The sequence below is a fragment of the Myxine glutinosa genome, chromosome 3 (genome assembly GCF_964187855.1).
Source record: "Myxine glutinosa chromosome 3, kmMyxGlut1.1, whole genome shotgun sequence".
Taxonomy (NCBI): Eukaryota; Metazoa; Chordata; class Myxini; order Myxiniformes; family Myxinidae; genus Myxine; species Myxine glutinosa.
The window spans coordinates 51,430,568-51,502,656 of NC_136263.1; the positions used below are offsets into that span (position 1 = coordinate 51,430,568).

General features: G+C 46.1%; 2 protein-coding genes across 4 annotated transcripts in view; both read left to right on the forward strand.

Annotated features, from left to right (window-relative positions):
• The first annotated feature begins 19,283 nt into the window (after positions 1–19,283).
• On the forward strand, positions 19,284–40,057 carry LOC144891118 (uncharacterized). Its single transcript, XM_078773502.1, has 4 exons — positions 19,284–19,489; positions 24,934–25,699; positions 34,671–34,777; positions 37,138–40,057. The coding sequence occupies exons 2-4, from the start codon at positions 25,221–25,223 to the stop codon at positions 39,294–39,296; spliced, it is 2,745 nt and encodes a 914-aa protein (XP_078629628.1). The 5' UTR covers positions 19,284–19,489; positions 24,934–25,220; the 3' UTR covers positions 39,297–40,057.
• An 8,714-nt stretch (positions 40,058–48,771) lies between these two features.
• Positions 48,772–72,089, forward strand: part of LTN1 (listerin E3 ubiquitin protein ligase 1) — a 390,185-nt gene continuing 366,867 nt past the window's right edge. Inside the window, exons 1-7 of one of the 3 annotated variants that reach the window (XM_078774055.1) lie at positions 48,772–48,962; positions 61,511–61,756; positions 61,901–61,999; positions 62,174–62,404; positions 62,575–62,627; positions 67,108–67,285; positions 67,525–67,698. In XM_078774055.1, coding sequence (XP_078630181.1) covers positions 48,921–48,962; positions 61,511–61,756; positions 61,901–61,999; positions 62,174–62,404; positions 62,575–62,627; positions 67,108–67,285; positions 67,525–67,698 — 1,023 coding nt within the window. In that variant the 5' untranslated portion in view covers positions 48,772–48,920. The remainder of the gene's footprint in view (positions 48,963–61,510; positions 61,757–61,900; positions 62,000–62,173; positions 62,405–62,574; positions 62,628–67,107; positions 67,286–67,524; positions 67,699–72,089) is intronic. The other 2 variants (XM_078774056.1, XM_078774057.1) reach the window with 2 other exon arrangements.

Below are 72,089 nucleotides of genomic sequence, written 5' to 3' on the forward strand. Positions count from 1 at the left end.
CTGCGAGGGGCGAGGTGTGAAAAAATCCTGACTCAATGCGGGGCTCGAACCAGGAACCTCCATTGATTACGCGTCGACAGTCCACTGCGCTATTGAGCCAGCCGCAATCTCCTCAGAACTTTTCCACACTTAACACTGGACCCCCCTTATCACAGCCTCTCCCCTTATCACATATATATATATAGAGATATATATATATATATATATATATGTATATATATATATATATATATATATATATATATATATATATATTGTTGCGGATATGGGATTTGGCCTCCATATCCGCTTGTAAATATTCCCCTATTTCCCCAATACTCCCCAACTATCCCCAATCCCCCATTCCCTAGTCCCATTGTCTGTAAACAACACTCTGTAGAACCGACCTTCCCCTTTTTCCCCCATTAAATGTCGTGCCCAGGTTCACCGCATCTCACGTAGACAACTATAGGACATCTTGCTAGTTATTCTTAGTCTATGTCAGTTAAGGACTCGTTTCCATTAATTCTGACTCTTCGTTGCACCAGAATGTGATTGTATGGCACCAGTAGTGAGTTTAGGACCTCCCCATACCTCCTCCCATCTTCCTCATGAAACAACAACAACAACAACAACTACAAGTACAACAACAGCGCGCGGGGAGTGTGCGTCCTCACTCCGGCTTGGTTAGCCGCCATTGCCCATGTGCGCCGACGGGGTTACCACGAAGGGGCTGACTGTCGGCCCCTCGTCAAGGGCGGAGCCCGGTAACCCCCCGCACCCAATAAGAAGCAACGGGCCGATTCCATCTGGGGCGGAGCTAACGAGCCGAGGGCGTGTCACTCCCCGCTGGATATACGCAGCCACTTACCGGACGTGACGTCAGATGCGCCCCGAGCTTGAAGTGAAGAGAACCAGACGCCACCTCCGAGCGCTGAGACCTCCCTGCATCTTTTGGGCCGCGCTATCCTGTCCCTGAGCACAAGGTGCACCTTGTGCTGTCCACCGACTACCTGCCCTTCCTTGCCATCAATCCCGGTGTGAGTCAGTCTTGTCCTGTTTATCTGTGGTCTGTCGGGGTTACTATAAGACCGTGATTAAGTGCCTACCTTCCTATGCTGTCCCTCTTGTCCTTGTAATCTCAACGTTCCGAAATATTATAACCTCCTCCGGAGGTCTTGAGAACTGTACCCCTGGTGTCGTGTCATTTAACCCAGCCGTTGTGTCCTTTCCTCAATTGATTTAGCGTAGCGCGACTCGGCCAACGTTCGAGTATAATCAGGTAAACTGTGCAGACGCGGTCATACCAAACCGCTCGGTAAACCAACATCCACAACCGCGTCTGTAACATTTGGTGTCGAGGAGTTGGATTCGGACCTGGGACTAAATTTGTTAGGCCCAAATTTTGGAACACCAATTGTACCATTAGGTTAACATTTGGTGTCGGGAAGTGGGATTCGATCCGGAGCGCGTTTCACGCGCTCGAAATTATAACAGCGAAATTTAATTGTGTTTTACAAAAAAAAAAAAAAAACCCCAATTTTGAAAGTCGCGCTATGGCAGACCAAGACGGCTGGGTTCCGGTAGAAGAGAGTGAGGCAGGGTCGATCCAGGACAAAATTGAGGGACAAGAGGAGAGCGAAGCAGTGAGGGTAGCAGATTCGCAAAATAGCGTCGTCGCGACCGTGGTAGCGCCGCCGATGGATTGGGGCCTATTTATGGAACAAATAAAGGCCTTTATGGTTAAGTCGGGTGAAGAAATGAAGGACGAGATGAGGGCTAATAGTCAGCAATTGGGAAACCAAATTGTGGGATTGAGGGCTGATCGGGAGCGATTAGAGGGCCAAATGGGGGTAATGGGAAGCCAAATGGGGGTAATGAGGGACGAAGCGAGGGGTACCGGTGAGGGGTTAGACAAGAAATTTGGGAAGTTAGACAATAATTTTGAGGAGTTAGACAAGAAATTTGGGAAGTTAGACAATAATTTTGAGGGGTTAGACAACGGGATAAAAGAGGTGAGAAATGGGTTAATGGGGGTAGAAAACAGAATGGCCGCTCAAGAGAATCAAATGGAAGGGATGCAAAAGGGGTTAGAGGGGTTAGAAAACAGGATGGAAGGCAAATTGAGGGACATGAGGGACCAAGCGGAAAGGGAAGTTAAACAAATGGGGCAGCAGATAGAGGGGGTCAGAATGGGGGTAGAAACCAAACTGGATGCTCACAGGGAGGAAATGGAGCAGATGAGGGTGGCATCTGGGCAGGAGATGCAAGTGATGGGAGAAGAGATCAGAAGAGGTGTGAGTGAGGAGGTCGGAGGAGTGCGCGAGGAGGTGAGGCACTGTAAGGAGCACATGGAGAAGGAGGTGAGAAAGGGGACTGTAAAGTTACAAGAGGGCAGAGAGGACCTGACGCAGGAGGTGGAACAGCTGACGGTGGGACAGACTGAGTTAGTGGAGCAGGTTCAAAGGAACACTGCGGTATTAGGAGGGTTAAAAGCGACACAAAATGACCTAAAAAATGACTTGGTAGCGACGAAGAGGGAATGTCAGATGGTACGTGAGGGACTGACAACGAGGTTGGACGAGGTGATAGAGGTAATGGAGACGAAGGACCGGCAGGTGAGGACGCACATGGAAACGGTCAAGGTAGCCTTAGAGGATGAACTTGAGGAGACGTACCGAGAAATAAAAGCGGTGAAGCAGAAATTAGAAGAAGTGGAAGAAGGGGTGAGCGAAATTAAGAAGCGACGGAGAGGGGATAAGAAAGAGATAAAAGAGGAGATAAAGAATTGGTCCAAAGTCTGTGTTCGGATCGTGATGATGTGCTCATTAACCGGATGAGGGATTCGCAGGTGATGGAGGAGAAGCGAAGAGGAAGAGGACCCGGTGTAAGTGGTGACCAATATGGTCGTGCGTATGATGCGCCAGGGGATTTAAGAAGCTTGGGGGTCGAGATGGACCCGGGTGTTCGTGAGAGGCCGTTGGTGAAGTGTGCGACAGGTCTGGTGTGCGAAAAAGGAGGTGTGCGAGAAAGTCCGACTCTGGGGTGTGTGAGGAAAAAGTGCGTGCCAAGGAGTGAGGGTGCTGGCGAGAGTGAGTCGGTCGTAGCGCGTGTGCGAGGGAGCACATGGAAGCGCGGTGTGGTAAGTGTTACAGAGGGTGTGACGGGAGAGTGTGCGCAAGAGTGTGCGCGAGAAAGGTGTGTGACGGACAGGTGCATGGGGAAAGAGTGCGCTGTCAAAGGCAAGGAAGAATGCACGCCGGTGGTGAGTGTTACAGAGGGTGTGACGGGAGAGTGTGCGCAAGAGTGTGCGCGAGAGAGGTGTGTAACGGACGGGTGCATGAGGAAAGAGTGCGCTGTCAAGAGTAAGGGTGAGTGCGCTGTCAAGAATGGAGGTGAGAGTAGTGAGAGTGACAAGGAGCATGAGTTGGTTGTGACAGGTGAGAAAGGATGCACACCTGGAATGGTAGAGCGTGAGTGGGAATGCACGCTGGAATTGGTAGTGAGGCACGTGGTTGGGTGTGCGAATGAGAGCACACCTGTGATTGTCACAGAGGAGGTGACCGAGGAGGGGGCGCGAAGAGGTGTGTTGGTGAGGTGTGCGAGCGGCGAATGTGTGCCAAGGTGTTCGGTGGTCAGGTGTGTGACCAAGGCTGGGAGTGGAATGAGTGTACCGAGGTGTGTAAGGAAAGGTACGAGGGGCATGGAAACGGCTGGATGTGTGAGCAAGGAACGGGCTGCGGGGTGTAAGCATGCAGGTGAGGCATCGAAGGTAACCGGGTTAGAGGTTAGAGCGACTTTTAGCCGAATCGGGCCCTCGGTGCGTGATGGGCCTCGCTTTGAACGGCCGCGTCCGTGCTCCACTAGGCGGAGCGGGCGGCTGGATAGGAAGGGTCGTCGTGGCGACCACTTTTTGTTGAGGCATTCCGGCAGGTCGAGATCGAGCCATGGGATGGCTCCGTGCCGAGAAGGTGCGTGGGATCTCGGCCCGGGTAAACCCCCGTCCCTGCACCGAATGCGGGACGTATCCAGCCGCTGGCACCAAACAACCCGCATTCATTGCTCGGCTTTACGAAGCCGGGCTTTGGACAGGAATTGGCGCACCGAGAGGCATTAGTAAGTAGACGGGTGACGAGGATAGTGTTTTGGCCCCGAAATTAGAAAAAAAAAAAAAAATTTGATGATTGGCAAAGGATGGGCAGTAATGATTGGCAGATGATGGGTAGTGATTGGCAAATTTTTGATTTGTTGAAATTTGACGAGCGAAATTGGTAGTGGGAGATGCCCGATGTGGTGGGATGGCAACTCTGTCATCCCTCACAAAGTGGGGGCAAAGGAGCTATAGTTTATGGGGTTTATGGCAGTGAAAACTAGCCCGGGTGGGTTAGGTTATATTGATAGGGACTAGAGATGACATTAGGTGACGTTAAGGTTAGTTAGGGACTGATACCTGTAGTGGGGACGCAGGTAGATTAGTATGGATGATAATGACGTGGGAGCGCAATAGTTTAAAGGGACGACTGGGAAGCGCAAGTTTCAGAGGGGAGTAGTTAGCTGAGATGATGCCGTGTGTGTGAGGATTGAACAGCTGAGGATTGAACAGGTGTGATCGAACAGGTGTGATTGCACAGGTGTGCAACTGGACAGGTGTGTGGAGCAATGGATGAGTAGTGAGTGTGGTGGATCAGCGCGAAGGCGCTTGGGGAGAGAAGGGTGCAGGTGGCACCAGGTGTGAGAGCACAGGTGTGCAAGTACAGGTGTGTGGAGTACATGGAGTAAGTGGTACGGAGTGGTGTGCATGGTGCGAAGGTGTGGATGGGGGAAGAGTGGACCCCTTTCACGAGTACCCGGGGCGGGTAGTGTAAGTGTTAGGTAGAGGGTATAGGTAAATTGTGGTTGGATATTGGCATTTGTGGTGCGGTTGCAGAATGGTATTGTGGATGGGTGCATTAGTGTTGTGGAAATGGCTGGGCGTGTAGCCTGTTAGTGTGTGTAGTTGGTTGGGCACTCCGCCACTGTGAGGATGTCGGCCAGGTGAGGCCGCAGGTGGGCTCTGGGAGCCGTTAGTGTCAGTGGGGCCCGAGGATCCGGAGGACGGACCCGGGTAGCCCAGTGCCAGAGAGGGCACCGAGTGGGGAGAGCGCCAGAGGGCCTTCCCCAGGTAGTTAGGTTAGGGTAAGGAGCAGGTAAGCTCGGAGGCAACTGCAGTGGTGGAGGTGTGCAGGTGGGTAGACCCGCTGGGAGAGGTACACGCCACAGCCCAGAAATTGTGCGAGGGCACCGGGAGATGAATCGGGGGAGTGAGACCCCAAATTGAAAAGCACCACAGTTTGGGCAATGGGAATTGGTTTTTAGAACCCATAGTGTAAGAGGGCCAATGGATTGGCAGGGAAAGACCCTGGGTAATGTAAAGTTGTTAAAGTCATTTAGGAAATAGTTAGGATTGATGAACCTGTCGCACCATACGCAGCCACTTACCTGTGGTGATGATGATGACTCCACACCTGTGTTTTCTTTGTTCTGTGTGCAGGAAATGAGAATTGCTGTGTGGATTGGTGAGACGCATCACGACGTGGATGAGACATTGGGGTGATTCCATCTCTCCCTCCTTAGGAGGGACTGATGATGAATTGGTAATGGCAAATTTTGATGTTCAGTTGGAGATGGCAAATTTTGATGAGAGTTGAAAATGGCAAATTTGATTGGTTGGGAGGGAGAGAAGACGAATTTGGTTTATGGGAGGAACGGGGAAGACAGTAGTAGGGACGTTGTTGATTTGTAAAATAGATGTTTATGGGTAGTGTTGTGTTTTGTGGATACAGTAAGGGGTAAGGGAGGGGCCATGTAGGTTACCTGGTGGGGGGTGGGGGCGTACGGTAGGAACGTACCTGTCTCACCTGGTTCCCATGTGCCCCTAGTGTGCATTACCTAATGTTGCGTGCACTTTTGCGCCCTTACCACCTTACTCACTTGTCTTCTTCTTTTGTCTCCCACCTCCGAGGATCTGGCTTTGGGCCAGAGAGAGAGGAGAGAGAGGTGCTGGCTCCGCAATTGTGGGCCTGCACTTTCGCTGCTTGCTGCCGGGATCGATACACCATATGGACCGCAATGGTTGTGGCCGCCCACCATGGACCGCAGTTCTTTTTCGGGCAAGCACCACCCGTTGATAGACCTATGGGTCAACGTGGCACCTATGCCATACAGGTGAACCACTTTTAGTTGGCCCCCTTGACGGCCACAATTTAGAAATGGACGCGGTTGGCGCCTTTCTTTATTTTTGAAAGAGGCAAGAAGGCCAAGTGCACCACATGAAGGCAAGACCAGCGGCAGAACATCGGCCGGCTGCGACACCACCGGTGACGTTGAACATTTTATTGGTGCACCGGATGGTGCTGACTGTGTTATGGGGTGGTGCTTTTGGTGCTTGGAAGGGGTGCTCTGCACATTATTAAAGGCCGTAAGGCCACAGAGCACTCGTGGGTTGGTGTATTGATGCTGGCATGCGTGCTCTCTCTATGCATAACATCTGCATGTGTTCCTCCAAAAACAGGTCCTGGATCGTAGTGTAAATATCAGTGTAGTCTTATGTAAATAATGCTCCCTACCGGCTGTATGTTTAGTTTGAGAATTCTTTCCGTGATTCGGTTATCCTGTGGGTGTGTTTCTGTGAGGAGAAGGGTGCAACGTCGCAGGGGGACATATTTACTCATTTGTGAACATCTGTAAAACTGTCGCACTCAGGGTAGAGTTAATAGTAGAGGGAACTACATCTGAGTGCCACACTAAAGTAGGTAAAAATTTATCGGGTCGGGACGCCCCGAGGGTAGAGAAGGGTGCAATGTTGCGGATATGGGATTTGGCCTCCATATCCGCTTGTAAATATTCCCCTATTTCCCCAATACTCCCCAACTATCCCCAATCCCCCATTCCCTAGTCCCATTGTCTGTAAACAACACTCTGTAGAACCGACCTTCCCCTTTTTCCCCCATTAAATGTCGTGCCCAGGTTCACCGCATCTCACGTAGACAACTATAGGACATCTTGCTAGTTATTCTTAGTCTATGTCAGTTAAGGACTCGTTTCCATTAATTCTGACTCTTCGTTGCACCAGAATGTGATTGTATGGCACCAGTAGTGAGTTTAGGACCTCCCCATACCTCCTCCCATCTTCCTCATGAAACAACAACAACAACAACAACTACAACAACAGCGCGCGGGGAGTGTGCGTCCTCACTCCGGCTTGGTTAGCCGCCATTGCCCATGTGCGCCGACGGGGTTACCACGAAGGGGCTGACTGTCGGCCCCTCGTCAAGGGCGGAGCCCGGTAACCCCCCGCACCCAATAAGAAGCAACGGGCCGATTCCATCTGGGGCGGAGCTAACGAGCCGAGGGCGTGTCACTCCCCGCTGGATATACGCAGCCACTTACCGGACGTGACGTCAGATGCGCCCCGAGCTTGAAGTGAAGAGAACCAGACGCCACCTCCGAGCGCTGAGAGACCTCCCTGCATCTTTTGGGCCGCGCTATCCTGTCCCTGAGCACAAGGTGCACCTTGTGCTGTCCACCGACTACCTGCCCTTCCTTGCCATCAATCCCGGTGTGAGTCAGTCTTGTCCTGTTTATCTGTGGTCTGTCGGGGTTACTATAAGACCGTGATTAAGTGCCTACCTTCCTATGCTGTCCCTCTTGTCCTTGTAATCTCAACGTTCCGAAATATTATAACCTCCTCCGGAGGTCTTGAGAACTGTACCCCTGGTGTCGTGTCATTTAACCCAGCCGTTGTGTCCTTTCCTCAATTGATTTAGCGTAGCGCGACTCGGCCAACGTTCGAGTATAATCGGGTAAACTGTGCAGACGCGGTCATACCAAACCGCTCGGTAAACCAACATCCACAACCGCGTCTGTAACAATATATATTTGTATACATACAGTCACGTGAAAAAGTAAGTACACCCCATGTAAAGTTTTGACTTTTTCAACATATTTCAACATACAGCTATTTGATATTCATTTCAACAATATTGATGGACAAAGGTGATATAATATAACAAATGTCATGAAACATTTACATTTTGTAGTCCGTTGTATCATTTAAATGAACATAAATGCAAATTTCGCATGTGGAAAAAGTAAGTACACCCCGACATTTATCACTACTTCAAGTTAACAAGGTTAACGAGTCGGTTAACAAGGGGAGATGCAGAAAATAGGGCAAAATGGAGAAGATTGTCATGGGGACCGCAAGGCTAACCCCCGCTCTTGCAGGGAAAATGGCCTTAAAATGCCTGTTGTAGTCCGCATGTGGAGACTACGGAACTCAAAAACTGAGAAGAAAAATTGGGTATGGCCTCTGCTCTACTAGGAAATGCTCTTTCAGTACGTCTACAGAGATGCCAGACCGATTCAGGGTGAAAAGTAGCTCATCCGTAATGCCAGCACCTGTCCCCGACTTTCGCTCTACAATGTTGAAAAATAGGTGGACGGCACATCTTCAAATACAATTCGAATGCAAGTTATTAGACAAATGTCGGAGGCAGATGTGCTTTCATCAATCAGGATACTGAACTTATTGCACAGGCACCTTCTCTGCTCCAAACATCAGCATGTTACGACTTGCATGGTCAAAATGCAGTATTTCCCCGATATAGTCTAATCCATTGAGTTGCTGTAGCGGCAAAATGCTAGCATCATCAATGACAGATTTGCTTTGCATGTTATGTAGGCTGTTCTCATTATTCCTGAAGTTTCCTGCAGTTTTTTTAAATTCACATTTTAAATGAGAGGGAGTGGGTCGGTCCATGTGGACTGATCGGCGCTCTGACGAATCAGCAGAAAAGAGTGGAGAAGATTTGTCCCCCGTCTTGCATTGGAGAGTGTAACCACCACGAAGAGGCATCCCCATTAATTGCTGTTGCTTTTCTTGGAGGTTTTTTATTTTTTATTTTTTTGTACAGAAGATCGAGGTTCGTGTAAGAGCTAACTAACATTGATCACAAAAAGACAAACTGACACATAAAACATATGATAAAGGCAGAGGGAGACAAGACGGAGAGCAGGGACATTGGGAGATCTGTCAAAGGGAGAGGGCTTGAGGGGAGGACGCATGGGAAGGGGGGGGGGGGGTGGGGGAGGGGGATGGGAGTGGTAAAAGAAAAAACACAGGGACACTGCTAGGACTTCCAGGAAAAAAGTCGGTATTTCAAAAAAGTGGATCTGGGGTGAATTAACAGGGGTAGAAAAGATCAAGGTTTTGGATGGGGGAAGATGGTGGTGAACAGCTGTTTTAAAGACCTGGAGGGAGGACTGGGATTGAAGAGAGTGAGGGAGTTTGTTCCAGAGGCGGGAGTAAAGAGGAATGAAAGAGTGAATGTGAGCAGAGAGTCTTGAATTTGGCAATTTCACCAGAGGAGGATTGCTGGCAGATGTTGTGCATCCTGCAGGAATATTTGGGGGACAGAGATGGGGGAGCAAGGCTGGAGAGGAGTCGGTAGAAGACAGAAAGACCACCAACCTGCCTGCGGTGAGTGAGTGAAAGGCCTTCGGAGTTAGCTTCATCGCGGGAGATTCCAATGATTCTGAAAGCTTTAGTTTCAACAGCGTGAAGCCGAGCTAGGCGTGAGGCAGGAGTTCTTGCTGTGGGTCAATTTTTGAATTGTGCACCCATTGGTCGGACAGCTGCCTGACCACATCCACATCTGTCGCTCGACTCCACCCACCATAGTGCTGAGGTGTCATAATATGGCCGCCATGTTGTTTCATGGTGGGCCTAACATATTAGGCCTGCTTAGGCCTAGGCTGCTGATTATACGCTGTCTGGCTTTGTTGCATGAGAATTTATTTAGCTTTGTTTGGGTGAAGTGTTAAACTATTATTAGTAATGTTTCATCAAGCTCCTATTTTGTATCCCAAATTGAAAACACTGTCGTGAAAATCAAGCTCCGACACGACTTGACCTCTGGGTAGGTTTAATATCATTTAGATCTGAAGTACATCCTGTAAAAATACATTCATGCAACAGGCATTAAAATCAGAGTATTTCATGAGCAATGGTCGATTCAATATGGCAATGGTCCAATAGAGAGGACAGTCAGCGCAGCATTTAGGGGCGTACATACCATTCAAACTACAGGACTATGTCACAGTGAGTTCCGCTGGAGTGTCCGTGCGCCCCGGTTGTCCCGGGTCTTATAGACGCCCCTTTTGAAGCGAGCACACCCTGGGTTCACCTTGGTATAATTTCACTACAAACACCATGAAATAATTTTTGAATGGTGCCATATGCTCGTTAAATGCACGTTTCCCAATCTGCCCGTTATCGGATTTTTTAAGTCAGTTCAGTCGCACTTTATTACAAAGTCCCGTGCCTCGAATGACCTGCAGGTGCAGGTTTTTATGAACAAAAGGTTTTTTTTTTAACAAAAGGTACCAAAGAGAGCGCGGGAGGGTGGAAACCTGGTAGCTGGACAACCTCTGCTGTTATTGAGCCCGAGCCAAGATGTAATGTAATCTATATACCCCACAGCGGATAATAACTTGTCACTAAATATCACTTTTGTGGTTTTTGTTCTGGTTTATTTGCCTCTGATTCAGCCATGTTAGAATCATTTGAATCGCCCACAGGAGGTAAGAGGGTGTGGAAGCCTGCTGTTCAAACCAAACTTTCATCCATGGGATACGAATGATCTTTTATCTGTTGTTTGTCAAATTTTAAATACTGAACCAGTAATGTGTGATATGGCTGATATCATAGGTCTAAAAGTAAAAGTGAAGTGATTTGAGGCTGGTGGGTTTGTTTGATTAGGTCACACTTTTTTTGGTGGGGGTATAAAAGGTGGCAGGAGTATATACAGTACTGTGTAGGAGCTGTGCTCGCACAATAAAGCCAGACAAAATGGACGACACAGGAACGAAGTTTCACCGAGCTATTTATTTAGCTCAAAACCAAAGAACTCAAAAGCACACTGAATCTGCCCCTCGAACGGGTGGCAATTTATATCGCAAACTGAACACACAAAAGCCACGCCTCTCAGGCGGGGCGTGGTATGCAAAATCGGTAAGTCACGTGTTCGCCCGAGAAGGGAAAGTAGAGACACGCCCGGGCGAGTCCGGACACGTGACCGCTCGCCGGTTGCGTCATCGGCCGGTGCACGGTAATTGTGGCATGCTTCCGGTAACTGCTACATGCACCCCCCCCCAGAATTAACCTGCACCGGCCGATGACGAGCACGAGAGTCAGTTTGAGGGGGGTCCTGATGACCCAGCCGAAACGACCCCTGGCGATTCGTGTGGGGGTGGTAGGCGGCGTGGCGGTGGATGGTCGGGCGGGGGGCTTGGATGACGGGGGACGGCCCCGTCGTGGAGGAAGGGCCAACCGTGGAGGTTGGTCGAGGTCCAAATGGGCCGGCTTGAGGCGGTCCATGGAGATGCGGTCCGGCTTGCCGCCGATGTCAACGATGAATGACTTGTCGTCCCTCTGCAGGACCCGGAAAGGTCCATCGTACGGCGGCCGGAGCGGTCCCCGGTGTGCGTCGTGCCAGATAAAAACGTACTCCGCAGTGCGAAGTGCTGGGGGGACGTGGGGTTTGGGGCAGCCGTGGTGGGACGTGGGCACGGGGGCAAATCTCCTGGCGGCCTCCTGGAGGTCCGAGCGTTAGCAAGCCGCGGACCAGGGGCCGGTGGCGTCAGGGATGAATTCGCCCGGCACGCGCAGTGGCTGGCCATAGACCAGCTCGGCGGTGGAAGCCTGCAGGTCCTCTTTAGGGGTGTTCGGAGGCCCAATAGGACCCACGGGAGCCTGTTGCCCCAACCGTCGTCCTGGAGGCTGGCTCTGAGAGCGGCCTTCATCGAGCGGTGGAACCGCTCGTACAAGCTGTTGGCTTGGGGGTGGTAGGCCGTGGTGCGGTGAAGCTTGACCCCCAAGGCCTGGGCGACCACGCCCCAAAGCTCGGAGGTGAATTGCGGGCCTCTGTCGGAGGAGATGTCCGAAGGCGCGCCGAAACCGGCAATCCAAGTCCCAATGAAGGCCTGCACCACGTCGGCGGATGTTGTTGATGCCAGCGGGACGGCCTCCGGCCACCTGGTGGTCCTGTCCACCATCGTGAGGAGGTGGGTGAAACCCCGCGAGGAGGGAAGGGGTCCCACCAGGTCCACATTGACGTGGTCGAAGCGCCGCGCGGGCATGTCGAATGGTGCCAACGGGGCCTGGGTGTGCCGGTGGACCTTCGCGCGCTGGCAGGCGACACAGGCATTGGCCCAGTCGCGGACGTCCTTGCGGAGCCCGTGCCAGACGAACTTTGCTGCCACGAGCTTCTGTGATGCCTTCCGGCCCGGGTGGGAAAGGCCGTGAAGGGCGTCAAAAATGCGCCGCTGCCATCCGGTGGGCACGATGGGGCGAGGTTGACCCAGGGAAACTTCGCACAGGAGAACTGTGCCTGTGTCCTTGAAGGGGACGTCGGCCAACCGCAGGCCTGTGTCCGCTGTCCGGAGGGCTTGCACCATGGGGTCTGCGGTCTAGTCGGCCGCCATGCGGGTGAAGTCCATACCCAGGTGGACGGCGTTCGTGCCGGACCGGGAGAGGCAATCGGCCACAGCGTTGTCCTTGCCCGCAACGTGCCGGATGTCCGTCGAAAATTCGGACACGGCGGAGAGGTGGCACTGCTGGCGGGCCGACCACGGCTCCGTAACCTTGGCCATGGCGAAGACCAGGGGTTTGTGATCCACAAATGCCGTGAACGGGCGGCCTTCCAAAAGATGGCGGAAGTGGCGAACGGCCAGGTAAAGACCGAGGAGCTCGCGGTTGAAAGCGCTATACTTGCACTCGTTAGGGCGAAGCTGCCGGCTGAAGAAGGCCAGCGGTTGCCAAGCCCCGTTCACCCACTGTTCATGCATGGCACCCACCACATAGTCGGAAGCGTCCGTGGTGAGGGCGATGGGTCCGTCGAGCGCCGGGTGTGCCAGCATGGTCGCGTTGGCGACGGCCAGCTTAGTGCCCGTGAACGCCGCGTCCATCTCTGTGGTCCAGGCGACGTTGTGTTTGGCCGGCTTGCCCCGGAGGGCTTCGTACAGGGGGCGCATGAGTTGGGCGGCGCGAGGCACAAACCGGTGGTAAAAATTTACCATCCCCAAAAATTCCTGCAGGGCCTTGATGGAGCGGGGGCGCGGGAAACTTGTGACTGCCTCCACCTTGGTAGGCAGCGGGACAGCCCCGCGCTTCGTGATGCGGTGCCCCAGGAAGTTGACGGCCGTTACGCCAAACTGGCATTTCGCCGGGTTGATGATGAGGCCGTGCTGGCCGAGGCGCTCGAAAAGCGTGCGCAGGTGGACGAGGTGCTCCGCCCGGGAAGTGCTGGCGATGAGAATGTCATCCAGGTAGACGAACAGAAAGGTGAGATTGCGCAGCACACTGTCCATCAGCCGCTGGAAGGCCTGGGCCGCATTCTTAAGGCCGAATGGCATTCGGAGGAACTCGAAGAGGCCAAAAAGTGTAATTACAGCCGTCTTCGGAACGTCGGCCGGCCGGACAGGTACCTGGTGGTAGCCCCGAATAAGGTCGACCTTGGAGAAGATCACCCGCCCCACCAAACGGGTGGAAAAGTCCTGTATGTGTGGTATCGGGTACCGGTCGGGGGTGGTGGCGTCGTTGAGGCAGCGGTTATCGCCGCATGGTCGCCATCCGCCACCCGGTTTGGGCACGATGTGCAGGGGCGAGGCCCACGCGCTATTCGAGCGCCGCACAATGCCCAATCGCTCCAGCGCGTCGAATTCCGCCTTCGCCACGGCGAGTTTGGCTGGGTTGAGGCGGCGAGCCCTGGTGTAGACCGGTGGACCTGTGGTCGGGATGTGGTGTTCGACGCCATGCTTGACGGCGACGGCTGAAAACGTCGGCTGCGTGAGGGCGGGAAACTCGGCGAGCAGGCGGGTGAAATCGTCCGCGGCCGGGAGCGCGCAGGCTAGCTTGGTCGGAGCAGAGCCGCTTAATGAGCAAGCGAGCGAGCTGAAGGTCTCCGCGTTGATGAGCCGACGCCATTTGACATCAACCAAAAGCCCATGCGCACAAAGAAAATCTGCACCCAGCAAGGCCATGGGCACGTTCGCCATGATGAAGTCCCACCTGAAGCGCTGGCCCCCGAAGCAGAATGTGACGCTGCGCGAACCGAAGGTGCGGATGGAGGAGCCGTTTGCAGCGACCAAGGCGGGGCCGCATAGCGCGGCCTGTTTGTCCTCCACCGAGGCAGGTATCACGCTCAGCTGAGCGCCACTGTCACACAAAAAACGCCGCCCGGACTCTGTGTCCGTGATAAACAGAAGGCTGCCTGAATGGCCGACTCTCATGGCAGGCAGCGAGCGCCGGCCTGGTCGTTTCCCGACCCGCTGAAAGTACACGGTGGGCGGCACGTTCTGGCCTTCTGCCCGAACCTGGCATGGTAATAGCACATGGTCCGCTCTGGTGGAGGCTCCGGCGGTCGCGTCGGGTTTGGTCGACGGGGCGTCGCGGCGGCCGCAGCCGTCAGTGGCGCGGACTCGGCCGGTGGAGGTGCCGGTCGTGGTGCAGGCGTTGCCTCGGTCGGCCCAGGGTTCCAGGCGGCCGCTCCGACGTGTCGCCTGGCCGAGAAAAAATTATCGGCCTCCTTGGCCAGGGCGCGAGGGTCCGTGATGGGCGAATTAGCCAAAGCTAACCGTACCTGCCCGGGTAGCCGCTGGAGGAATAGCTCGCGGAAGAGGAAGTCCGGGCTGTGGTGACCGAGAAGAGCAAGCATGTTGTCCATGCTTTCGGATGGACGGGCCTCACCCAGCTCCGGGAGGTGTAGTAGTTGTCGTGCGCGTTCGGTCTCCGTGAGTCCAAACGCACCGAGGAGTAGGCCTTTGAGCGAGCCGTATTTGTCGGCGTTCGGCGGGTGCTGGAGGAAGCTCAGAACCCGGGCAGCGGAGGAGGCCGTGAGCGCAGAGACCACATGGTGGTAGCGCGTAGTGTCCTCCGTGATGTTCCGCAGGGCGAATTGAGAATCGGCTTGAGCAAACCAAACGGCCGCGTGAGATTCCCAAAAGCCCGGGAGCTTCAAAGTTGCAGCTGACTCCATCGCCGTGTTCGTAGAAAGGGGTCACCAATTGTAGGAGCTGTGCTCGCACTATAAAGCCAGACAAAATGGACGACACAGGAACGAAGTTTCACCGAGCTATTTATTTAGCTCAAAACCAAAGAACTCAAAAGCACACTGAATCTGCCCCTCGAACGGGTGGCAATTTATATCGCAAACTGAACACACCAAAGCCACGCCTCTCAGGCGGGGCGTGGTATGCAAAATCTGTAAGTCACGTGTTCGCCCGAGAAGGACAAGTCTCGACACGCCCGGGCGAGTCCGGACACGTGACCGCTCGCCGGTTGCGTCATCGGCCGGTGCACGGTAATTGTGTCATGCTTCCGGTAACCGCTACAACTGCACATAATATGATTATCTTATTACAATAGAGCAAACGTATATGGTTATGCATGTTTGTCTGTTTGTTTGTATGTATGTTTATTTGCGACCAAAACGTCTTCTTCTTCTTCAAATAAATGAACATCCTCTTAATTACGTTTAGACTGCTGAGACCCCTCAGACCTTTGACGACCCTTTAAGTCCCCCAAGACCCTTAAGACCATCAATGCCCCTGAAGACCAAAATACCCTGAAGACCACAAAGACCCTTAAAGACCCTGAAGACCCAAAACACCCCAAAGACCCAAAATACCCTTAAAGGCCCAGAGGATCCAAAAGACCCTGAAGACCCAAATGGCGCCAAAGACCCAAAAGACCCCGAAGATCCCAAAAGACCCCGAAGATCCCAAAATACCCCAAAGTCCCAAAAGACCCTGAAGACTCAAAAGACCCTTAAGACCCAAAGCCTTTTTATTTTATTTTTACTTTTTTTTGTATACAGAATTGAGGCTCGTGTAAGAGCTAACACATTGAACATGAAAACATGCACAGACACACAAAACATGCAATGCAGCGAGCAGGAGACAAGAGGAGGAGGAGAGAGAAGCACACAAGCACAACAACAGAAGAGGACAGGGACACCGGTAGATCTGTTGAAGGGTGAGGGCTGGGGGAGGAGGGAGGGGTACATGGTACAAAGCAAATTAACACTTCTAGGAACCCCAGGAAAGAAGCTGGGGATTGAAAGAGGCGGATTTGGGGCGTTTTAACGGGGGTAGAAAAGATAAAGGTTTTGGATGGGTGAAGATAAAAGATGGTGGTGAACAGCTCTTTTAAAGACCTAGAGGGAAGAGAGGGATTGAAGAGAGTGTGGGAGTTTGTTCCAGAGGTGGGAGAAAAGAGAAATGAAGGAGTGAAGGTGAGAAGAGAGTCTTGATTTTGGCAGTTTAACCATAAGAGGGTTGCTGGCAGATCTTGTGTGTCCTGCAGGAATATTTGGGGGACAGAGCATAGAAAGAGCTGGGGGAGCAAGGCCGGAGAGGAGTCGGTAGAAGACAGAAAGACGACCAACCTGCCTGCGGTGAGTGAGAGAAAGCCCTCAGAATCAGCTTCATCGCGAGAGATTCCAATGATTCCGAATGCTTTGGTTTCAACCGCGTGGAGCCGAGCTAGGTGTGAGGCAGGAGCACCAGCCCAGAGGGGAGAGCAGTATTCCATTGAGCTGCGGAAGAAAGCCTTGTATGTGATGAGGAGCTCAGACGTGCCCAGAAAGGACTTTGCACGACGGAGGATGCCCAGGCGGCGACTGGCTTTGGAGGCCAGCTTGGAAATCTGGTTTTCCCAGGAAACATCATGGCAGATAGTGAGACCCAAAAGCTTGAGTGACAGAACTTCTTCAAGAGGATTGTCCAGAAAGTAGATGGGAGGATTGTCCAGACGGTCGGTCCTGAAGGTTGTCTTGAAGGTTTGTGCAACTTCAGGGTTGTCCTGAAGACACAAAAGACCCCAAAGACCTCGAAGACCCAAAACTCCCAAAGACCCAAAACATCCTTAAAGGCCCAAAGGATCCAAAAGACTCCGAAGACCCAAAAGACCCAGAAGACCCAAAACACCCTGAAGACACCGAATACCCAAAAGATCCTGAAGACCAAAAAGACACCAAAATGGTCAAAGATGCCTACCCCCCCCCCCCCCCCCCTGAAACGACATGCACCGAGTCACGCTAGTGATTTATGATGAGTCTTTCACGGCCACAATATTTCCCACCTCGTGAGGTCGGTCGAGGAATGTTTTAGGCCCAAAATGTTTGACTAACCGACCTGACCTGCTGGCCTGACAATTAACATTCGACTAAGTAGGTTGAAGTAGGAGTTTGTAATTTGTTTAGTGTGCGGACGATAACTCCCCCGCTCTTCGGGAAAGGTACTGTGGGATCATTAACATCCACCAACTAAATGCTGACAGATGGGACGCCAAGTTCCACGTCCATCTGAGGGACGGCATAGACGTTGATGACGTACAGATGTTGATGAATCACCCTGCCTGTGAAACACCAGGATGGAAGTTTATAGCTGGGTTGGGATTCAAACCAATCCTTCCGTCCAGGTTTTCAAGATGCCTGTTCACCTTCACCACCATCTCAGATCATCCCCATCCAAAACCATGATGTTTTCTACCCCCGTTAACTCTACCCAAGCCCGCCTCCTTCCAATTTTCTTGTTTTTCTTCCTGAGAGTTTGCTGAGCTGTATCCATCTTGTCCACCTCCTGTGTACTCCCTGAGTCCTCATTCATCCTCACATCCCTTATCTTCAAAGTCTCTCTATTTTTCCTCCAAACCCCCTGTCGTGTGTTCCCCCCTCTTTACCACCTATCTTCCTTACCATAACCAAACAGACCACAAACCCACGCAAACATGGTCTTTATGACCTATCTTCCTTACTCTGATGACCTAGCTTCCTCTCATCATCCAGTAATAGCAGTTGATTGCTTCAAGCTTTGAAAGATCCACATCCTCACAAGTTAGAATTCCTCAAGCACCGATTTTAGAGTTGTTCGTATTTCAGAACACCTCGTAGAGATGAGTTCCAGTTTTCGTTCCTCATCAAACTCGGCATCCGGTCACTGATGGTGCCTCCATGCAGAGCTTTGAGTTTCAGACCTACAAAGTCTTTGGGAATCCAAGTTACCCGTGTCTTTGCAATATGAAGGTGGAAACAGGTTTCGAGACATACCAAGTACAACATATAGATTTCCGTTATGATGAAGAGTAGACACACATGTCTTGCAGATTGGGATGGGCTCGCCAACTGAGTGCTTCTGGAATATTCTCTAACCAGAGGACTCATTAAGTGTATCCTGATGTCTCCTGGGATTTGTTATGTGTTGCTGCTGCAACTCTCGTGCCATCTGCTTAAGGTACCCCAAGGTCATTGCGCCGGAGTGTGCTTGTGGCTGTACAATGTTGCCATGTATGTGGTTCCCTGAAAATGAGTCTCAAGCAGCAATTTCATTACAAATTGCCTTGCGTTTCATTATCGATCATAGACATGTTACTGTTTGCCTCACAATCTGAGCCCTGAGGAGACCTTGCTGATGAATTGTGCGACCAAACACCTGAGCCGTGTTACCGCGTGGGGCGTTGATGAATGAAAACGATGAAATTGATCAACTGCAAATTGGGGGAATTCAAGAGGCACGAACGGTCTTGAGAAGCTCGCGGAGTCTTCCACGGTGAAGATCTACGAGGTAATTTAAACGGTCTCAGCAAAGATTACATCGAGGATGCTGTTTGATATACAGCGAGGAGGTTTTGCTGTCTTTCTGCAAGATTGAGGCTCATGGAAGAGCAAGGTGACAGAGGGAGGGAACTGTGACAGTAGGGTGACCCTTGGATGCAATAAGGAAGGGATATGGTCTTCGGTTGCAAAATGCAAGATTTTTGTTGAGAAACTTGCACACTGTTGATAACCCAGTTATTTTGAAATTCACATCAACTGACACTTGCATCACTGATGTGAGCTGTCTGCCTGCGACATAGGAGCCGTCAACTTAACGGGAATTAATTGAGGCATGCTCTGTTTATGATGTTGTCACACGCTGTTGTCCCTCAATTTCTTGGCTATACTATGGCATTGGGTGCTGTAAAGTCAAGTGTGCAGATGTTCACGGATGCTTCACCGCCAACGCCAAATTGGGTCATTGGCGAGGTCATGATCGAGCCGCTCGAGACGAGGCGGAACCATTTTCACTGGTCGGGTCACTTTGAGCTGGTATGTGGACTACAAGGGTGCTGAGTTCGCTTCTGTGGTTGGCGGAGGTCAGCATGCTGAGCTTTCCGGGCCTGGGCGGGACGTTTTTTATTTGAGTGAGCTGTCGTCCCCTGAACTGACTTTTCTGGATGTATGAGTGTTGGGCACTCCCAGGGTGTTGGGATTAGAATCACCCAACGAGAGGCAGACCCGTGCCTGAAATCGCACGTGTGGATCCATGATGCGGAGATCTCTGCATCTCGTATGCCTGCTCGGCCACTCCGATGGACTCTTCTCTTACGCAGCATGCCCACAATCTCTCCTTGAAGGAGTGCCTCGCTGGGGTAAGGACATTATAACCTCGATATTTATAGACACCTGTCGTTCATCACTTTCTGTGTGTGTGCAAATGTGAATTACTGTATTTCTAGTTGAATAGTAATTTTTTCTGCATCACATGATATTGAAAACCAGTAAAAATTAAATAAAAAAATTATTGTAGGAGGTACATTTGCTATTTGGTAGCCTACTGTTGGCTTAGCGGTTAGGGTGCTGGCTTGGGATCCTAGAATTCTGGTGTTCGAATCCTGGTCGATCACTGAATTAACTCCAGGGGGGTTGACTCAGCTTGTCATGCCTTCTGAGGTCGGCAAATTGAGCACCAGGTCACTGGTAATTCCCTGTGTGTCGCAAGAGGCGACTAACAGGCAGGAAGACAGGCAGGAAGGGCATCCGGCTATAAAACATTGCTTCAAAAAGGGGACCACGGTGCCCAAAAAAGGACCAACCCCTGCTCTGCGGGGAAAAATGGCCTCTAAAGGTGGTATATATATATTTACATTTGCTATTTGAAATTGAAAATTTGTTCTGGCTTTATGTTAGTTTTCCAAATATTTACACAGAGCAATATAATGACAGTTGGCAGGATATCCGAGAGACGTGTGCACTCACCTCTGAGCCGTGTTGGCGAGGCATCAGTGTGAGTGCCGTCCATCGGATGGACATTTCGGTAAATCAGGTGTCCCATCTGCTGGCATTAATTAGCGGATGTTAAAGGTCCCACGGTGTCCTCTTTGAAGGGAGCTATCATCCACACCCTGAACAAATCCCAAATTCCTGCGCACTCAGTCGACTATTCTGCGTCAGAGTGGCGACCCTTTGAGGATTGTAACCCCAGGTGAAGAAACTCTTTCGGTAGAACTGACGCTCTTTATGGAGCATGGTACATGATTTAAATGAAAAAACTAGAACGGTTCTCGGTACAGCACATACCACTGCCAGGCTGAACAGGTTACGCTTTGTATCCCACTGATAGGCCAGATCTGGATCCGGACCTGAACCAAAATCTAATCGGCTTGTTCTTGTCACATAACCAACTCATCAACCAATTTTCGTCCAAATCCGTCCACAACTTTTTGAGGTATCCTGCAAATTCGAGGTAACAAACAGACAAACAGACAGTGGTGAAAGCATATAACCTCCGTCCACATTCTGCAGAGGTAAATATATGAAGACGGTGTAACTGGCAAGGATTTGATTTGTTTTGTTTCTCTAAATTCTCCAAATGTTTTGATGAGAGATATATTTGATGAGGTTGAAATGTCAACCCACCTACAAACTGCCACCCTGGTGTTTCATGTGTTGGGCGATACATCATTGTGTGTGTCGTCCATCAGATTGGAGTTAAGCCGGACAATCCGTCTCCCAGAAACGGTTGCTGGTGACCTTCAAAACACCCCATGGTGTCTTTCACAAAGTGTAGGAAAGTTATCTCCAGGACCCTGAACAAATTATAAATCCCTCATGCCCTGAATGACTGATGGGAAGGCAACGGCAAACCTTTATTGAAGAATTTGATATTTGCATCACAGAAGAAATTTCCAATAAAATGGGGATCTTGGCGATCTCACCTGAGCACCTGGCTCGTGATGCTGGTTTCCAAAGCTCAAATCACATCCACATATACTGTGTTGATTTGTGCATTGTCAACTCTATTGCAATTCATGCAAAAATGCAAGAGATTGGACTCTTCAGAACTTGTTTCCTGCAGACAATGCGCGACTTTTGAAATGATGTATGAATGCTAAACGAGGCCTTGTGCGCATGCGCTGTGCGTGTGTTCACTGATTCAGTTTGGCTTGCCGGGCACTTTTAACCTGCTGTTATCGGGTGCGAAACCTGTAATTGAAATTGTCTTTTCAACGTCATTTTCAGCATTTAGACGAAAGTGTGGCAATTTCAAAATTGTTAACCATTGTTGTTGTGTTCTTAAATGCAAATCTGACTCACGGAAATATAGGAATACGAAAAATATCCGTGGATGAGAGGTATTGGGTTTGTAACATTTCCTGTTAGTACACATGAGTATTGGCAGTCTATATAACACACATAGACACACAAGGAAGGGCACTTCTCCATTTAGCAATAGATGCAAAAATCTAGTATAATTTATCTTGTGGCCCCAGAACCAAACAAACAATATATTCATAATTAAATAAATGACCAGGATTATAACAAATTATTTGACATAATTATGTGGGAAAGTTACATGCTCAGATCAGAAATCGAACCCAGATCCTCTGGTGAACTGTAAGAAGTGCTCTGCCATCTGAGCTATCTGGGCAACCCTGACCAAGCATACAATTCTCCCACACATAGAGTTGTCACTCTCTTTCCGTCAATGCTTCCGGGGCACTCGCTGCCAACCATAGGAGCACTAACGGACTGCTCACGAGAGGGTCTTCCTCCAATGGGGGGACAAATGCATGTCTGCTATAGACAAGTCCCCCTTGCCCCATTGCCAAAATTGCATGCGTGGTCACTGGTCAGGGTCACCTAGATAGCTCAGAGGGCAGAGCACTGGTACAGTTCACCAGAGGACCTGGGTTCGATTCCTGGTGTGGGCCCATCTTTTCCCACAAAATGTAATTTTCCCACAAATGTCAATTAATATATTCATAACAACCCTTGAAACTACCATAGCTACACCCCTTTTCCAACATGATTAATAGTAAATCTCATTAATAGCAACATACATTCACAAGCCCCAGCTATGTCCTCCCCACTGGTGTTCAGAAGCACCTAATCCAGATATATAGTCGGTCCATTGACTGGAAGCAATCCGTCGGGAGTCTGTGTTGCTCATGCCCATCCACCAGGACCTTGCACTGGCCCACATGGTTGGGAGTTTGTATTATACGACCAGGTGCCATTCTGTGAGCTGAGAAAGTTTGCCAAGTCTTTCATTGTGTGGAGGCACAGCCCTTTCTCTCAGGTACTTTCCAAATATTGTCGACTTATTTTAGAGCTTTGTGAACCATTTCCGGAAACAATCCTTATCCTGGACACACGATATGCTTGTACTTTCTTTCACCCCAAACATGCAAGTTTCCTGGAGTTACTGCACATGCACACTGAGCATTCTGGAACGGATTATGTCATTTCGAAAGTCACGTATTGTCTTAGAAGGGCATTCAAAAAGATTTATGGAATGAGATACTCACGGTATAATCTAGGAAATGCCACTTTGTTTACTTCTATGCCTCTGCCGATAGTCGCAGGAGACATGTTTTGGGGTTGTCCATCTGTCCATGCATCCGTCTGTCCATGATGGGTTTTCTTACCGCGATAACTTAAGAGCGGCTAAAGGGAACTAGATCAGACCTGGTATAAGTAAGTATAATGATGTAAAGATAAACAGATTAGATAATGGGGTCAAGAGGACAACGGTCAGAGGTCCCATTTGGTAAAAGAAATCTGTCATTGCGCTAACTTGTGAACCAGAGATGGGATTTTGATCAAGCTCGGTATACGTATCTTTCTATAATTATTCACCAAATGTCTGTCCGTCTGTCTGCCTGTTCCCAGGTACCGTAAAAACGGCTGAACCCACCGCAACGAAATTTTGGGTGGGTAATCCTGGGACCCCCTGGAGTAAAATAGGCTATATTGTTTTTCCAATTTTTTTTTCCAATTTTTCCAATTTTCCAGTTTTTTCAAACACGATGGAATAATATTTACCGATATGAACAGTGATGTGGCTTTTATTGAAATTCTACAAATACTGTTTAGATTTTGATGATTTCCGTGTGATATGATTTAGCGGATGTTTATATAAATCGTTTAAAATAAAAAAGCCTTCAATTTCTGATATTTTGCCTTTTCATTTGGGCCTCACAATGGAAGCCCCGCCCATAGGGCGGGTACCGTTGCTAGTATATTATGATGCAAAGATGAACTGATTAAATTTTGGCATGAAAGATCAGAGGTCATGCCAGGTAGAAATGTAATACTTCAGAACAGTTGAAGCGATTTAAATTCCAACTTGGTGCAAGTATGTATAATGATGTCATAATGTGGGTGGAGGCATATCGTTTGACGTCACGACGTCGAAGAGTGCTGTTCTAGTTCAATACATGTTTATTTATTTCTAATTCTTAGTAATGAGAAAGACCTGAAATTGAAAAATAACAAAAAGTTGGTATTTCTTTGACTATTATGAATATCTCATTCCCAGAACCTTTTGAATGCCCCACCTACATAATCTAGACTTGCTTTTCCCAAAATGAGAAAGTACAATCCATCACAAGTACAATTCCCAGTTGTTCTCACCACCTTGCTCTCACACTCCAGCCCCTCTCACCAGTGTGTTGAGATGCGTTTTTCTTTAGTAAAAATACCTCCTCATGAGGTGGCATTTAATGATACAAGCTAAACAAAGCACTTTTAATCGCACAAATTGCCAATGCAGGAAGGACACGAAGGATCCATTCATGTGCTTCACTTCTTCCTGAGGGTTGGTTGGGGCATGTGCTCAGAAGGGAGGAGGGGATATAGTCAGGCAGCCCCTTGATATGGATGCAGCTGGCAGGAGGGGATGAGGAAGACCAAAATTGAGGTGGAAGTTTTGGAGAGGGATGGGAGAGAGAGAGGTGAGGGTGCAGATGGAGGATGCTCAGGATAGAGGGGTGCGGAGAGAAAACACTCATGACGCCAATCCTAATGCACAAGAAGGTGTGATTAATGGAGACCATGAGAGTAGTAGTAGTAGTAGTAGTAGTAGTAGTAGTAGACTTCTTTCACAGATGATGCACCATTATCTTCACTTCCTCCAGTCTTTTCTTTGTGTTAAATCCTATTATTGTCTTCCGTTCTCTTTTCCCAGTGCCACATATTTTTTATGATACCTTTTATCCCATTTCTCACCCATGTACCCTTTTTTCCTTCTCTGCGTTTTTGTGTACACTTCTGATTCTTGTTAACTCCATCACTGAAGGTGGACAGAGGTTATATTTTCACCCCTGTCTGTCTGCCTGTGTGCAGGATATCTCAAAAAATGGTGGACGGATTCGGATGAAATTTGGTGGACAGGCTGCGTGTATGCTAAGGACGAAATGATTAGATTGTGGTGAAAATGCAGATCCGGATGTGAGAATTTTTTTTGATTTCTAAAGTGATTCTTCACCATTGAGAGATAGGGCCAAAAACGATATATCGCATGATATCTCAAAAAGTTGTGGACGAATTATGACAAAACTAGGTGTATGACTTGGCTAGGTGACAAAAACAAGCCGATTGGATTTTGATTCAGGTCCAAATCCAGATCTGGCCTATCAGTGGGATACAAAACGTAAACTGATCAACATGGCGGAGTTATGCGCTCTACCGAGTACTGCTCTAGTTTTTCTTGATTTATCCTTCCAAGCAGTCCTCATGATACAATTGGTGTGTATACTATAGGTGACATCCTTGATTGAACAACATGACGAGGGCTGTCTTTTGTTTGCAGGCTGGTAAGCAGTGATTGTTCGTGCCAAACATCTCATCGAATTCAAGGAAATTCAAGGGAAATTCAAGGGATTCAAGGGAATCTTGTGGAAAACTATTCAGCGCATTTGGATACGGCAACCGTTAATTTTGGACATTGCAACAGTTATTCTTCAAAGGGACGGTCAACTCACTGCGTTGAAAATGCTCCACAGATCATGCTCGTGATGCGCCATCTACAAATATCGAACAATTCATAACAAAGAACAAACTGACAAAGTGGATTGAAGGCCTGATATTTAACACAGAATGTTGAGAATAGTATGCTTGATTGGAGTAATGGCCAAATGGACATTACTATTTACAGTCTTCGCTGGACCATTGATAGAGGCCATCACCACTCTCACCTTTGAGCGCTGCCGAGGTTACTATGATGTGTCGGGTCATTTTGACCCACCGTTCGAGTGCAACATGAGTGCGTATCGTATGTGCTGTGGGACATGCTTTTATCGCTTCTGCTGCATGTTGGAGGTAGAAAGGCTGGACCAGGTGTCCTGCAAAAATTATCAAAGCCCAAAGTGGGCTTCTGAGACATTGAGCACCTCCTCGACTTTCTCTGACGGTCTAGAGGATGAGATACTAACTCCCCCCAGTATAACAGCATACATCGTGTGCGGAGTGGTTGGGGTGGTGGTTATCCTTGGTGGTGTCATCGCACGTTGTGGTGTGTTGCAGTCTTCTCATGGAGATGAGGTCCAGGATGCAGCAGGAAGAGATGGCACTGCTGGGTAAGAATCATTCCATCACTCTTTTGCCTTTGGCAACATTATACAACTCATGAGAATGCAAAGTCAAAACATTTACTACATTCAGCATGATTAACTACATCAAGCAAAGAAAACTATTTGCCCTGCACAGGGGATTAATGGCTAATGCAGATTTTGCTGCAGTGTAATAACAATACCACGTGGTCTTCATGCTTAGACGTGGGTGAGGGTCATTTTGTAACAAACTGTATGATTGCAGAGCATTAAAAGACAGATCTCCATAGCCTAGTACTCCCTATATGAACAGCTTAGATGCAGTATGCAATAGGTAAAAAAATTTTTTAAAAGTGTACCTATAAAACAAAGCTTTGTAAAAGTTTGGACAACTTCAACACATTCCTATAGGCTGAATAAAAAGAAGTCCTTTATGCCAGTCTATCTAGAATATAAGAGCGCATACATCCGCCAGGTTGAGCAGTTTACGTTTTGTATCTCACTGAAAGGATGGATCTGCATTCGGACCTGAATCAAAATCGAATCAGCTTGTTCTTTTCACTTACCCAACTCACCGACCAAATTTTGTCATAATCAGTCCACAACTTTTTGAAATATCAAGCTATATATCATTTTTAGCCCTATCTCTTAATGGTAAAGAATCATTTATGAAAATTAAAAGATTCTCGAAAACCCGATTCAGATCTTCACCAAAATCGAATCAGTTCTTCCTCATCACACACACATGTCCACCAAATTTCATCCGAAACCGTCCATCACTTTTTTGAGATATCCTGCACACAAACAAACAAACAAACAAGAAGATGTCATGCAGAGCACGATACTTGCAAAATCCGCCCTCCCTCCCAATAATTTTTTTTTTCCCATTGATACAGCAAATTGTCCATTTCATCAAGATTAAAATTGACAATCTTGATCAAAGCTCGGGTCAACAGGAAGAAAAGTGACGATTTTTCAGATGAAAAAGATGATTTTGGAAGGTTGACCTTGAATTGACCTCTAACCTTTTGACCTCAAAAATATTTAGTTTCCCTATTTAGTGACTCGATGTGCAAATGCTGTTCAATTTTAGTCAATTGGATGAAAATTGAGGATTTTTGAAACTTGGCCCATGTTGACCTTTTGGCCTATGGTGACTTCAAAAATAGTTGGTGGTAGAATTCAGTGACCATATATGGAAATCGTCTTCGAATTTCAAGTCAATCGGATGAAAATTGATGATTTTAGAAATTTGGCCTATGTTGACCTTTTGTCCCATGTTCACCTAAAATATAATTTGTGGTTGAATTCAGTGACCAGATATGCAAATGCTCTTCAGATTTCCAGTCAATCGGATGAAAATTGAGGATTTTAGAAATTTGGCCTATGTTGACCTTTTGGCCTATGATGATCTCAAAAATACTTGGTGGTTGAATTCAGTGACCAGATATGCAAGTCCTCTTCAAATTTCAAGTCAATCGGATGAAAATTGAGGATTTTAGAAATTTAGCAAAGTTGGTGACCTTTGGCCTATGTTGACCTTTTGATCTATTGACCCCAAAAACAATAGGCTTCTTGCTTTTGACAAACTCTCTCATTTGGTGAAGTTTCGTGAAGATCGGTTGAAAATTGTGACCTGTAGGCCGGTGACAAACAAACAGACAAACAGACAAACAGACAAAAAGACAAACAGACAAAAAGACAAACAGACAGAACCACAAACGGAACCGGCCAATATACTTGAAAAATCTTCGATTTTGCAAGTAACAAGCAAACAAACAAACAGACATACAGACAGAACCACAAACGCAACCGACCAATATACTTGAGAAATCTTCGATTTTGCAAGTAACAAGAAGACGTCATGCGGAGCACGATACTTGCAAAATCCGTCCTTCCCCCCAAAAGTTTTCCATTGATACAGCAAATTGTTCATTTCATGAAGATTAAAATTTACGATCTTGATCAAAGCTCGGGTCAACAGGATGAAAGTGACAATTTTTCAGATGAAAAATGATGATTTTAGAAGTTTGACCTTGAGTTGACCTTTGACCTTTGACCTCAAAAATAGTTGGTTTCCCAATTCAGTGAGGCAATACACAAATGCCGTTCTATTTTGAAGTCAATCAGATGAAAATTGATGGGTTTTCAGATGAAAATGGATTTTGGAAGTTTGACCTAGAGTTTACCTTTGACCTTTTGACTTCAAATATAGTTGGTTTTCCTATTTAGTGACACAATGTGCAAATGCTGTTCAATTTCCAAGTCAATCGGTTGAAAATTGATGGTTTTTCAGATGAAAATTGATGATTTTAGAAGTTTGACCTTCAGTTGACCTTTGACCTTTTGACCTCAAAAATAGTTGGTTTCCTGATTCAGTGAGGCAATATGCAAATGCTGTTCAAATTTCAAGTCAATCGGATGTAAATTGACGGTTTTTCAGATGAAAAGTGATGATTTTGGAAGTTTGACCTTGAGTTGATCTTTGACCTTTTGACCGCACAAATAGTCTTTTTACCAATTTAGGGACTCAATATGCAAATGTTGTTAAATTTTCAAGTTAATCGGTTGAAAATTGACGGCTTTTTAGATTTAAATTAATGATTTTTAAAATTTGACCTTGAGTTGACCTTTGACGTTTTCACCTCAAAAATAGTTCATTTCCCAATTTAGTGACTCGATATACAAATGCTATTCAATTTTCAAGTCGATCGGATTTAAAATGGCGATTTTAGAAATTTGACCTCCAGATGACCTTTGACCTTTGACCTCAAAATCAAAAGGCTTCTCAATTTGGATGACCCATACAGCTTTGTGAAGTTTCGTGACGATTGGTTTAGAATTGTGACCTGTAGGCCGGTGACAAACAAACAAACAGACAGACAGACAGAACCACAAACGCAACCGACCAATATACTTGAAAAATCTTCAATTTTGCAAGTAATAAGAGAGATGCCATGCAGAGCACGATACTTGCGAAATCCCATTTCCAAGACTGCGCTGCAGCACATTGCCCACCCTCGGTGGGCTGAGAAGGGTATTCCTACCTGTACCCGAGGGTGTGACCTTGATAAGTTCAAGGAAAAAACCTGTGCAAGGAAAAAAGGAATATTACAGTTTACATCAACATGCCTGCACTCCTCCACCAGCATAATACCATTTCACAGCAATTTAAGATTCCACCCAGATGTGAAATCCAAAGCAGATTGCTCAGGGGCGAGCACTTACAAATGAGAAAATATTCCGCTGCTAGGAGTGACAACGATATGTCTGATTTTGCTTTAAAAATTTGACTTTAGAAATATTTGGCAGTTCAATTCAAAGACCAAATCTAAAAAATCCTCTTCGAATTTCAAGTCAATCAGGTGAAACTTGAAGATTTTAGATATTACACCAACATTGTTGACCTTTGGCCTATGTTGACCTTTTGGCCTATGTTGGGTTTAAAAATAATTGCTGGTTGGATTTGGTGAGCTGACATGCAAATCCTCTTCAAATTACAAGTCAATTGAATGAAAATAACAATTTTAGAAATTCCGTCTGTGTTGACCTATTGACCGTTATACCTAAAAAAATAATTGGTGGTTGAATTGAGTGACCTGATATGCATATCGTGTTCAAATTTCCAGTCAATCTGATGAAAAGTGAGGATTTTAGAAATCGAACCTAAGTTGTTGGCCTTCGGCCTATGTTGACCTTTTGGCCTGTGTTTACCTCAAAAATAGTTGGTGGTTGAATTGAGTGACCTGACATGCATATCATGTTCAAATTTCAGGTCAATCAGATGAAAAGTGAGGATTTTAGAAATTGAACCTAAGTTGTTGAGCTTTGGCCTATGTTGACCTTTTGGCCTGTGTTGACCTCAAACATAATTGGTGGTTGAATTGAGTGACCTGCGTTACGTGCTCCTCCCCAAACCCCGGTCACGGTGTACCTCCGAGCCCTGAGAGGAGTCACGGCAGAAAGATGTGTTATTCTGTATGTCAAAGATCAATGGTGAAACCACACCAATTGTTACCAACAAACACGTATTGTATTAAGATCACACAAGAATAACAGTACAACAACAATAGTAATCAATTGTACAACCAATATATATTTCCTATGATGGTACCCTCAGGTTCGTACAATATAACTCACTGTGCTCCAAGTGAGCGAAAAGAAGAACATTCCCAAAGTCTCTATTCCGGCATCAAGCCAAAGTCGATCCGCTCCAGCGATCGTCAGAACGTTGTCTAATCGAGACCAGAATCCTGTTCGGATGACAGTCACAGTCCCGCTGCCAAAGCTGCGCAAAGGTGCCCTCAAGTCGACTGGGAAATCACAATCCCGCTGCCAAATCTGCACAAAGGTGCCCTCAAGGCGACTGGGAAATCACACCCTCGGGTATGGACGTTCCACGGCTCCAAATCGGCGAACCGCAGATTTCCCACTCAAAAGCCACGTGACAAACGCACACCAGATTAACGTCTGAATGCGGTGAAAATGGTTGAAACGAAGTGAAAAAACTTGAGCGATGCGCAAAGCACGTGAGTCAAAATTGCAGACAGCCCGTTCTCGTGGCGTAATGGCACTCCAACGATTCTCTTCGGAATCGACCGCAAAACCTGTCACGCAGGTTTATCTGTCACAGCGGTAATAACTCTGTCACAGGAATCCCTTTCCCAGGAAACCCAAAGTTCACTCGTGACTCTCGTTCGCCAATCGTTCGCTCCAGACCTCGAAGCAGCTAGGCTTCTTCTCCGACTCACTCGCTCCGCCTTCGCTTCCTCCTCTTCCTCCTCGTCGTCCGAAGCATCTCCTCGTCGTCCGTCTCCTCACTCTCTGCAGACCTGGACAAAATCACAGACTGGGCAAACAAGTGGAACATGTCTTTCAATCCTGACATCTCACACTCTTACGGTCTCTCCGAAAAGACCGACTGGACAACCCTCCCATCCACTTTCTGAATAATCCTCTCCAAGAAGTTCTGTCACTCAAGCTTTTGGGTCTCACTATCTGCCATATCTTTCCTGGGAAAACCACATTTCAAATCTGGCCTCCAAAGCCAGTCGCCGACTGGGCATCCTCCGTCGTGCGAAGTCCTTCCTTGGCACACCTGAGCTCCTCACCACATACAAGGCTTTCATCCGCCGCTCAATGGAATACTGCTCTCCCCTCTGGGCTGGTGCTCCTGCCTCACACCTAGCTCGTCTTCACGCTGTTGAAACCAAAGCATTCAGAATCATTGGAATCTCCCGCGATGAAGCTAACTCCAAGGGCCTCTCACTCACTCACCGCAGGCAGGTTTGGTGGTATTTCCGTCTTCTACCGACTCCTCTCTGGCCTTGCCCCCCCCCCCCCCCCAGCTCTCTCTGGGCTCTGTCCCGCAAATATTCCTACAGGTCGCACAAGATCTGCCTGCAACCCTCTAATGGTTAAACTGCCAAAATCAAGACTCTCTGCTCACCTTCACTCCTTCATTCCTCTTTTCTCCCACCTCTGGAACAAACTCCCTCACTCTCTTCAATCCCACTCCACCCTCCAGGTCTTTAAAACAGCTGTTCACCACCATCTCTTATCTTCCCCCATCCAAAACCTTGATCTTTTCTACCCCCGCTAATTTCACCCCAATACCACTTTTTTGAAATACCAACTTCTGTCCTGGAAGTCCTTGGTGTCCTTGTGTTTTATACTTCTCCCTCCCCCCCCCCCCCCCCCCCCCCCCCACCTTCCCACGCCTCCTCCCCCCAAGCCCTCTCCCTTCCACACATCTCCCTGCTCTCAAATGTTGTGTTTGTGTGCTTCCCCTTCTCTCCCCATCTTGTCTTCCGCTCCCTCTTTTTATATATTTTGTTTGTCTGGTTGATTTGTTTGTGAAGTAAATGTTAGCTCTTTCACGAGCCTCGATTCAGTATACAAAAAACAAAAAAACAAAAAAACAACTAACTTTTTTACCTTTTGAAAATAGTAATTTCTATTTCCCTCAAACGACAACAATAATAGTACATGGAATCAAAAATGTTTCAGTGGATGAAAACCACAACAACGGAAGTGACGAATCCGTAACACCTGATATGCATATCGTGTTAAAATTTCAAGTCAATCAGATGAAAAGTGAGGATTTTAGAAATTGAACCTAAGTTGTTGACCTTTGGCCTATGTTGACCTTTTCGTCTGTGTTGACCTCAAAAATAATTGGTGGTTGAATTGAGTGACCTGATATGCATATCGTGTTTAAATTTCAAGTCAATCAGATGAAAAGTGAGGATTTTAGAAATTTAACCTAAGTTGTTGACCTTTGGCCTATATTGACCTTTTGGCCTGTGTTTACATCCAAAATAGTTGGTGGTTGAATTTACTGGCCTGTAATGCAAAGCCTCTTTAAATTTCAAGTCAATAGGATGAAAATTGAAAGTTTTAGAAAGTTGGCCTATGTTGAATTTTGGCCTATGTTTATCTTTTCGCCTATGCTGACCTCAAAAATAATTTGTGGTTAAATTTACAGACCTGATGTGTAAGACCTCTTCAAATTTCAAGTAAATTGGATGAAAATTTATGATTTTGGAAATTTGACAAAGTTGTTCACCTTTGGCGAATGTTTTTTGTTTTGTTTTGTTTTGTATACATGATCGAGGCTCGTGAAGAGCTAACATTAATGACAAAAAACCAAACGGACACATAAGACAAAATAAAGGGAGCGGGAGACAAGATGGGGAGAGAGGGGGAAACACAAATACAACATTTGAGAGCAGGGACATCGGGAGATCTGTGAGAGGGAGAGGGCTTGGGGGAAGGAGGCATGGGTGGGGTGGGGGGGGGGGGGGGGGGTGGGGGGGTGGGAGAGGTAAAAAAAAAACACATGGACACTCCTCGGACTTCCATCTCCTCAGTCTCCTCAGTGACTCGCCAGACGGAAGCCTCTCCTCAGCGAAAGACAAATGAAAGCCCGCTTGAAGTTTGCAAAAAAGCACCTAAAGGACTCTCAGACTGTGAGAAACAAGATTCTGTGGTCTGATGAAACCAAGATTGAACTGTTTGGCTTCCGTCTGGCCACTCTGCCATAAAGCCCAGATCGGTGGAGTGTTGCAGTGATGGTTGTCCTTCTGGAAGTTTCTCCCATCTCCACACAGGATCTCTGGAGCTCAGCCATAGTGACCATCGGGTTCTTGGTCACCTCTCTTACTAAGGCCCTTCTCCCCCGATTGCTGTTTGGCCCGGCGGCCAGCTTTAGGAAGAGTCCTGGTTGTTCCAAACTTCTTCCATTTAAGAATTAAGGAGGCCACTGTGCTCTTGGGAACCTTCAATGCAGCAGAATTTTTTTGTAGCCTTCCCCAGATCTGTGCCTCGACACAATCCTGTCTCTGAGCTCCACCGGCAGTTCCTTCGACATCATGGCTTGGTTTTTGCTCTGATATGCATTGTCAGCTGTGAGACCTTATATAGACAGGTGTGTGCCTTTCCAAATCATGTCCAATCAATTGAATTTACCACAGGTGGACTCCAATCAAGGTGTAGAAACATCTCAAAGATGATCAAGAGAAATGGGAGGCACCTGAGCTAAATTTCAAGTGTCATAGCAAAGGGTATGAATACTTATGTCAATGTGATATTTCAGGTTTTTCTTTTTAATAAAATAGCAAAACTTTCTAAAATCCTGTTTTCTCTTTGTCATTTTGGGGTATTGAGTGTAGATTGATGAGGGAAAAAATGAATTTAAACGTTTTCAGCATAAGGCTGCAACATAACAAAATGTTTAAAAAATGAAGGGGTCTGAATACTTTCTGAATGCACTGTATGTGTTCTATGCACGGCCACATCTTTTAAGTTACAAACTCCAAACTCAGGGTACAATTACAACTTTGTGTGGGGGGGGGTAACATATAGCTATGTGGCCGCGGTCTCACGCAGGGGTGTGGGGTTGGAGGGGAGGTAAGGGAGGGATAAATTAATCTATGTAAATGTGTACTGTATATCGCCACCTGGTGGTTGTGGCAGAGGGTATTACAATTGCCTTTTCTTACCTGGGCAATGCTGAGGTTAAAGCACTCTCCGCACACGTAAATACATTTTGGCAAACAGCACCACTAATTGGTTCGTCAGCGAAGTGACTGATGGGATCTGCTCGTGGAAAAACTTCATTCAAAACTTCATTTTCCATTTTGACTTCTATATTAGAGTTTGGTTAGGGTTGAGGTCATGATTAGGGTTATGATTAGGGTTAGGGTTAGGGTTAAGGTTAGGTTTAGGGTTAGGGTTGAGGTTATGATTAGGGTTAGGGTTCGGGTTAGGGTTGAGGTTATGATTAGGGTTAGGGTTAGGGTTGAGGTTATGATTAGGGTTTGGGTTAGGCTGAGTATGACATCATACGTCAGTGTGAATCGCTTGCATGAGTTGTTAGGGTTAGGGTTAGGGTTAGGGTTAGGGTTATGGTTAGGGTTGTTAGGGTTAGGGTTAGGGTTAGGGTTAGGGTTAGGGTTAGGGTTATGGTTCGGGTTAGGGTTAGGGTTAGGGTTAGGGTTAGGGTTAGGGTTGAGGTTATGATTAGGGTTCGGGTTAGGCTGAGTATGACATCATACGTCAGTGTGAATCGCTTGCATGATACACAAATGGTCGTTGATATATTTTCGGGAAGATTGCATCATGGGTCATCACATCATGGGTCATCACATCATGGGTCAATTGCATGACACACCATGGCTGGATTGCACCATATATCATCATGCATCATGGACTGCATCATGCACCAAGGTGGATGACATCAAACACTCATACGTGGGAGAGGGGGTCACATCATACATCTTCGGTTCAATAACATGAAACAAAAAAGATTCCGAAGAAACATGCAATGTTCCATCCTGTGTAGCAATTGTAAAAGCGTGCATAAACAACCAGTCCTTTAACAGCTCTTTCATGCCTAGGCCTTCCTTAAGGAGAGTCTGTTCGTGATCAAAAGTAAATGTGTTTATGTTGTACATGATTTAATGCAAACATGGCATGTTGTTTTGGATTGTTTCAGGGCTCTTTCGCATCTTCTTCATCATCACCAACCAATCGCTGTCGCTCCAATGAGAAATGAGGGTTTGCATCCGGGTACTCCACGCTGCACCGCCCGGAAAGCACATGGCACGTAGAGCAAGGATGCAGCACCAGTGAGAACTTGCGGGAATTGCTATCAGGGCACGATGGAGGGTGCCATGTGTTGGAATTGGAATAGAGTCCATAAGTTAATAATCATGTTGGACTGTTTGTCCAAATTTGAATTTCTATGGATATTTAAGGAAACTTTGAGGAGAGGCCATAATTCAGGCCATCCTCCCTTGTTGTGTGACAGGGTCTGCAATCGTTGTGTGACAGTATTACATGTCCCATTGGATTTGTATATGTGCATATCCCATAGCGGACATGGATTTGCCCCCCCTCATTGGAGGAAGACCCTCTCGTGTTCAGGCCGTTGGTGCTCCTATGGTTGACAGCGAGTGCCCCGGAAGCAGTGACGGAAAGAGAGTGGCAATCATATGTGTGGGAAAATTGAATGCTTGGTCAGGGTTGCCCAGATAGCTCAGATGGGCAGAGCACTGGTCCGGTTCACCAGAGGACCTAGGTTCGATTGCTGCTCTGGGCACGTAATTCTCCCACATATATCAATGAATTAGTTATAATCCTGTTCATTTATTTAAATTACAAAATCCCTCATATTCAATCGAATGTCAGGCTCGGGTCACCTGATTCGTGAAAGACTTGGCCAGCAACCTCAAGGGGTCCAACCCCATAAGAAGGTGGGGATAATTTGCGACCATTAAAAAAGAAGGAATTTTTATCCTGAAAGCTTGAATGGTTCTGAGAAAGTTGTTCAACCCAAAAAAAAAAGTTGAAAGTCGTCTTTAATCATGCTGAATAGCACATGATGGTACCAGCAACTTGTTTTACCTCTTCAGTTTGCGCCGAAATGATGTCAATACACGCAAATTATCTTTAAAGGAATTGTTTTTTGTTAAGACTTACTTATGCCCCATAATTCTTTAGAATTCATTTTTTTACATTTAAAAATCTTACTATAATGGAGCAAACTTTGATGTCACCGAAACTCCAAAATGTGGTGGAAATAGAGCCACCTATGGTGGTAGCCAGTATTACAAACTATCTTCCATGTGATATGGTGGAGGATATTGTACGAGAACGATCTGGCTGTTGTGGAGGAGAGTGGGCGGGAGATGCAGGAAGTACTTGGGATGGAGGTGGAAGGAGGCATTTGAGAAACATGGGTTGAAAATGAGCATGGAGAAGATGGAGGTAATTGGGTTGGGGAGCAGAGAAAGAAATGAATATCAGGTTAGAGGGGAAGGAGATCAGACAAGGAAATAGGTTTGAGTACATGGGTGGAACAGTGACCGGGGATGGCGAGTCAAAGGCAGATGTGTGGAGGAGGATTCAGGTGGGTGCGAATACATGGAGTAGGGTGGTGGGAGTAATGGCAGACAGAAAGATTTCAAAGAGATTGAAAGGAAAGGTTCCGATGTTGTGCTTAACGCAGGCCTACCTTTACAGTCTGGAGGCGGTGGCACTGACAGAGACAACAACAGAGGCTGCAGGTTTGCGAGAACAACTGGGTCAGGAGGATTGCAGGAGTGAAGAGGGTGGACAGAAGGAAAATGGATGAAATGAGGGAGGAAGATTGGTGTGCAGAGGAGCTTGACGGGGAGATTGGTGAAATTGCGGCTGAGATGGGCTGGACATTTGGTGCCGATGGAGTAAGAGAGAATGGCAAAGAGAGCCGTAAGGTTGAGGGAACTAGGTAGGCGGAAAAGAGGTTGACCGTGGTTGAGATGGGAGGATTGTGTGAAGAGGGATATAAGTAAAGTGGGCGGTTGTTGGAGAGTGGAGAGAGTTGACGGAGGGGAGTGGAGTAGTATCAAGGTCAGGGCAGGGCAGAATCTTGGTGCCATTAGACATCACCCCTTATAAAGGGAAGAGGAGGAGAACAACAACAAAATGGAGGATGATATGTTGTGATCAATAAAATGTCTGTCAAAAATGACAAAAATTATAAAGTGCATTTCCAAGACTGTGCCACAGCACATTGCCCACCCAAGGTGGGCCGTGAATAGTATTGCTGCCCGGGAGGTGGGAGTGCCAGTTAGTACAAGGAAAAAAAGGAATATCAGAGTCTACATCAAAATGCATGTACTCCTCTCCCGGCATAATACCGATTCACAGGAGTTTGAGATTCCATCCATGTGTGGAAACCAAAGCAGATGGCTCAGGGGCGATCACTTACAAATGAGAAAATATTCCGCTGCCAGGAGCGACGTAGATATGTCTGATTTTGCTTAAACCATTTCAAGCTGTGTGTGCTTACCGATAAGTTGGCATCGGCGCATATGATGTGCTTAAGGAATGTTTAAATTACATGGTAACATTATTTCATTTCTCACTGCATTAAAATAGTCGGTATTTATTCAGGTTTTTTGTTTCATGTATTTCAGATGATTACATCATTGCAGAGAAGTCACTCTCTCCCCAATCTTACCCCGGTTCATTTGAAGCTTCCTTCGACCTTCAACCCACGAGCATCACCGGGCCAGCATTCTACCCTGATTGGCGATCTTACGAGATGCCGCACGATGTGATGTTTAACCACCTCAACAGGCCCCGCATTGATGAAGACATGACCTTGAGAGGACCAATTTGGCCTGATTACGGTTTGCCGACCACGAATTGCCCAACGCAAAACAACAACTTTCCAAGACCTCGAGAGATTTACACAAGACCGGACTTGCCCAGTTACATGAACGGCGGCTCATCTACATTTGATGTCCAAGGGAGAGTTAATGACTACCACATGCATGGAGCTCCTCAGTCAGTAGGGTATAGCTACAAAATGTACGGTCCATACACCAAAGACCTCTTGGGAGAAAAAGAAAACGTAAGTGTAAATGAACGTCGGGTGTCCTGGCAAAATGCAGAGCAGCAAAGTCTAAGTGAAAATGGAGAATTTGAGATTGATGAAGCTCTTAAAAAGCTACGTGACATGGAGGATTACAACAATATTGGATTTAATTTACAAAGTGATCGGGTGGCAAATCAAATTCCAGGTACCCCACCACTATGCTTCCAGAAAAATGATGACAACTTCGCAGCAAAGACGAGAAAAGACTCGTTTTACAAAGACTTTCCAAATCAACCGCATCACAATTGGCCAAGCAGAAAACCAAAACTGCAAAGGCAGCTCACTGAAGATTTTGGGGGACAGTCTCATTATGGTGTTCACCTCAAAGCAAATATGAATTTAGGACAAAATAAAGGGCTGTTTGGTGGATCGACTCCCACATTAATGGGCAGCCCATCAGAACATAGAGTGCAAAGTCCAAAGCGAGGGGATCCATTCGTACTGGGACATGGAGGAATGGCAGGTCTGAGTGGCAACGTGAGCCCCATTACACAGAAGGAGAAAGTGCTGAAGAAAGACAGTAGTCATGTGCAAGCCTTTGGTGGTCGACTGCATGATTATGATATTTCGATCAAACAAGACACCTCCTACCCAATTGATATGGCAGGAGAAGGACTGCAGTCTTCTGCTGGTCAATCTCAGTTGAGGAGGGAAAGTCGCTGGGACAAGGGCTCGCTTTTCGTTGAGAGTCAGAGTATGGTGAAGGGACTGATGAAGATTCCTCAGGGGCAGCTTGAGCGGCGGAATCCCTCAGGTTCTGTTCGAAGTGAAATACAAGATCAACGAAGGGATCACATGCAGGCTTGGTTGAACAATTTTGCTTCTGTAGAGTCTAGTGAAAGTACTGAAATGAATGAAACAAACAGTATGCAACTCATGGAAGATGCAGGTGATGACGTTAGGATGGGGTTAGGGAAAAGAACCATGACGCCTGATGTTTTCCAGTCTCGAACACCAAGGAAATCCTCTCATAGACCTGCATCACGGCGTCTACCCCTCCATGGGTCTTTGGAAGAACTAACACACCGGAAATCTGACGTAGGGCTTTCACGAGGGAGGATCAAACGGGCTCCAACCATTGCCGCTATTGGCTGCACTGTCAGTCCATCACGCATCTCTAGTATGGCGGACAGGAAAAGTCTTGGTCACAACCGGGAAAGAATTGTAACTGTAGAGAGTAGTCTGGGTGGACTAAGAAGCCCCAGGTTGAGTGCGCCAACATTTATGAGGAAGGGCACCAGTTTGACGAGTGTGATAAATGGGGTTGCAGGGAATGCGATGGAGATGAATGAAATGAGCAGAGGCTTTGGATATGGAATAGGTGATCATGAGGATGACGAAGGAAACTTCGGACGAATGAAAAGGCAGAGCTTTTCCGGTAGAAGTCGATTGAAGGAGACTCCAAAAGCAGCCATGGTGGCGCGACATGATTACGATCACAGAAATACTCCACATTACAGGAAGGACCATTTATTATGGGATGTGATGAATGATCCTTCGAACAGAAAAAGATCACACAATTCCCTGGCCCAAGGCAGTCTGAAGGGAAGCACCAGCTCGTCCGACAGGCGTAACGCTTACGCATTGCACAGGCCTGTTACAGTTGAGTATGGCAGAGGGGTGGCACACCCCAGGTATAAAGAAGAGTGCAGAGGAGCAATGTCCAGGGCGGAAAGTGCTGAAATATCCGTTTAACTATCTCATCACCGTGCATCTACTGCACATTATAATCCCAATTATATACTTTTTTTTCTTTCTCCATACAATTGATGTCATGAAAAATCACGAAATTTGGGACCATCTCTGTATCTAAGGAAAGGAAAAATGTAAGAATTGGGGATGAAGGGAGTAAAGAGGGAAGGATGGCGAGTTCTGTACGTCCTATGTGCGTCCTATGTAGTTCCATATGTCCTTCTAAACTTGTCACAATTCATTTACTTCCAAAAATCTTCTTTTTTAGTGAATAGCCCAACACCTGATATGTAAGACCAACTCTAGATTGTGGTACTTTTGTAATGTGCACACTTCACATATAGTTATGGTAAAACATGTATCAATTATATATGGATAAGTGTGTTCCGTTTAAGAAATGTCATATATTGCCCTCCTGCCTGGGCTCAATTATTTTTGGAAGTTGTTTTGAGAATACCCTCTTGCTTGTACTCTACTAGATAAACTTAGCTGCTGATTAAGTTAATCGTAACATCTAATATTAAACAGATATTTACATTAACGGATATTTATCTGGAGCAACTTGACTCTTCTCTTTAAGAAACCAGAAAGATCTCTTTAAGATCTCTAGAAATTGACATTCCTTGTATTAGAAATGTTTTGCTTACATACGCTTAGGATGTTTCACTCAAATGTGAAATAAACAGATATATGTATGTATACATACAAAGATATTCAAATACAGAAAGAAAACAACATGACGATGAATAAATTTATCATGATCCAAGGTCTGTCCGTGAAATTTTTTCACTCCAAGGGTGAGGCAAGCATCATGAGATACCAGCAGGTGGCGGTTCAGAAGGGCAGGTATCCGCTGAACGTGAAATGTCCTTTATAGGAACATTTTTCCGTGAAGAATATTTCGCTATTATGGTAATTACATTTTTCGCTTTTATTTAATTTTTCGCTATTATGGATTCGGATCAGTCCAGTAATTAAATATGGAATAGTGCAGATTTTCCAACACCGCATTACGAACATCCAAGCAGACCACCACTTGAACTAGATGCCAGCAACAAGCCGAAAGGTCCATCGAGAAGAGGTAACTCAAGTTGCGACGTAGTGACTCTACGGACAGACATTTCAAAGTTTTTATTATTCCGCAGGCAGCCTGCGGCTGCTGGTTGCATCATTGCTGGGAGCATGGCTGTGCCGCTGATGCAGGGCCCCCTGCGTCCAGTAAGCTTGTACTCATTTTGCCGACCTCGGTAAAGGATGACAGGCTGAGTCAACCCACCTGGTGCTATTTAACGACACGACATGGGCTCGAACTCAAGACCCTAAAATCTTAAGACAACTAGATTTATTCATAGGTGCCATCAGGCATTGGTGTCATCAGACATCACCCCTTATAAAGGGAAGAGGAGGAGAACAACAACAAAATGGAGGATGATATGTTGTGATCAATAAAATTTCTGTCTAAATAAAATTTATGATGAATAAAATTTCTTACCCTGCGCAGTCAACTTGGTGTGAGCCAACTCCTCTGTTTTCAACGTTTCTTTTTTTTTTGGATCCAATATGGCTGCCAGACCACGTGAGCGATGACATCATAAATATATATTCTCTAATATAATTGTTGCATAGATCATGCTCAATAAATTTCAAACTGATCAGACTAAGTGTTGTCCCTGTGGAATTATGACGTCATAATTATGGCACCAATGACGTCATCGATAACAACACCTATTCCCCATATGGAGTTATTTACAATGAGCCACGTTTCAATTTTTCCCATAGAGCGGTTTTGGAAATATAGAGGTGCAAAGTTTTTCGGTTTTTCCAAGATGGCGCCTGCAACACATGACCTATGACGTCATGATTATCATTAAAGTATTTTAAAGGAGTAGGCGCTCCTATGGTGAAAATTTCGTGTCCATCAGACCAACAGTTGCTGAAAAAAAAAATGATCGGAAGGATTTTGTTGTATTTGTCGAATTATGACGTCATAACGAAGGCACCGATGACATCATCATTAACATATCTTATTCCCCATGGGGAGTAGTTGACAATGAGCCAGGTCTCAATTTTTTATATGGAGTGGTTTCAGAGATATAGAGGTGCGAAGTTTTTCCAAAATGGCGCCTGTACCACGTGACCAATGACGTCATAATAATCATTAAAGTATTCTACAGGAGGAGGCCCTCCTATCGTGAAACATTTGTGTCAATTGGAGCAACGGTTCACCGAGAAAATGAATTTTAAAAATGCAGACATGGCACACGTGCGGCACATATACGCACACAATTGATTAACCTCGCTTTTCGCTTCGCTAGCGCAGGGTAACTACTTACTATAAGTCTATAACGATATGAAGCCAACACCAGGCTTAACATTTGAAATGTCAAAAACGTGTTTTTGCCAAATTATACACAAGAACCTTCTCTCAGCTTAGCGTAATGCCATCGACAGCTGCAAGATGACGTCACTTGTCCACTTGATGACCGTCAGGTTGCAATTGGCTTGAGTTGTGCTAATATGAAGCCTCCATTTAATAGAACCGATTGAGCAGTCTGGCTTTAGGAACCAGTGGTTGACTCATGAGGAGTTGAATGTGTGAAAAATTAATCACGCATGGTTTGCTTATGACATTTTATTATGAAAACTGTTTACCTGGTGTGTGGGACTTAAATCAGTTTGTTGCAGCAGAACTGTTCTGAGATCCAAGTGGCCGGCCACGTGGGGGTTAAACCCAAAAACAGCTGCCCCTGCAGTGTTGGGAGCGTAAACCTCGCATTAAGTGCACTGACGTGATTAATTCGGTCGATTATGACTCGATCATGAATTAAGAGAATGTTATGAAAATAATAGATCATCATCATGTGTATGCAGCACGTGACTACTGCTGGTTGCATCATTTCTGGCAGCGGGCCTATGCTGCTGATGCAGTTCACCCCTGTGGATGGGGACAGAAATATTCACATCCAGCTGAAAGAAGCAGTATTTGGGATTTGGATTGTAATGTACAGGAATTCTACTTAGTTTTAGGAGAACTGCCACATCCCTATTGGGTTGTTGGTTAAAAAAAACCAAGCTGGCTCACTAACGACCTGCAGGTTGGGACAGTCTGGCTTCCTTCAATGCGTGCCATGCATCAGATGTACGTTAAACTGGGCATCCCATTTGCCAACATTAGTTGGTGGACGTTAAAGATCCCACAGTGTCTTGTGTGAAGAGTGGGCCAGATATCGCTGGCATCCTGAATAAATTACAAATTCCTGCTCTAACCTAAAGGGGGCACTGCATCAGCGGGACATCCACGCCCCAGCAAATTTCTCTGCCAAATTTCATCCGAATGCGTCCGCAACTTTTTTGAGATATTCTATTCACAAACGCACAAACAAACACACAGACAGACAGACAGGGGTGAAAACATAATCTCCATCCACCTTTGGTGGTAGAGGTAATAAATGAATGAATGACCTTTCTCCACTACGTAAGTTAATAAAATACAATGTCCTAGTCTTTTCAAAAGGCAGTCCACCAGGGAATATGAGGGGTCCGTCAGTGTCCACCAGCGAATAGGAGGGGTCCGTCAATGTCCACCAGCGAATAGGAGGGGTCCGTCAGTGTCCACCAGCTAATAGGAGGGTTCCATCAATGTCCACCAGCGAATAATAGGGGTCGGTCAGTGTCCACCAGCTAATAGGAGGGTTCCGTTAGTGTCCACCAGTGAATAGTAGGGGTCCATCAGTATCCACCAGTGAATAGTAGGGATCCATCAATGCCCACAAGCGAATAGTCGCGGCCCGCCAGTGTCCACCAGCGAATAGGAGGGGTCCGTCAGTGTCCACCAGCAAATGGGAGGGTTCCGTCAGTGTCCACCAGCGGATAGGAGGGATCCGTCAATGTCCACCAGTGAATAGTAGGGGTCGGTCAGTGTCCACTATCGAATAGGAGGGTTCCGTTCGTGTCCACCAGTGAACAGTAGGGGTCCATCAGTGTCCACCAGTGAATAGTAGGGATCCATCAATGCCCACCAGCGAATAGTAGTGGTCCGCCAGTGTCCACCAGTGAATAGGAGGGGTCCGTCAGTGTCCACCAGCAAATGGGAGGGTTCCGTCAGTGTCCACCAGCGAATAGGAGGGATCCATCAATGTCCACCAGCGAATAGTAGGGGTCTGCCAGTGTCCACAAGCGAATAGGAGGGGTCCGTCGGTGTTCAACAACGAATGGGAGGGTTCTGTCTTTGTCCACCAGAGAATAGTACGGGTCCATCAGTGTCCGCCAGTGAATAGGAGGGTTCCGTAAGTGTCCAACAGCAAATGGTAGGGGTCCGTCATTGTCCATCAGCGAATAGGAGGGGTTCGTCAGCATCCACGAGCGAATAGGAGGGGTCCGTCAGTGTCCACCAGCAAATAGGAGGTGTCCGTCAGTGTCCACCAGCGAATAGTAGGGGTCCGTCAGCATCCAGGAGTGAATAGTAGGGGTCCTTCAGCATCCACTGGCGAATAGTAAGGGGCCGTCAGCATCCACTAGCGAATAGTAGGGGTCCGTCAGCATCCACTAGCGAATAGTAGGGGTCCTTCAGCATCCTCTAGCAAACAGTAGGGGTCCGTCAGCATCCACTGGCGAATAGTAGGGGTCCTTCAGCATCCTCTAGCGAATAGTAGGTGTCTGTCAGCATCCACTGGCGAATAGTAGGGGTCCGTCAGCATCCAGTAGCGAATAGTAGCGGTCCATCAGCATCAAGTAGAGAATAGTAGGGGTCTGTCAGTGTCCACTCGTGAATAAGAAATGTCTGTCAGTGTCCACTACCAAATAAGATGGATCCGTCAGCCTCCACAAGCGAATAGTAGGGGTCCGCCAGTGTCCACCAGTGTATAGGGGAGTTTCGTCAGTGTCCACCAGGGAAAAGTAGGGGTCCGTAATTGTCCACTAGCGTATAGGAGGGGTGAGTCAGTGTCCAGCAGCGAATAGGAGTGGTTCGTCAGTGTCCACCAGCAAATAGGAGGGGTCCGTCAGTGTCCACCAGCGAATAGTAGGGGTCCGTCAGAATCCACTAGCGAATAGTAGGGGTCCGTCAGCATCCAGTAGTGAATAGTCGGAGTCTGTCAGTGTCCATTCACAAATAAGAGGGGTCTGTCTGTGTCCACTTGCGAATAAGAGGGGTCCGTCAGTGTCCACTAGCGAATATTAGGGGTCCGTCAGCATCCAGTAGTGAATAGTAGGAGTCTGTCAGTGTCCATTCACAAATAAGAGGGGTCTGTCCGTGTCCACTTGCGAATAAGAGGGGTCCGTCAGTGTCCACTAGCGAATAGTAGGGGTCTGTCAGCTTCCACTTGCGAATAAGAGGAGTCCGTCAGAGTCCACTAGCAAATAAGAGGGGTCTACCAGCCACCACTAGCGAATAAGATGGGTCCGTTAGCTTCCACTACCGAATAAGATGGGTCCGTCAGCTTCCACTTGCAAATAAGAGGGGTCTATCAGAGTTCACTAGCAAATAAGAGGGATCCATCAGCATCCACTAGCGAATAGTAGGGGTCTGTTAGTGTCCACTAGCGAATAAGAGGGGTCCGTCAGTGTCCACTAGCAAATAGTCGGGGTCCGACAGCATCCACTAGCGAATAGTCGGGGTCTGTCAGTGTCCACGAGCGTATAAAAGGGGTCCGTCAGTGTCCACTAGCGAATAGTCGGGGTCCGTCACTTACATGATTTCACAACATATGACAAACACATACTGCAAGTATTTGTCACGTGTACTTTTACTAAATATACTTCTCGTCCACCTCGCACGTTCCTGTTTCTAAAGGACATTTCCAGCCCCGAATCAGTTTTGAATCCTGTTTTTCTTCAGGATGATATATATGACTGTTCCCATATTTACATTGGAAATGCCAATGCCATAAACAATTCCCCATTTTCTCTTCTCTTCCCCACAACTCAGTAGGTTGGACTTGGCAATGGCTCATAGTCCCGATAATGTAAACCAAGCCGTTTCAATGGTTGGCAGATTGAAGATGGCTGCACAATATTTTGTGACTTCAACCATCAAGAATCAACCTGCGCCATGTGTAGGTGTTGAGGACCAGCTCAGGTGAGCCAGGTAGATTACCATCCCCTGGAGGCCTGAAGGTCCTTCATGAAACAGATGGGATTTTACTGCCAATCCTTCTCCTGAGACAGCTTGCCTTCCAGAAAAAACACAAAATCCAAGTCCCAGCTCTCTATTTGAACCCACATGTGGGATACCAGCCACAGTATCCTAACATCTCGGCCACCACTTGATGCAACATAATCTTGTTCGCCTGTCCCCTGTCCCCTGTGTGACTGTCTGTCTGGGCCGTAACTTTTTTACCATTGGAGTTTTGGCAACAAATTTTCACCAAAACTTTATTATGATAATACGGAGAAGGCAATTTAATAATATTATCAAAAGGTCAAAAGGTTAAAGGTCAGCACCACCAAAAATCATCAATTTTCATCCAATTGATCTGAAATTTCAATTTACCATTTCAGTTTTGTCATCAAATTTTCAACAAAGCTATATTATGAGAATATGGAGAAGGCAAATTAATAATTTGGTCAAAAGGTCAAAGGTCAGCATCACATAAAATTGTCAATTTTCATCGCATTAACCTGATTTTTAAAGAATTTGCATATTGGGTTACTGAGTTGGTTCACCAATCAAAAGCAACAAGCCGATTGTATTTTTATATGAGAAGTTCAAAGGTCAAGGGTGTGTAAAATCACCAATTTTTACCGGATTTACCTGAAATTTCAATTTACCATTTCAGTTTTGTCATCAAATTTTCAACAAAGCTATATTATGAGAATATGGAGAAGGCAAATTAATGATTTGGTCAAAAGGTCAAAGGTCAGCATCACATAAAATTGTCAATTTTCATCGCATTGACCTGATTTTTAAAGAATTTGCATATTGGGTTACTGAGTTGGTTCACCAATCAAAAGCAACAAGCCGATTGTATTTTTAGATCATAAGTTCAAAGGTCAAGGGTGTGTAAAATCACCAATTTTCACCCGATTGACCTGAAATTTCAATTTACCATTTCAGTTTTGTCATCAAATTTTCAACAAAGCTATATTATGAGAATATGGAGAAGGCAAATTAATAATTTGGTCAAAAGGTCAAAGGTCAGCATCACATAAAATTGTCAATTTTCATCGCATTGACCTGATTTTTAAAAGAATTTGCCTATTGGGTTACTGAGTTGGTTCACCAATCAAAAGTGTTACGTGGTCCTCCTGGTAACTACCTGGTCTTGGTGACCCCCGGACCGTTCCTAATCCCACCATAGATTGTATCACCGTGGTCTGCAACTCTGCCTTCCTCAAATTAGTTTGGACCTCCAAGTTAAAATGTTTGGCCAATTTCAAGAGGTCCGCTTTTAGTAACGCTCGGAACTGTGCCTCACTAGGTGTTACCGCAAAGTTCTGTGCAACAAACGCCATGGTGACTATCGTTAACACCTGTTAACCTTCACCCAAGACTTTACCACAATTTCTCAAAAATTTACCAATTAATAATTAATTAATTAATTTTTATTAATAAAAATTATTATTTTATTATGTTATACAATTTTAGATCCCGGAATTCAATTGGACGAGCCCCCAATTCTGTTACGTGGTCCTCCCGGTAACTACCTGGTCTTGGTGACCCCCGGACCGTGGGAGGACCCCGCCAGAAAGATATATGATCTATACGCTTTCGTAATGCAATCAATATGAAAGACACAAACACTTCAGGTCAATAAGCAACCCCACACCAAGGATCCGGATTAATTAATAATACTGTATATTCTCAATCCATCAACAACAATCAACAATCAATCACAATATTACTAAGATGGCCATCTCATATATGTCCCCCCTTTTCCCACTCACGACCCCTCAATGGTCACTGTCCCTCACAATGTCTCTGGGCCCCTCCAGACCAAGGTGAAGGTCGACTTCTCCGCACACGGGCGGTTGAACGAACCCCTGGCTGACGTGCTCCAAACATGCACGTCGCGTACCGGGAACAGCTGCTGCAGCGCACACCTCCTTGCAAAGCAAAGCGGGCAAAGCAAAGCGCGGCTCGCAAAGCGCGCGAGGCCCAAGGTGCGACCCGTACGCGTCCTTGTAGATGTTGAGGCGAACGGCGCCGGATGCTTGGTTCCGTGCACGAACCCACGGAAACTTGACGCGTAACCGGTAATTACCCCGCGCAGGTAACTCCTCTCGCCAGACGGGCTTTCAAACACAGCGTTCCCCACGCTGCTCAATATCGACACCGCTCGCGTCGGAGCTGGGCGAGGAGCAGAAGATGGCCGCTTCTCCCGGACCTCGTGTCTTGTTTTTCTTCTTCCGGTTCACTATCCCGTTTCCGGTCTCCTGTTATCCGGAGCCTCTCTAACCATTTAACCACAACAACCTTTAATAGAATAAACATTAATAAGCAATGACATGAATAGTAATTCACCTAAATCCGGGATCCATAACAAAAGCAACAAGCCGATTGTATTTTTAGATCAGAAGTTCAAAGGTCATGGGTGTGTAAAATCACCAATTTTCACCCGATAGACCTAAAATTTCAGGAATTTGCATATTGGGTCACTGAATTGGTTCACTAAACAAAATATAGGAGTGGATTGTTTTTTTTTTTATAGCTCAAAAGGTCAAAGGTCAAAGTTGCATAAAATCATCATTTTTTTGTCCAATTGACCTGAAATGTAAAGAATTTGCATGTTGGGTCACATAATTGGTTCACCATTCAATAGCTAAAAGCTGATTGTTATTTTTATTAGATCTAAAGCTCAAAGGTCAAGGCTGCATAAAATCATCAATTTTTATTTTGTATTAAAAACAAAACTGTTTTCGTTTATTTTAGCAGGCAAAAGAAGAAGAAGACGTCTGTCTGTGTGCAAACAGACGCGGGCGGGCTTTGCATTTTCACATGCTTTTTAGATCTAGTAACAGCACCTTTAAGTTTAGTTCCTCAGATTATCCACCATTGAAAACTTGATTTGCGAAGAATCGCATCACAATTCTTATAACCAGTAGATATTTCGATTTTAGATCCACGATTAAAGACGAGCACCTCAAGTTGGTGCCCACGAGTACAAGAAAAGCCAGGAAACCAAGCACGATGTTTATATATTGGAGATTATCACGCGGGCATCCTCAAAAGGCCTCTTCAGTACAATTTTCAGAAGAGTCGCGACCACAAAAACGATAGTAATGATAAAAAAACAGGGTCAGGCACAGGTACTGTACTATTACTGGGAGAAACAGGGCGCACAACAGTCGTACTTTCTGAGGTGTATTCTTACAAACATTACAGTCAGACTGTGATTCCTCCTTCTTGCCTTCTAATTATAAGGAATTATTGTGCGCTTCAACGATGGTTAATCTGTAATAATATTAACATTGCTTTGCGTATTCTGTATACATTTTAAAAGATATGAGAAAATATGTTCCATAACAAAATTAATACCTTGAGAATAATATTGTTGGTGTTGATGTCCGGCAGACGGCAGTGCTTGTTGGTGCATAATTATATGTGCAACTATAAGAATGATCATCACAAATGAATGACCGTTTTGACGAACCTTCGTTTAATAATCTCGTTTTTTGTTTCCGTTCGCCATGGGAGGAAAGAATAAACAACGGACCAAAGGCAATGTTAGGGTAAGCGCTCTGCGCGGCATAAGTTCGGCCTACGGTGTTGGATAGTGTGTGGTGCCGCCATGCCGTGCGTCGAGATCCCAGATAAACTAGCACAGACATTGTGTGAATGTGAAAGTTTAAATAAATGCAGTACTTCACTTTTTATGGTTATGTGACATCTTTTCAATGTGGCTATAATAGAGTAACGTGTGATTATAATGTTGGATTAAACGATGAGTAAATTAATTATATTAATATCAACATTGTAAACGTGGCACGTAGGCCTCAAAGTTTAAGGATTTTCTTCATGTCTTTGTTGCACTGAACTTGTTTCATAATCTCTTTAAAATGGTGCTCTCGTCAATCCCTGAAGAATCCGGGCAGCAGGGAAGAAGGGAAGATTTGGCCCCTGATTTGCGTTGAGGGGTACAACCACCGTGAAGAGGCGTACCAGATAGTTGATGCTCCTCTCGTTTCTCCAAGCGGTGGTCATCATTGCAAAAACCCATCGTGTGTGAGCAATGCTGCATGGTATTGAGATCATGTAGGAGCTGATCATCTTCATGTCCTTGAAGTGTATCTGGACATTGCTGAAAAGTTTCAGATACCTTTCCTCGCTCGTGTGGCATTGCTCTTTCATCCATTGTGAGTGGAAGGAAGTCTTTCGCTTCACATTTGAATTAAGGGTGATGTCAAACTGATTTTGAAGACATATGTTTACCAGTGTCAAGCAACAGCCGTAATGTAAAGACGTCATAAAGAAACGTGACAAATACGATCTTTGTTGGCATTCGCAGGACCAATACAAATGCGGAATTAATGAAATCGCAAATATATTAACCAAGGAAGACAAACAAAAGTTAAATTGTGGGTCGAAACATGAGGTGGCTCGAGGAAAATAGAGGACATAAAGATGTCCGGTTTCTTATCAATAGAGGACAGAGTAGCGGAAAACCAGACTGCCTCTATAAAACCAGATTAATGGCCACCGTATCTGCAGACGGTGCTGCAATGGCAAGTGCATAAACCCATTGTTGTGCCTTTGTTATATTGTGATTTTAGATGTTTTAAATATACAGTCGTGGCCAAAAATATTGGCTCCCTTGCACTTTTTACGGCATAGCCCATAGGGCAAAGCAGTCTAGAACAGTGTTTGTATGTATGTATGTATGTATGTCCCCTCAAACGTATACCAATCAGAGCTGAGGATCTGGTCACATGACAGGGTGATGTGATTACGTCTGATGTCATTACGGCGTACAACGGCTGACCACACCGGCATTTTGATTCCAATGTCGTTCAGGTCGAACATTTTGGCAAACCTGTCATATATCACAATCATCATGCTCTACCTTTACGTTTTTCATTCAGTGTGAAACACAAACAAACCGATTGTTAAAATGATCGTCAAATATCAAAAGCATAGACGTTACGGATCTTCCAACGACACAGTTCGTATTCTCCTTAGGCTTCATGCCTTCATGCCTCACCTTCTCTGCTTCTGCTTCGGACAAATTAGCCCAGATTTCTTAATACAGTAGTATTGTTTTCGTAATAATAATAATGGCATTAATACGAATAATATAGTGAATATAATCGTAACACTGCAATCCCTTTGTCGTTATTGCAAAGTTTCTAGAGTGAAGCGGTATATGGTTCATTAATCAATGCTAAGCGTGTGTACGGTACAAATACAGCGGATGGAAGGAATTGGCCTCGGTTTTTTTAGTAATATAATTTTCAGAATAAGACAACGTAACGTTTAAAAAAAACAAACAAAAACAAACACCTTTAGAGGCCATTTTTCCCCGCAAAGCAGGGGTTGGCCTTTTTCAGGGACCGTGGTTGTTGTTGTTTTTTGGTCCCCTTTTTGAAGCAATGTTTTACGGCCGGATGCCCTTCCTGCCGCCAACCCTTTTTGTCGCCTTTTACGACAAGCAGGGAATTACCAGTGAACTGGTACTCAATTTGCCGACCTCGGAAGTATGACAGGCTGAGTCAATCCCCCTGGCGTTAATTTAGCGATCGACCGGGATTCGAACCCAGGATCCGAGGATCCGAAGCTGGCACCCTAACCGCTAAGCCAACACCAGGCATTACCAGTCATTACCAGACACCAGACAACGTAAAGTTAATATTACAGTAAATCTAATCGTAACACTAATCCTTTTGTCGTGACTGCAAAGTTACTGGAGGTAAAAATATGTCATCTTCTATATATAAAAACACAGTGTGTGTGTGTGTGTGTGTGTGTGTGTGTGTGTGTGTGTGTGTGTGTGTGTGTGTGTGTGTGTGTGTGTGTGTGTGTGTGTGTGTGTGTGTGTGTATGTGTATGTGTATGTGTGTAATGTTACCGGTAGACTCCTAAATGGAGAGCCTCACGTACTTGATATTTGGCACAAACATGGCCATTGAGCCTGGGAAGAACATGGTCGACCTAAAAATTTATTTCATAATATTTTAAAACCATATTTTTACCTCAGCGCATTTCAGCGAGGAATATTATGACCGGAATGGCAGAGCAGCGCGCTGATTCGCTCAGAGCGATCACGTGATGTTCCTTGCCGCCATTAACTCAACTAGGGCATGCCCGTACTATATATATATCTAAAATTATATCCCCCCCCTCTATTTACATGAAATGGTTTGGTCCATTCGCAAAGCCAAAGCGAACGGCTTGCGAGTACGGTGACAATCCCCCCCCTCTATTTACATGAAATGGTTTGGTCCAAAGCGAACGGCTTGCGAGTACGGTGACAATCCCCCCCCCCCTCTTATTTACATGAAATGGTTTGGTCCAAAGCGAACGGCTTGCGAGTACGGTGACAATCCCCCCCCTCTATTTACATGAAATGGTTTGGTCCAAAAGCGAAACGGCTTGCGGAGTTTGGTAAAGAAATCGCCATAGCGTGCACAAACGCGCAGGAAAGCGAAAGAATCGCAAATTAGTTTTAATTAGTTTTCAAACATAGTTTAACGCCAACATAGTTTGCCAACGTGAAATAAAATGAATACGCTCTCAAATGTGCCGTCCGAGGCAGAGTCTGTTCGGCACGTTCGGCACACGTGATAGCTCGCTGCTCTCTGATTGGTTGAATCGTTTTTTGGACATAGCTCGGGTAACTACTTGTCCGATTAATATGAAACCTTGAAAAGGCACATCCTCGGGTCCCCAGCAATATACCTGGCAAGTTTCAAGTATATCGGACCCCGTGGTTGTCGAAGAAACAGGCGGTCACAGACAGACACACAGAGATTACTGGCATTTATAGATAGACTAGGGCATGCCCGTACTATTATATTACGAGGGCATGCCCGTACTATATCTATATCTAAAATTATATCCCCCCCCCTCTATTTACATGAAATGGTTTGGTCAAAAGCGAACGGCTTGCGAGTACGGTGACAATCCCCCCCCCCTCTATTTACATGAAATGGTTTGGTCCCAAAGCGAACGGCTTGCGGAGTTTGGTAAGAAATCGCCATAGCATGCACAAACGCGCAGGAAAGCGAAAGAATCGCAAATTAGTTTTAATTTAGTTTTAAAACATCGTTTAACGCCAACATAGCGGCAACATAGTTTGCCAACGTGAAATAAATGAATACGCTCTCAAATGTGCCGTCCGAGGCAGAGTCTGTTCGCCACGTTCGGCAACACGTGATAGCTCGCTGCTCTCTGATTGGTTGAATCGTTTTTTGGACATAGCTCGGTAACTACTTCTCCGATTAATATGAACCTTGAAAAGGCACATCCTCGGGTCCCCAGCAATATACCTGGCAAGTTTAAAGTATATCGGACCCGTGGTTGTCGAGAAACAGCGGTCACAGACATACAGACATACAAACATACAAACATACAAACATACAAACATACACACAGAGATTACTGGAATTATAGATAGATATCTAAAATTATATCCCCCCCCTCTATTTACATGAAATGGTTTGGTCCATTCGCAAAGCCAAAGCGAACGGCTTGCGAGTACGGTGACAATCCCCCCCCCTCTATTTACATGAAATGGTTTGGTCCAAAGCGAACGGCTTGCGAGTACGGTGACAATCCCCCCCCCTCTATTTACATGAAATGGTTTGGTCCAAAGCGAACGGCTTGCGAGTACGGTGACAATCCCCCCCCTCTATTTACATGAAATGGTTTGGTCCAAAGCGAACGGCTTGCGGAGTTTGGTAAAGAAATCGCCATAGCTCGGTAACTACTTGTCCGATTAATATGAAACCTTGAAAAGGCACATCCTCAGGTCCCCAGCAATATACCTGGCAAGTTTCAAGTATATCGGACCCGTGGTTGTCGAGAAACAGCGGTCACAGACAAACACACAGACATACACACATACACACACACACACACACACAGAGATTACTGGAATTATAGATAGATTACGCGTTCGCACGTATTTCAGAGCGAAAAGCGATTCCGTTTTTTCACATTTCAGCGAGGAATATTGCCATTCACACCACATAGTTTTTTTCCCTTTCATCTTTAGATCCATATTTTTTGCCATAACGTAGCGCATTATGGCTCTCTCGAGCTCGAGTTAGCTAATCACCTGGGAGCATGAGGCCACGTTGGCCACGCCCACGACACGACGCAGAGTTGCAATCGATCGCTCAGAGCGATCACGTGATGTTCCTTGCCGCGCGATTGCGTTTTTTCACATTTCAGCGAGGAACATTGCCATTCACATCACAAAGGTTTTTTTTTCTTTCATCTTTAGATCCATATTTTTTTTCAGCGAGGAATATTATACACGGAATCTGAATCGGTGGCAGAGCAGCGCGCTGATTCGACGATTCGCGCGCCCCGCCCTCCCCACCCCCTCCCCCCTCTCCTCCCCTCCCCCTCCCCTCCCCCCTCTCCTCCCCTCCCCCTCCCCCCTCTCCTCCCCTCCCCCTCCCCCCTCTCCTCCCCTCCCCCCACCCCTCCCCCCACCCCTCCCCCCATCTCCTCCCCTCCCCCCCATCTCCTCCCCTCCCCTCCTCCCCCTCCCCCTCCCCCCTCTTCTCCCTTACGTTTATACATGGAATGCCGGGTACTTCCCCCCCCTCTTCTCCCCTCCCCCCTCTCCTCCCCTCCCCCCCGTTCCCCTCCCCTCCCCCCGTTCCCCTCCCCTCCTCTTCCCCGCCCGGCAATGCCGGGTACTCCCCCCCCCTCTTCTCCCCTCCCCCCTCTCCTCCCCTCCCCCCCGTTCCCCTCCCCTCCTCTTCCCCGCCCAGCAATGCCGGGTACTTCCCCCCCTCTTCTCCCCTCCCCTCCCCCCCGTTCCCCTCCCCTGCTCTTCCCCCTCCCCTCCCCCTCCCCTTCCCCACCCTCCCCTCCCCCCTCGCCCTCCCCACCCTCCCCTCCCCCCTCTCCTCCCCTCCCCCCGTTCCCCTCCCCTCCTCCTCCCCCTCCCCTCCCCCTCCCCCTCCCCCCATCCCCTCCCCCTCCGCCTCCCCCCTCCCCCTGCTCCTCCCCCTCCCCCTCCCCCTCACCTCCCCTCCCCCTCCCCCTCACCTCCCCTCCCCCTCCCCCTCCCTCCCTCCCCCTCCCCCTCCGCCTCCCCTCCCCCCTCGCCTCCCCTCCCCCTCCCCCCTCTCCTCCCCTCCCCCCTTCCCCTCCCCCTCCCCCTCCCCCTCCCCCTCCCCCCTCTTCTCCCTCACGTTTATACACGGAATGCCGGGTACTTCCCCCCCTCTTCTCCCCTCCCCCCCCTCTCCTCCCCTCCCCTCCCCCCCCCGTTCCCCTCCCCTCCTCTTCCCCGCCCGGCAATGCCGTGGTACTTCCCCCCCTCTTCTCCCCTCCCCCCTCCCCTCCCCTCCCCCTCCCCCTCCCCCTCGCCCTCCCCCTCCTCCCCTCCCCTCCCCTTCCCCCTCCCCACCCCTCCCCCGCCCGGCAATGCCGGGTACTTCTGCTAGTCTTCTATATATTAAAGTAGCGGCAGTTTTGTGTCCGGCCGTCACGCTACGTCATTACGTCTATGATGTCATTACGATGGCTGACTCCACTGACCACCGACATTTTAATTTACAAGTACACCTGCTCACTACGGGAGCGGTAAGAAGGGTTAATTCCTCTTTGGTGTATATAGATTACAGTCTCTCTATGGTCGGGTCTCAAGAACATTGGGTGTGTGTTCATTTACCAAGTTTCATGTGGAGAGATCGCCAAGTGTTTTAAGCATTCGAGCAAGCACTCTATTCAAAACCGTTAAGGAACGGCTGGCCTGGCAAGCACTTTCTGCTTTAAAAGGATATATTATGTTCTGAATAAAAAACAAAGGTTCCATAATATTACCAGTGAAAGAAAGAATTGTGGAGACAAAATACTTGTGTCAATTTAAACTTATTTTTCGAGAAAATTGTTACTTTTGAGAAGTGGTCGGCCACACGAGAAAAGAGTTCTTTGTAAAAAGTGCAAGGGTGCCAATATTTTTGGCCACGACTGTGTATATATATATATGTTGATATATATATATATACAGTCACGTGAAAAAGTAAGTACACCCCATGTAAAGTTTTGACTTTTTCAACATATTTCAACATACAGCGATTTGATCTTCATTTCAACAATATTGATAGATAAAGATGATATAATATAACAAATATCGTGAAACATTTACATTTTGTAGTCCATTGTATAATTTAAATAAACATAAATGCAAATTTCGCATGTGGAAAAAGTAAGTACACCCCTACATTGATCACGACTTCAAATACCTAAAATTAGAATCAGGTGCACCAGCTCAGGTCCAAATGATTAGAACATCGTCAGAGAGGATCTTGGAGGAACCTGTCTTATTTAAACCTCAGACATTTAGTTTGGTTTGCTCTTTGTTGTTCAAGTGTGCGGCGTCACCATGCCTAGATCAAAAGAGCTCTCTGAGGCCTTCAGAAATAAGGTTATAGATGCCTACGAGTCTGGGAAGGGATTTAAAAATATCTCCAAACAATTTGAAAACAATCATTCGACTGCCCGGAAGATCATCTACAAGTGGAGAAGATTCCAAAAAACTGCCAACTTGTTCAGGCCAGGCCGCCCCAGCAAGTTCAGCCCGAGAGCAGACCGCAAGATGCTGAAAGAAGTCTTGAAGAACTCCAGAATGTCATCACGGGACCTACAGGTAGCTCTTGCCACTGTTGATGTCAAAGTGCACGAGTCTACCATTAGAAAGAGGCTGCACAAATTTGATGTACATGGGAGGTGTGCCAGGAGGAAAACTTTGCTGTCCAGAAAGAACATCAGGGGGAAGACAAAAGTTTGCCAATGAACGCCTCGGCAAAGACCAGCACTTCTGGAACAATGCGCTCTGGACAGATGAGTCAAAGGTAGAGCTATTTGGCCACAGTACCAGAAGACATGTTTGGTGAAAACCAAAGACAGCATTTGACCACAAGAACCTAATACCAACAGTAAAGCATGGTGGTGGAAATATTGTGGTTTGGGGCAGCTTTGCTGCATCAGGGCCTGGGCAGCTCACCATCATATAATCCACTATGAATTCTTCATTGTACCAGTGGGTGCTTGAGGATAATGTGAGGCCATCTGTAGGAAAGTTGAAGCTCAACCGAAGGTGGACCTTGCAACATGACAATGACCCTAAACATACCAGTAAATCCACCAAGGAATGGCTGAAAAGAAATAAATGGAGGGTTCTGGAATGGCCAAGTCAAAGCCCGGATCTAAATCCCATCAAGATGTTGTGGGGGGGGGATTTGAAACGAGCTGTGCATGCAAGAAACCCCTCAAACATCGCATAGCTGAAAGAATTCTGCATGGAGGAGTGGGCAAAAATTTCTCCCAGTCGATGTCAGAGACTGGTAGACAGTTATAAGAAACGCCTACTTTAGGTTGGTTCTGCCAAAGGGGGCAATACCACCTATTAAAGCCAGGGGTGTACTTACTTTTTCCACATGCGAAATTTGCATTTATGTTTATTTAAATTATACAATGGACTACAAAATGTAAATGTTTCATGATATTTGTTATATTTTTTCACGTTTATCTATCAATATTGTTGAAATGAAGATCAAATAGCTGCATGTTGAAATATGTTGAAAAAGTCAAAACTTTTCATGGGGTGTTCTTACTTTTTCACGTGTATATATACACATACACACATACCAGCAGTTTTACCAGAAGAGGGTTGATGGTGGACTGTGTATGCCCCTCAGGTACCCAGGTGGGGGGAAGGGTAGGAGTTGGAGGAATGACAAAGCACAGATAGAGCAGAGGGTGCATGACCAGAAAAGATGTGGTGTGGTAGAAGACAGACCACTGACCTGTCTGTGTTGGCAAGGTGATAGGCCCATAGACTTAGCTTCAGTGTCGGAGACTCCAATGATCTTGTAGGCCTTGGTTTCTACAGCGTCATGCTGAGCAAGATGCTCGGTTCAAAGGCCACTCACTGGCAGCGATGACTGGGGAGATCGGGTATAACACGACTGTCCACAGTCCTTGCACAGGCCCACACCGTCGGGAGTTTTTACAGCATAGGCTGCAAGATATCAACTTTTTGGGCTGGTTGATCAGAAAGTTCTCCAAATCTTTTATTGTGTATAGGCACATCCCTTCCTCTCAGGTACCTTTCTAAGTATTTCCACTTATTTTAGAAGCTTTGTGAGCCATTTCAGGTAACAATCCTTATCTGCCATGTACGATATCCATTCCCTGCTTTGATGACTGCTGTTGCTCTGGGTTTCTTCGCATCCGCACCAAATATTCTGGGGTGGATTACGTCATTTCGAAAGTCTCATATTATGGGTGAGAGCCGTGATTAGGTCTTGATATGTGTGAATATGAATGAATGATCGTTTTAAGGCCATTTTCCCCGCTAGAGCGGGGGTTAGCCTTGCGGGCCCCATGACAATCATGGTTCCCTGTTTGAGGCAATGTTTTTATGGCCGGATGCCCTTCCTGACGCCAACCCTTGGTCACGTTCTTACGATGCGCAGGGATACGGTGTACCTATTCTAAATCGGGGTACACACCGTGATCATTCATCCCAGCAAGCTGGTACTCAATTTGCCGACCTCGGAAGGATGACAGGCTGAGTCAACCCCCCTGGCGTTAATTCAGCGATCGACCGGGATTCGAACCCAGGATCCGAGGATCCCAAGCCGGCACCCTAACCGCTAAGCCAACACCAGGGATAGGTCTTGATATATGTGATATGTTATATGTATATATACTACATGGCCAAAAGTATGCGGACACCCCTTCTAATTTGTGGATTCGGCTGTTTCAGCCACACCCATTGCTGACAGGGATATATAATCAAGCACACATCCATGCAAGTCCATAGACAAACATTGGCAGTAGAATGGGCTGTAGTGAAGAGCTCAGTGACTTTCAACATGGCACTGTCATAGGATGCCACCTTTCCAACAAGTCAATTCGTCAAATTTCTGCCCTGCTAGAGTTGCCCCGGTCAACTGTAAGACGTAAGTGCTGTTATTGTGAAGTGGAAACATCTAGGAGCAACAACAGCTCAGCTGCGAAGGTGTAGGCCACACAAGCTCACAGAACGGGGTATGACTCTGTGAACGGGGTATTCGATCACGGTCACGGTGTGTATGAACGGGGTATGAACGGGGTATGCCTCAACTCTGTGTTTGCCTCAAAATCTTTAGTCCCAAACCCATCACTCTCTGTTCCCACCTTTCCCAGTCGAACCCAACTGCTCCTGGACTCTGTGTCCTTCTCTCCTGACAAGGTGGAGGAGTTTTTGTCTAACCTCGACTCTGATTCTGCAACTGGACCAGACGGCATCAGCCCACGGGTCCTAAAATCCTGCTCTGCCGCTCTATCTCACCCTCTCTCTGTTCTTTTCACCCTATCTTTTGCTCAAGGTCATCTGCCAGCATCCTGGAAATCAGCAAACATTACCGCTTTACACAAAAAAGGTGCAAAAACAGATCCTTTAAACTACAGACCAATCAGCCTGCTCCCAATTATCAGCAAAGTCATGGAATCCATCATTGCTTCGGATATGAAATCTTTCCTCTTCTCCAATGGCTTGATCTCTGATCATCAATTTGGATTCAGACCAGGTCACTCTACTCTGGACATGCTGCTTCTCCTGTCTCAACAATGGATGGAGATCCTCAATGCCAAACAGGAAATCAGAGCTGTCTCCCTCGACATATCACGTGCCTTCGATACGGTCTGGCACCCAGCTCTGCTCACCAAACTCTACTCCTATGGTATCCATGGAAATCTCCATGCATGGCTTGCGGACTTCCTCTCTGGTTGTAGTCAACGTGTGGCCCTGAATGGATTTCTCTCATCTCCCCTTCCTGTTCAGGCTGGAGTTCCCCAAGGCAGTGTGCTGGGCCCTGTGCTTTTTCTGGTCTTTATCAATGATCTCTCCGACTCTCTGGAAAATACTCTCTATCTCTTTGCTGATGACTCCACTCTCTGCCGCTCCATTCCTCTTCCCTCAGATCGGCAGTCTGCAGCCTCCTCACTCTCTGAAGACCTGGACAAAATCACAGACTGGTCAAACAAGTGGAACATGTCTTTCAATCCTGACAAATCTCACACTCTTACTATGTCTCTCCGAAAAGATCGACTGGACAACCCTCCCATCTACTTTCTCAACAATCCTCTCCAAGAAGTTCTGTCGCTCAAGCTTTTGGGTCTCACTATCTGCCATGATCTTTCTTGGGAAAACCACATTTCCAAGCTGGCCTGCAAAGCCAGTCGCCGACTGGGCATACTCCGTCGTGCGAAGTCCTTCCTAGGCACACCTGAGCTCCTCACCACATACAAGGCTTTCATCCGCAGCTCAATGGAATACTGTTCTCCCCTATGGGCTGGTGCTCCTGCCTCACACCTAGCTCGGCTTCACGCTGTTGAAACCAAAGCTTTCAGAATCATTGGAATCTCCCGCGATGAAGCTATCTCTGAGGGCCTTTCACTCACTCACCGCAGGCAGGTAGGTGGTCTTTCTGTCTTCTACCGACTCCTCTCCGGCCTTGCTCCCCCAGCTCTCTCTGTGCTCTGTCCCCCAAATATTCCTACAGGTCGCACAAGATCTGCCAGCAAGCCTCTGATGGTTAAACTGCCAAAATCTCGGCTCTCTGCTCACCTTCACTCCTTCATTCCTCTTTTCTCCCGCCTCTGGAACAAACTCCCACACTCCCTTCAATCCCACTCCTCCCTCCAGGTCTTTAAAACAGCTGTTCACCACCATCTCTTATCTTCCCCCATCCAAAACCTTGATCTTTTCTACCCCCACTAATTCACCCCAGATCCACCTTGTTTGTAATTCCAACTTCTTTCCTGGTAGTCCTGGCAGTGTCCATATGTTTTTTGCCTCTCCCACCCCCCCACCCCCCTTCACATGCCTCCCCCCCCCTTCACATGCCTCCCCCCCAAAGCCCTCTCCCTCCCACAGTTCTCTCGATGTCTCCATGTCTCTCGGTTCCTGCTCTCAAATGTTGTGTTTGTGTCCTTCCCCCTCTCTCCCCATCTTGTCTACCGCTCCCGATGCTTTTTGTTTTATGTGTCGGTTTGTCGGTTATGTGTCGGTTTGTCGGTTTGTCGGTTTGTCTTTCTGTGTGATAAATGTTCGCTCCTTCACGAGCCTCGATCTTGTATACAAAAAAAAAAAAAAAAAAAAAAAAATATGACTCGCCAACCTCACTCAGGACCGCCAAGTGCTGAAGCTCGTAGCGCGTAAAAATCATCTGTCCTCGTTTGCCACACTTACTACTGAGGTTCAAATTGTCTCTGGAAGCAATGTCAGCACAACACCTGTTCATTGGGAGCTTCATGAAATGGGTTTCCATGGCCGAGCAGCCGAACACAAGCTTAAGATCACCATGCTCAATGCCAAGCTTCGGCTGGGGTGGTGTAAAGCTCGCCGCCATTGGACTCTGGACCAGTGGAAATGCGTTCTCTGGAGTGATGAATCATGCTTCACCCTCTGGCAGTTCGACGGACGAATCTGTGTTTGGCGGATGACAGGAGAGCACTACCTGACCTCGCCAATGCTCTTGCGGTGGAATGGAAGCAAATCCCCACAGCAATGTTCCATCATCTCGTTGAAAGCTTTCCCAGAAGAGTGGAGGCTGTTATAGCAGCAAAGGGGGACCACCTCCATGTTAATACCCATGATTTTGGAAAGAGATGTTTGATGAGCACATACGGGTGTGATGTTTGGTTGTCCACATACTTTTGGCCAAGTAGTGTATGTGTGCCTGTGTCATTTGATCTTATCATATGCATTCTTTATTTTGTGGCACTGATATTTGAAACTTTACACAACTTCATTGTGCTTGAATTGATTATTCTTCGTATTGTGTCCTTGTTTCCACACACCTTCATTAAAGCACTATTTTGATTCGTTTTATCGGGTTTAAGGCGATCGAGTTGTTTGGGGATAGTAAACTTACTATGTTATGAGGAAATTAATAAATGGCTGCCCTTTGTTCACCTGGATAATTGGTGAAAGGCCATGTTGTAAAATCGTTATGTATTTTCCTGCTTCTGCCCAAAATTTTGGTGATGTAAATGGTCAATGCATGTAAAACGTGACTATGTGTGATGGAATTGACCTTTTATCTAGCCCTCAAGCAGTGCCAGAGCAGCGGAATTGGTGGCCAGGGATGGCGTTTCCCTCCCTCCGCTCATGGTCTTTGGGACCGACCTTTCTTTTGGGGCTTCTTTTGGATCGACTGGCACCCCTTCTGCCCCCGTCACGGAAGCATCTCGCCAAGCACTGGTCCCAGATGATTCTGAAGTCGTGATAGATGGGGATATCCAACTTGCATTGAGGAAACTTTCCAAGAGAGATGGCACAACTCGTCTCAAGGTGACGCATCTGCAAGAACCTGTTTTCTTTGTCAGTCATTTGCTCATTTAGCTCTCTAATACCTTACCTTTCAATAATTCCTTTACTTTGAATATCCTTTCATTGTGTGATTATTTGGATGGTTTCTGACATTCTGGGCTGTAGGCAATGCAGGAGACATTGCTGCTCTTCTCAGAGAAAAATTCAGAGGCTGTGAAATCTGTCCTTCCTTATTGGCCACGTGTCTACAGCCGTCTGTCCTTGGTTTGTGATATCACCTTTATTTGACTACAGTTACAGCCTTCAAAAAACTAAATTTTAACCATTACAAGCACTGATGTTTTATGATTAATGATTAATTAAAAATTGTGCTTCCTGCTTATTCCTCTGATGTCAATGTTCACTGCATTTCGTTTTGCTATGACAATAACCTGACAGGACAGTGAGCGACGAGTACGCGAATGCACACAGGCAGCGCATGGGCGCCTCGCTGCACGAGTCGGCAGAGACCTAGCCCCTCATCTGCGCGCTCTCATGGGCCCCTGGTTAGTGGCACAGAATGATCCGCACGCGCCCGCTGCTTCGGCTGCTCGCGAGGCTTTCCGTGTGGCCTTTCCGCTAACTCGCCAACCTCATGTCCTGGCCTTCTGCAAAGACAGCATTCTGACGGTAAGGCAATGTATGGCTAAGCCAGAACTGCATCTGAATGGATAAAGCTTGTGTTTAGGATGTTGTGTATTCATTATACACAGTCAATGAAGTCCTTGTGATTAATTTACAGCTGCGATTATGAATCCAATTGTTTACTTGCGTCTTCATCAAACTTTCCTTTTCTTCAGCACATTACCGACAATCTGTTCAAGCAAACGCCAGAGAGTCTCAGTGACCCTCCGTGAGTATTTCACAACCATTGTTTTTATCCTTGTGCTTTTTGAAAAAAAACAAGACCGATAGTCTAACAACAGTGCAGCCGGCCTTATTTGATACTTTAGTTGAAGAGGATAGTATGACCTGGGTGAGAATACCAGTTAGCAGTTAGCAAATAATGTAAGTATTACATTTTTTTGACTTGAGGCATGGACAGCCGGTTCATGAATGACTTTGGTAAAAACTGTTCACCACCATCTCTTAGCTTCCCCCATCCAAAACCTTCATCTTTTCTACCCCCGCTAATTTCACCCCGGATCCACTTCTTTGAAATCCCAACTTCTTTCCTGGAAGTCCTTGCAGTGTCCTTGCGTTTTATACTTCTCCCCCCCCCCCCCCATCCCCTTCCCACGCCTCGTCCCCCCAAGCCCTCTCCCTCCCACAGATCTCCCGATGTCCCTGCTCCCAAATGTTGTGTTTGTGTGCTTCCCATTCTCTCCCCATCTTGTCTACCGCTCTCCTTATTATATGTTTTATGTGTCTGTTTGATTTTTTTGTGTGATAAATGTTAGCTCTTTCACGAGCCTCGAACCTGTATACAAAAAAAGAAGAAAAAAAAAGGGTGAATGGCAAACTATGAAACAAGAAATTCCACATTCTTGTGCCACCTTCATTCAAACGTCATGCATTACAGTAGGTTTAAAAAAAAATTTTTCATTCCAAGCAGCATCATTCATCATTCTAATCACAAATTAATACTTTAGTTTTAATATATTAAAACTCGTGGGGTCACCCGTGGGAATCCCATGGGTATGGACGTGTGTGACATTTGGACATCTTGATTTAGATGTTGCACATTAAATTTTACAAAATGGTTAAAATGGTGTAATGAACACAATTTATTTATTTCACATAATATGTGACCCCTCACTCCTCTCCACCCTCACGCCTCTCCAATGCCACTCCTCCTCACACTCCTCTCCAATACCTCCTCACACTCCTCTCCAATACCTCCTCACACTCCTCTCCAATACCTCCTCACACTCCTCTCCAATACCTCCTCACACTCCTCTCCGCTCCAATCGGCCCTCACTCTCCGCTCCAATCGCCCCTCACTCTCCGCTCCAATCGGCCCTCACTCTCCAACTCCTTGCTCCTCACTCTCCAACCCCTAGCTCTCCAACCCCTATCTCCTCGCTCTCCAACCCCTCGCTCCTCACTCTCCAACCCCTCGCTCCTCACTCTCCAACCCCTCGCTCCTCACTCTCCAACCCCTGGCACCTCGCTCTCCAACCCCTCACTCCTCTCCAACCCTCCTCATCGTTGTTGCAGCAGCATTCTGTGCGGTTCTCCCGTCTCGTGCGGTCTCTGTGCGGTTCTTGCTACATCCTGTTCAAGTCTGCATTGACGTTCGTCGACGGACTCGTTCGCCCGTCTCATTCGTTTTCTTGCTACATCCTGTTCAAGTCTGCGTTCTTCATCGACCGTCGCATTCATTTTGGAAATGGAAGTTTCCACGCAACGCATGAATTGTCACAATCCTCAAGAGGAAGTGTCTCGTAATTGTCAAATGACAAATGGCAAGTGAATTGCATTGTGAAAATTAAAGATTTCAAATGAAATGACAAATGCGTCAAATGCGTCAAATGACAAATGGCAAGTGAATTGCATTGTGAAAATTAAAGATTTCAAATGAACCTATTTAAAGTGTATGCGCACATAACTAATAAATAAAATAAACATATGTCACCCACAGGGTGAACCGTATCTTGCCAAAATGTGAAAATTCCGTTTTTTCGTCATGACGTCATCAAATGACGTCATAGCGTCAAACTGTTTACAGATCTGGGAAGCACTCATCAAGGGCATTCATATGAGGTATTACTCGATATGGTACCTACGATTTCAAAATTTGACCTTGGGGTCAATAATTTTCGACCTCCAGCGCTAACCATGAAGGTCAAGGCCGATCGCCACCAAAAACTAATCAGCTGAGCGCCGGACCATATACTAGATTCCCATGAAGTTTGGAGACGATCCGATCAAAGTTACTCAAAAAATAAGGGTTTCGTTGACCTCCATGATTGACCACAAAGTGACCTTGACCTTTGACCTTGACCTTCAAAATTTTGTGTGCTGAAGGGTATCTCTATAGGACTCTGATATGCGAAGTTACAGGAGTTTCCAATAATAACTGTGGTCTACAGAGTGATCTAAACGTGAAAAAAAAATGATTAACCACAAACAAAAAAACAAACAAACAGACAAACAGACAAACATACAAGCTGACTAATACATCTTGCAAAAACTTCGTTTTGGCAAGATAAAAACGAAGAAATATCTCTCGGTAATTTCCTGAAACATATTTTACTTCCGGATAATAATGTTGCATGAAATAAGAAAGAACGAAGATATATATGTCGTTTTTGTGCCGACTCTCATAAAACGTAAAAGTAATACATCTTAACGGAAAAGAAAAAGCGAATTTTAAATATATGTTGACATTTTCCCCGAATGTTATTTTAGGCGCTGTATTTTCGTGTATCATCGTGGCGCGATTTTTATAAATATATCTCGGCAATTTCCCGTGTGTGCGTGAATGTTCTCAATTATTTCTGACACCGAGTCTAAAACCATCGATAAAAATTAAATCAGATGGTGAATTCGAGATAAAATCGTGAAGGTGACTTTCAATGAATGGGATTTAGTTTACAGGCCTTTGAGAATTCATTTCGTTCTATAAACGGAAACTTTCTTGGGATTCTCTTCCCGTTTTTTTTCAACCGAGTCTAGCACTATGTTAGCGACTGTTAAAAATGAAATGATATATCGAATTAGAATTGAAATAAACCTGTGTGAGAGAGAAAGACAGCATGGGCCTAACTAAACAGGCCTCAAAGCCATTCGAGGTAATAAAATGGTGGATATTTGTTTACATGAAGCCTCTCCAAGAATGGGTGGAGCTATGGGTGGAGCTACTCTGCAAACGGACTAAGCCACACCCCCGGACAGACGGACAGAATCACCTTCGCCTATTATAATATAGATATAATGTTAAATCACATTTGTATTGAGATATTATCAAACCAGCAACCATCGTCATATGTTCACTTCCGGATTCAGGAGCAAGGTCCATGTCGATCAGATTTCAAAATCATAATTATATTGAGAAATTCCTGAAACTTCCTACCTACCTTATGACACCCACTGGAACCCCAAAACGTTCCACAGCAGGTTATTATATTTCCTTTTAGTAAAATATGCAACTGTAATGGTCACTGTAATGGCATCCCCCTGTCATGTGACCAGATCCTCAGCACTGATTGGTGTACGTTTGTGGGGACATACGGACAGACAAACGCTGTTCTAGATGGCACTGCCCTATTAGTCAGGTTCACTATGTTTTTTCGTTCAAAATCATGGTAGATTAGCAAACCTATACATTTTTGGAAACGTTATTACATGGAAAATCTGAAAATCAATGTTTACACTTGCCAATTCAGACCAATTCGATTCGACCAATTCGACCAATCGACCAATTCCATTCGACCAATTCGACCATTCGACCATTCGACCAATCGCTTCGATCGACCATTCGACCAATTCGATCGATTCGATTCGATTCATCGAATTCGATTCGATCGACCATTCGACCAATTCGATTTGCCAATCAATTTGACCGACCTTTGCTTGTGTGGAACGGACTGTGAAAACGATGCGGACTATATTGTCGGATACGACACACAGGACAGTGATGACGAACTCTAAATGGCATATTCTGTAATCGTGTATGTTTGATGCCATTGACTGCCTGACGCCTGTGTATATTTTGTCATTGACTGCCTGTGTAGATGTGAAGTTATACTGACTGCATGTGTATATATGATTTTGCTGACTGCCTGTGTATGTTTGGTGATATGAATTATTGTGACACATTTTGATGTTATTAACTGCCTGTACAAAATGATAACATGTATTTGATTATGCAATTTATCGCGAATATAAAGACAGTATTTTGCAATTCAAAACCTTTGATTCGTGTCTTACCATTCCCCATAGCACTAATTTGATACTTTCATTGGATTTCTTGTCCCTGAAAATATAGGTTTAGTATATTTTAAAAAGTTTTTAGGGTAATTGGAGGCAGAAATAGAACAAAATATGTATTTTACAGTGGCCATTTTGAAAATCCAAAATGGCCGCCATACAGGTATCTCTCCAAATGTAAGCATTGATTTTTAGTTTCCTTATGCTATAACCTTTCCAAAAATGTATAGGTTTGCTAATCTACCATGATTTTGAACGAAATATAATTTATTGACAGAGTGAACCTGATTATATGGGCCTTTTATTTAAGGGCTGGCCTCTATGAAGACCATATAGTCCGTGACTGGAGCCTTCCACATTAAAAAAAATGTAGTAAAAGTTTTCTTGTGAACTTTAACGCAGGCAAGGAATGCTTTCTTGTTGAGAATTTTGATCGTTAGTTGTTTCCTATACCACAGGACAGCAGCAGAGGAGAAGCAAGCAAAGTACGAGCGTGTTCTTTCTGCGTCTCTTTTGGCTCTCGCTCACTGCCTTTCCCTCCTGCCTGCCGGTGAGCTTTCTCCTGTAGAGCAATCCGTTGCTCAAATCCTGGGCCATGTTAAGTTCTGGAAGCTGGCTCGACATAAAACCGCACAGGTAAACACGATGGAAGATACCTTTGTTAATAATATATGGATTTTAGCAAAATTAATTGCATTGACCTTTCATTTGCATCTTGCAATTTCAAATTTTATTTTGAAACTGCATCCACCTTAATGTCTGTCCTCTCAAAACGGCTTGGGTGTGGATTGTCACTTATACATTCAACCAAAGCTTGTCATTGGTTGTGTGATCGTAACTTGTCGATTAATGTGGCATGTGATATGGTTTTTCAGGTACGAGGTGCAGCCCTTGAAGCAATAGCCACTTGCTGCCAGTACACAAAGGGGGCTGCGTGTGAAGAAGCCGCACGCCTATGCCCGGTCGCTCTGCTTGCCGTGGATGAGAACGATCCGGTAGCCCGCCTACCGGCCTGGAAGGCGGCTCTCGGTGCAGCTACGTCCATCACAGTAAGGAGCATGAATAGATCATGTCCTACAGTTTGTTTTTTCAAGATTTAAAAAAATCTTGCATCACATGGTTTGCCTTTCTTCAAATGAGTAAATATCTGTCATTCATTTTAACCACAATACCCTGGTTACTCCCACCAACAGCACAAGCAACTTCACCATGACTGACTTTGGGTATCTTTGTCATTTAGAATAATAATAATGATTATTATTTGTGTGGAATGTTAAACTTTTTATACAGGGACTGTATCAGCCTTTTTAAAATACAAGTTCATGAAGAGCAGAACGACAGAGGCAGTGGATTAAGAGACCAAATGGGGTAACAGCAAACCACAGGGATGACATGAAATGCATGAAACCAAAGCATAAGGAGAGCTATTAAATAGTGAGAACATGGTCTCAGCAGGTGTAGAGGAAGGACTTTATCCTGCGGAGAATTCTGAGGTGGCAGTCATCTTTGGAAGCAAGCTTGGAGACATAATTGACACAAGTCCCAGGAGTTCTACAGAGACGATACTTCTCTCTCCCTGGGGTTGACCACAGAAATATATTTGGGAATTGACCTGCTGGGCCTAACAGATGCAGAAAGTAAGACCTCTTAGTCATTCTTTGCACTAAAACACATGTTCCAAGTAGATGATGAGTTGCTCAGAATTGGTCCAGAACACTACTCTGAGGGATACCAGCTTCTAGACTCCAGAGTAGAGCATCAAATAGTATTGTGAGTGCACAGGAAATGTGGTAGCCAATCCAGGAGGGTACTTTAGATACTATTTGCTTTGTAAATTATGTGGTGTGCAGTGATGTTTTTGGTGAGGAGGTGGAGGATGGGTACAGGAAGAGCACAAATTGGGACCCAGGTCTTTTTGAAATACCTATTTGATGGCAGTCAGCCTTAGTATGAGCGGTGTCTATCGTGACCCCATTCTTCAAAAGTGAAGTAACATTGAAACTTACCGTTTGCCTGCCTGTCCGCCTCCTTTATTAGTCCCCTACCGGTGTACACCGGAGGAGACTATAGGTTTGCACTCCGTCCCTCCGTCTGTCCGTACGTCACGCAAAGAACAGTTTTCCGGACTTTTTTTTCTAAACTCTTAATGCTAATGATTTCAAACTTGGTACATGGTTTCCTCATGATATGTTACAGATCAAGTTCGAACTTCACGACGTTTCGATCATTTTTGACAAAGTTATGGCACTTTGAATTTTGGTAATTTCCCCAACAGTTTTCCGGGCGACAGACTGCCGGTAGGGGACATGTATTGCAGCGCAATACTCAGAATGCTTGTTAGTCCCCTACCGGTGTACACCGGAGGGGACTATAGGTTTGCACGCCGTCCCTCCGTCTGTCCGTCTGTCAGTCCGTCACGCAAAGAACAGTTTTCCGGACTTTTTTTCTAAACTCTTAATGCTAATGATTTCAAACTTGGTACATGGTTTCCTCATGATAAGTTACAGATCAAGTTCGAACTTCACAACGTTTCGATCATTTTTGACAAAGTTATGGCACTTTGAACTTTGGGAATTCTGATAATTCTGATGATCCTTAACTCAGTGCCATTTTAAGTTTTAATTTCCTTTAAAAACGAATTTCTCTGCAATAATAGGACCGATTGAGATCAAATTTTCACCGTAGGGGGGACTCGGTCAGTACAATATTTTAATGGTAATTATGACATCACAGGTCATGTGGTTCGGCCGCCATATTGTTTTTCGTGAAAACACGAAAACCCCTTTTTCTCTGCAACGGCTGAACAGATCGAGGCCAAGCTTTGCAGGCAGAATCGCATACCCATGACGAACAAAAAAGTCAGGAGCATGACGTCATGCGTCACATGGTTTCAGAGTTATGACGTTTTTAAGCATGAACCTTTAAAACCGAGCCCCTCCCTCATTTTTGATCCAATCAGGGGAAACTTCACAGATCTGTTCAGCATGTCAATCTACTAAAATGTCCTTTTGGAATTTGCGATGGGGCACGTGGTTTGGCAGATATCGTTAATTAAATGAAAATATTTTAAAAAATGGATATCTCTTGAATCGCTAGTACCTCAGACCGTGAGTTGGTAATTATATAATTCACACAGTGCAATGCATGCAAGCTGCTCCACGGAGCGACCTTGCGGGCTTATCAATGAGGCGAGGCGTGACACACATGTTGCAGCGCAATACCAGCATCAACCGTGCATAAATTTGCATATTCGATCATTTTTGACAAAGTTATGGCACTTTGAACTTTGGTAGGGGACATGTATTGCAGCGCAATACTCAGAATGCTTGTTAATTGTAGTCTCTTGTTAAGGTGGCTTTTGCAACAAATTTTAATGAACCCTGTTTTTAAAGGCCCTTATATAATTTTTACGGCGCAGCCCGTCGGGCCAAGCTGTCTTCAACAGTTTGTCTGTCCATATGTATGTATAGTCATGGCCAAAAATATTGGCACCACTTTTTTCAAATAACTCGCAATGTTCTCTAAAAATAAGTTGAAATTGACGAAAATATTTGGTCTCCACAATTCTTTATTTCACTGTTAATATAACAGAACCATTGTTTTTGATTCAGAACTTAATACTGTATATCCTTTTAAATCAGAAAATAAAAATAAATGGCATTGACAAAATTATTGACACCCGAGGCTTAATATTTGGTAGCACGGCCTTTGGACAAAATAACTGCAGTCAAACGCTTCCTATAGCCATGAATGAGCTCCCTCCACCTCTCTACTGGCAGTTTGGCCCACTCTTCTTGTGCAAACTGCTCCAGTTCTCCCAGATTTGAAGGGTGCCTTCTCCCAACTGTTGTTTTCAGTTCTCCCCACAGGTGTTCAATGGGATTTAGATCTGGACTTATTGCTGGCCACTTTAGAACAGTCCAGCGTTTTGTCTTGAACCATTCCTTGGTGATTTTTGAAGTATGTTTGGGGTCTTTGTCCTGCTGCAAGACCAATGAACTTCGACAGAGACCCAGCTTTCTGACAGTGGGTTGAACATTGTGCTCCAAAATGCCTAGGTGATCTCCTAATTTCATGATGCCATGCATACATTCAAGGCACCCAGTGCTAGAGGCAGCACAGCAACCCCAAAACATCACTGAACCTCCTCCATGTTTGACTGTAGGGAAGGTGTTCTTTTCTTTGAAGGCTTCATTTTGTTTTCTGTAAACATAGAGATGATGTGCTTTACTAAAAAAGCTGTAATTTGGTCTCATCTGTCCACAGGACATTCTCCTAGAAGGATTTTGGCTTGTTCAGGTGTGTTTTGGCAAACTCCACTCAGGTTTTCTCAGCAGTGGGGTCCTCCTGGGTCTCCTACCATAGAACCCCCTTTCATTGAGTTGGCGATGGATGGTGCGAGTTGAAACTGTCGTACCTTGTGTCTGAAGGTCAGCTTGAATCTGTTTGACAGTTGATTGAGGTGCTTTCTTCACCATTCTAACAATTATTCGCTCAATCTTCGATCAAGTTTTCTCTTGCGGCCACGTTAAGGGATGTTGCTACAGTGCCATGGGCCTTAAACGTCCTGATAACATTGCGTACTGTGGATACAAGGAACATCACGGTCTCTGGAGATGGACTTTTCGCCTTGAAATTTTCCATGCTTGGCTTCAATCTTGTGTCTGACCTCCTCAGACAATTCTCTGGTTTTCTTTATTTTCTCCATGCTCATTGCGGTACACACAGCGACACAAAACAGCAGAATGACTCCTTTTTGCTATTCAAACTGGTTGAATGAGTATAAATATAATAATAGTGAAGATAACGTAATAATATGTAATAATAATAAAAATAACACATGAAAGCCCGCTTGGAGTTTGCAAAAAAGCACCTAAAGGACTCTCAGACTGTGAGAAACAAGATTCTGTGGGCTTTCATGTGCTTTCACTAAGGAGAGGCTTCCGTCTGGCCACTCTGCCATAAAGCCCAGATCGGTGGAGTGTTGCAGTGATGGTTGTCCTTCTGGAAGTTTCTCCCATCTCCACACAGGATCTCCGGAGCTCAGCCAGAGTGACCATAGGGTTCTTGGTGACCTCTATTACCAAGGCCCTTCTCCCCCAATTGCTCAGTTTGTCGGGCGGCCAGCTCTAGGAAGAGTCCTGGTTGTTCCAAACTTCTTCCATTTAAGAATTATGGAGGCCACTGTGCTCTTGAGAACCTTCAATGCAGCAGAAATGTTTTTGTAGGCTTCCCCAGATCTGTGCCTCGACACAATCCTGTCTCTGAGCTCTGCAGGCAGATGCTTTGACCTCATTGCTTGGTTTTTGATCTGATATGCATTGTCAGCTGTGAGACCTTATATAGACAGATGTGTGCCTTTCCAAATCATGTCCAATCAATTGAATTTACCACAGGTGGACTCATTCATTCATTCACAGGTTGACTCCAATCAAGGTGT

Coding starts and splice junctions, on each gene's coding strand:
- LOC144891118 (XM_078773502.1), top strand. CDS start 25,221: ATGTTGAGAATAGTATGCTTGATTGGAGTAATGGCCAAATGGACATTA. Junction 25,700..34,670: donor GGAAGAGATGGCACTGCTGG/GTAAGAATCATT, acceptor GGATTGTTTCAG/GGCTCTTTCGCATCTTCTTC. Junction 34,778..37,137: donor CACCGCCCGGAAAGCACATG/GCACGTAGAGCA, acceptor CATGTATTTCAG/ATGATTACATCATTGCAGAG.